We start from the raw sequence: 72089 nt of genomic DNA, 5'->3' as shown, positions 1-72089 counted from the left end.
GATTTTGTCTTCAAATAATTTCATACAGTACGTACGAAAAAACTATATTTTAGGAAATAAAATGAAATTAAACCTAGTACAAATACTAGAATGATCAGAAACACGTTTAATGTACTGCCACTGATATTTTATGCAGAAAAATATATTTGATATGTAATTACAGTCGTTAAAAAGTCTCTGTTAGTCGATAACATCTTAAAAATTGCAGCAAACTCAGGAATGTCCCTTTAAACTTTTAGAGTCAATTCTGAACAACAAAACTGCCATCCGTGATCAAGACCGTATCTCTACACAATACAGAACCGAATGGGCATTTAACACCATGTGAGGAATAATGGCGATTATTTGCTTTAACTTTGTGACGCAGTGTTTAGACCGTGCTAAAATTAGGGTCGTACCTGGCGTGGGTGTAAATCGATGTTCTCTAGTGGTGTCGTTAAACAAATGAAACTTTATTACCAACACAGGGCCCTACCTAGCCTAAACTACGTGGGGTAGAAGAATAAAAAGAATAGGGGACAGTAATAACTGGTTTTATCCATGTAGATAAAATATAAACAAGAAATCGCCATCAAGAACGAATCTCGAATGGCAAAATCGAGGATGATTCCATGAATCTCTATCTAGTGCCTCGTCTCTAGGGTGTATACTACCAAATCAAATCCCATAGACAACAATAGTAACGCATGTCACTAAAACACCTATCTGAAGCGTATCAATCGACATAAACGCCACGGATATAAAGACTACCACCTCTCACGCTAAAAGTGAATCAGAACAAATTGGGGATCAAGCTGATTGCTGAGATAATGGGTAGCGTCTATGACTACCCTAGTTCCGCACAAAATTCGAATACGTTTTTTTTACAGGTACCCCAAACATGTTTGAAGCACAAGGCTACTTGACACAATGGTACTAGATGAAATAAAATTGCTTACATGTTTTGCCCAGATGAAACATTTTTTTTTAACAACCAACACACTCACATTTATCACCAATCACAGGACTTGTGGTATTCACTTCTCTATCAAAAGTTCGCTGCACCTCGAACTTTGACCCAGCCGGAAGTTATTTGGTTTAGTACTACCTATAGGAGGACAGCCATTCATTTGGAGATCTTTTACTGGGCAATGCATCCTTTTTGACCGCCACAAAGTGTACTGGCTTAGAGAACACACTCTGAAGCATTGATTAGCTAGCATAATAAACAAGAAAACATGTCACAGTGAGCTCCGTGGTCTAGTTGATAAGCTACTGGACAATCAAGCTGACGACTGTTGTTCAAATCTCGTCAAAGCTGGCTCACACTTTCTTTCATGTTTCTCATCTATCAACTTCTGTCTATCATTCTCAGTATCTTAATATATGGCATAAAAAAACATCTTCAAATATAAGGCAAAGCAACGAGTACAAAAGTATCCCTTAGTTATGCAAATTTATTCGTGAATTGTTTTGAAAAAGGTACTAAACTTTGCCTTAGATGATATAGTTTTTATTGAAACCATCTAGAAGACGATCTGAATGAATTCATCTAGTCTTCGAAACAACAGCACCCGACCATTAAATTTACATATATATATATACTCTTCCAACAAAGTAGGGGATATAGAATTTACAATTGTCAAAATTGTAAGGTATATTAGCTGTGGGGAATGGTTATTGTCGTCCTGAAAACCCCCCACGTCGACCTACACGCCTAGCAAACGGGACGACAAAGGGTATCAGTATGTTGTCCCGGTAGTACTGCCCAGTGACCCTTCCTTGCACAATATGGAGAGGGGTTCTGTCAGTCATAGTGATACCACCCCACCCCACCCCATAACCGACCCACCGCCAAATCTGTTATGAAATCGCATTGTGACGTTGGCGTGCCGTTCATTTCTTCGTCGCCAGACCCGACCACTCCTGTCAAGGAAGTCCAAAGTGAATATGGTCTCATCTGAAAACATGACACGTGACCAGTGACGAATACCACAGTTCGGACGCTCCCTACACCATTCACGTCTGTGAGCAATGTGACGATTTGTCAATGTAGGCACAACCCAGGGTCGTCGAGCATGAAGATGGGCTGCATGAAGACGACTTCTAATCATCTGACCCCTAACTCGGACACCAGTAGCCTGATGAAGGTTTGCAACAATTTGATTTGCCGTATGAGCTCGATTTCTTGGAGCGTGGTTACGGATGAATCGATCCTGTACTCCTGTCGTTGCCCTGGGACGACCTGAATGGGGTCGATCGTCAACATTTTGGGTTTGTTGGTACCTGTACTGGATTTTACTTGGCCCCGAGCGTGTCCGGTTTAGGGGTTTTTGACAGTATATAGTCTGAAATACTCGAGTCGAGTCGGATTTATGTCACGTGACCTATATATTTTATCAGTGATGGAAAATATAGATATTTATTCAGTCATCATATCTCGCCAATGTATACAGTGATTGTAGGATAAATAAATAAATATCTATCTATCTATCTATCTATCTATCTATCTATCTATCTATCTATCTGTCTGTCTATCTATCTATCTATCTATCTATCTATACTATACTATATTTGATTACAGACATAAGTAAATCCACCTACCTGAGAGGTAGATCTGCAAAGGTTCAACAGGTGGTAGCATGTCTGTGGTGATGTCCCAGGCTCCAATGGGTTTGGTTTGATAAGGACATGGCGTGAAGTAGAGGTCATCATCTAAAACACGCATAATGAGTAGAGAGATCGTCATAAGAATCACACAAACTGTACATTGTCAGAACCAATACGAACCCAGTACCTACCAGTCGTTAATAAATATTGTCTGACACCGTAGTAGGTAATCAAGGCCGTATCTCTGCACAATGCAGAGTCGAATGAGCATTTGGCAAAATAGGGATTGATTCCATGCGTCTCTATCTAGTGCCTCGTCTATAGGAGGACAGCCACTCCCTAGGAGATCCTTTACTAAAGATTTCATCCCTCTTGCATCGCCACTTCCAGACTAGTTTTCTGAATCAAAACTATCACCGAACAGAGCTCATTTTGAAATAAGTACAATTGTGATGATATGCACTCATGAATAACTGTTATAACAGTGTTGATAGCAGGTGTTCGCAAAAGATGAGCATATCCTGCCCCACTGCTGGCACCCATCATGTGTACTGTCACCATGTGGTCAGCGTCAAGTCTGTCACTTCATGTAAAACAATGATAAAATAATAGATGTGCAAGAGTCTCCCCAAAGAGATGAAAAATCATGCACAAGTTCAAAATATGGAATAGCATCAGCCACCAATTCAATCAATAATATATCGTATTTACCATAAAACGCCGAGGTGTCCCTGGACATTATAACCCTAATGGAGCAACTTCTGTTGGAGAATAATTTGGCGTTGTTTGAAATCTGCATACAATTAGCACGCCCTGTGATGTCTTAGAAGCTGTGATATGTAGACACCAAAAGTTGGAGCAGAAGGTATATTGCTCAACATAAATTCGACAATTTACTATTGGAAAATTGAAGACAACTATTTTGTCACACAGCTTATTAGTCTGGAGACCTGCGTAGCTTTGAATATCTATGCATATATCGAGGTGTGAAACTGATTCAATACCTTCAGCTGTTTCTTTTTGTGTTTTGTTTAACTCTTGTTGGTAAATCATTGGAAGGTAATCTATCATCCTGCTATTATTAAATGATATATGGTTATCAATATAGCGGAAAGTAAGGTTAAAAGTTTTAGCCAGATTACTTTGTTTTGATTTAACCAAATTAGTCAGAAATTGTGATTCACATACACAGAGAAACAAATCGGGGAGTAGTGGAGCACAGTTGGTGCCCTTGAAGATTCCTATTTTCTGTCTATATGTCCTATCCCCAAATTATGTGTTATGATATGATATACAATTTGGTATGATGTGATGTATGATATGATATATATGATATGATATGTGATGTGGTATGATGTAATATATAAAGGATTCGTCACGATTTTTTTTTAATATGGAACATATCAACCGAGTCTATGTTAATCGGTATTTGTCGAGGCTCTTCCGAGACAAATACCAATTAACTAGACGAGTAGCGAATTCTATTTATCCTACAACACATCTAAAATAAAATTTTAAATCAATTTTAAATCAATAAACCACAGTATTAAAGTCGCCGCAATCGGTAATATGACGTCATCACGATTAGCACAACTTAGTTTGACGTCACGCATTTTAACAAAATCTTTCAAAACGTTAAGCTCAGGTACACAGGTCTTATTGGCTTGTAAGCAAATGACCCATCCACAGCAACACATTGCCTAGAGACCTTGCAAATTTGCATACCATTATTAATCGGGTTAATACACTAAAATTATCACATGGGTTTATGCCATGGATATCATGGGTAAGTTATAGGATAAATAAATAAACACACACATACACACACACACACACACGCACACACGCACGCACACACGCACACTGTTTTACAGTGGAACACATACCAAAACCTATTGAGATGTTTGCCCTTTTGTTTGTCCGAGTGCTTTAACAAACTAAATAATTATTAAAGACATTACTCACTGTCATCGTCCAGCCTTCCGTTTATCTGTCCCATGGTCTCAGTTATCCATTTAATACACAGTAATCCAGAAACAAGAAGGTTCATCCATTGTATGTGAGAATTCAACTAGCTAAAGAGTCAGATGCGAAGTCTGTAGAGAGATTGTGAAAGACCGTAACATCAGGTCTTTTGCGTTTGTTTAGAGGTTACCACGATGCAAGTTTTATTCGTGGCAGTCTAATGTTAGTGTATTTCGTGGTCTAGTTCAGTCAACGAATTTAGGAGCACAACGAATACATAATACACGTATACATATTATAAATATTTGTGCTGCTATCAACGAATTGTGCTTTTTAATTAATTTGTTTTTTGCAAAATCACGAGAAATGTAAGCCAACGAAAATAAAGGATATCACGATAGTTAAACATATGTCTATAACGACAAACTGGCTGTGAAATCAACCTAAACGTATATATTTCAGTATACAATGTTTTGGATTTAGAATATGAACTGCACACACGGTGTCTATAAGACATTGGATCATTGTGTTATACAATTGTCTTAAATCCTTTTTGCAGTTATTCTTGATTTATTCCCTGCTAACGTTTTTACAAAAAATGTAAATTATATTGCATCGTGGTAGTGTTTACAATAACACTGGTGTCATGCTCAAGGATATCACATGGATAAATTACCATAAAGATGACTTCACTTAGCTGACAACCAGCTTTCTGAAACTCAATATATGTATTCTTCATGTAAATAGAATCTCAAACACATGTCAGAACTATCAATAACTGAAATTCTCAAATTAATCCGCACAGTTCTTCCTGAATCACGAAAAACGTATCTGAACAGATATATTCACAGACGTATATAGCATAGACATGTTACCCACATTTCAAATAGTGCATTGAAATGTTATCCATATTTTAAAGAATTCAGTCATAATGTATAGAAATGTTATCCACATTTCAAACAGTCCAAACATATATAGTGCATTGAAATGTTATCCACATTTTAAAGACTTCAGTCATACTATATATAAATGTTATCCACATTTCAAACACTCTATTCATGTATGGTATATTAAAATGTTATCCACATTTTAAAGACTTCAGTCATACTATACAGAAATGTTATCCGTAGTTCAAGCACGTTAGTCATGTATGGTATATTGAAATATTGTCCACATGTTAAAGACTTTAGTCATTATATATAGAAATGTTATCCACATTATAAAATCGTATTTAAAAGTGTTATCCTAAGACATTTATATACTCAGATTTAGAGTCACCACGCTTTATAATAACAATAATACTCAGATTTAGAGTCACCACGCTTTATAATAACAATAATACTCAGATTTAGAGTCACCACGCTTTATAATAACAATAATACTCAGATTTAGAGTCACCACGCTTTATAATAACAATAATACTCAGATTTAGAGTCACCACGCTTTATAATAACAATAATACTCAGAATACATGATATAGCGAATACATTAAAGATTTCAATCGCATCATATAGCAATGCTATCCAAAAACGATTTAAATAATGCAGTTACAATTTATATCCACGGGAATTACAAAGACGCCATTCATGCCGGCGTCTTAACAAATGTTTTAAATAATACAGTCACTCTTTGTAACAACGTTATCCGCAGAAGCCGTAAATATTTCAATCACATTATATTATTATAACATCTAAAATCGCAATGACTCAAATTTAAAGACCCCGACACTATATAAAAATAGTTTTCAGTAGGGTGCGAAAACATCCAGTCACATTATAAAGAATTGTATGATGGTATTCAGCAGTTTAAAGAATCCATTAACCTGATGTAGATACCACACTATATCTGTATAAGGTCAAAACGACTTTGGTCACATTCAATTTTACAGGATTCAATGACTTGATGTATCAGTTTTATTTAAATTTAGAGCCACCACGTGATATAATAATAGCATCCAATAGAGTTCTAAAGAATCCAGTCACATTATAAACATTAGTATGATGGTATCCAAAGTCTAAAGAATCCATTTATATGATGCATGAGTGTTCGTTTCTGTTTTCACATAATATAAGTGTAAACACCACACTATATAGTTAGAGTATCAGTAGAAGATTTAACGACTCCGGTCAAATTAAATTGTGATGATATCCCAATTGATATATTCTCCAATAACTTTATATGACAGTTTTATTTAAATTTGAATGAATGAATGAATGTTTAACGACACCCCAGTACGAAAAATACATCGGCTATTGGGTGTCAAACTATGGTAAAGGGAAAACTATTATTTAAATTTAGTCACCACGCTATGTAATAATAATACCCACAGTCATTTTAGCGTCTTATGTCAAATCTTGTTATAATGGTATCTATAATTTTACAGATGCACTGTATCAGGTTTAATCACAAACTATTTAAATACAATATAGTAATAGTATCCACAATGGTTTTGAAGGACTCTAATCACATTATATTATTATATGTATCGGAAAATGTAAATAACCCAATGACATATTAACAAAATATGTTAAAAGTTAAAGTTTGTTTTGCTTAACCACGGGAGCACATTGATTAATTAATCATCAACAAAATATGTAGACACCACAGAATACGCAGACATCACAAACTATGTAGACGCCACAAACTATGTAGACGCCACAAACTATGAAGACGCCGCAAGCTATGTAGACACCACACTATATAGTAAGAGTATTCACAAAGGATTGATCGACTTGAGTCATGTTATACTATGATGGTATCCAGAATTTTCACTATATAGTACTGTCATCTAAAACTGGTTTAAAGATCCCCAGTAAAAGAAACAAACACACGCACACAAACAAACAAACAGCCAGGAGATACAGTAGAGCTATCCACAGCTGTATTGGTTAAGAGTTGCACTTCACTGCAAGCGTTGAGACCCGACCACACGAAGTCAACACCGTTTGACCCCTAACTGTCATTAACAGAACACTGCGACTTTTGTCGAGAAAAGAGGAATATCGTTTAGGCTCTACTAAAATACTCTGTAAATGTTTCTCCAATCGACCCGCGCCTCACAGCAGCATCGACCGGCGTGGCGTCGTGCTGGTGTCGATGACGTAGTGCAGCGGTGATGTGATCGCACTCTAAAGTCAACGCGTCTACGCTCGCTTGCAAATCTTTGTGGTATTTAACTTGTCTGAGTTGCGCGATGGGATGGAGTGTGGGTGTACTATAGATGACAGACGTAAATGTTGTGGGAGTGGAGTGGAGTAGAGTGTACTATAGATGGAAGACGTCAATGTTGCTGGGGTGGGGTGGAGTGTACTATAGATGACAAACGTCAGTGTTGTTGGGGTGGGGTGGAGTGTACTATAGATGACAGACGTCAATGTTGTTGGGGTGGGGTGGAGTGTACTATAGATGACAAACGTCAATGTTGTGGGTGTTGGGTGGAGTGGAGTTGGGTGTGAGTGTACTATAGATGACAAACGTCAATGTTGTGGGAGTGGAGTGGAGTAGAGTGTACTATAGATGGAAGACGTCAATGTTGCTGGGGTGGGGTGGAGTGTACTATAGATGACAGACGTCAATGTTGTTGGGGTGGGGTGAAGTGTACTATAGATGACAAACGTCAATGTTGTGGGTGTTGGGTGGAGTGGAGTGGAGTTGGGTGTGAGTGTACTATAGATGACAAACGTCAATGTTGTGCGGGTTGGGTGGAGTGTACTATAGACGACAAACGTCAATGTTGTGGGTGTTGGGTGCAGTGGAGTTGGGTGTGAGTGTACTATAGGTGACAAACGTCAATGTTGTCATCGTGGGGTGGAGTGTACTATAGATGACAAACGTCAATGTTGTGGGTGTTGGATGGAGTGGAGTTGGGTGTGGGTGTACTATAGATGACAGACGTCAATGTTGTGGGAGTGGAGTGTACTATAGATGGAAGACGTCAATGTTGCTGGGGTGGGGTGGAGTGTACTATAGATGACAGACGTCAATGTTGTTGGGGTGGGGTGAAGTGTACTATAGATGACAAACGTCAATGTTGTGGGTGTTGGGTGGAGTGGAGTGGAGTTGGGTGTGAGTGTACTATAGATGACAAACGTCAATGTTGTGCGGGTTGGGTGGAGTGTACTATAGACGACAAACGTCAATGTTGTGGGTGTTGAGTGGAGTGGAGTTGGGTGTGAGTGTACTATAGATGACAAACGTCAATGTTGTCATCGTGGGGTGGAGTGTACTATAGATGACAAACGTCAATGTTGTGGGTGTTGAGTGGAGTGGAGTTGGGTGTGAGTGTACTATAGATGACAAACGTCAGTTGTGGGGGTGGAGTGGAGTGGAGTGGAGTGTGAGTGTACTATAGATGACAGACGTCAGTGTTGTGGGGGTGGAGTGGAGTGGAGTGTGGGTGTACTATAGATGACAGACGTCAATGTTGTGGGGTGGAGTGGAGTGGAGTGTGGGTGTACTTTAATAATTGACAGACGTCAATGTTGTGGGGCTGGGGTGGAGTGGAGTGGAGTCGAGTGGAGTGCGAGTCTACTATAGATGACAGACGTCAGTGTTGTGGGGGTGGAGTGGAGTGGAGTGTGGGTGTACTATAGATGACAGACGTCAATGTTGTGGGGTGGAGTGGAGTGGAGTGTGGGTGTACTTTAATAATTGACAGACGTCAATGTTGTGGGCTGGGGTGGAGTGGAGTGGAGTGGAGTGGAGTGCGAGTCTACTATAGATGACAGACGTCAGTGTTGTGGGGGTGGAGTGGAGTGGAGTATGAGAGTACTATAGATGACAGATGTCAGTGTTGTCGGGGTGGGGTGGAGTGGAGTGGAGTGTGGGTGTACTATAGATGACAGACGTCAATGCTGTGAGGGTGGGTTGGAGAAATTGGGAGGGTGGGGTATGTAACTTGTATGAGTTGCGGGGTGGGATGGAGTGTGAGTGTACTCTAGAACGCCAGATGTCAATGCTATTGGGGTGGGGGCCGGGGCCGGGGTGAGGGTGGGATAGAGTGTGAGTGTACTATATAGACTGCCCTATATAGACTCTCTCTCTCCCCCCTCTCTCCCCCCTCGCTCTCTCTCTCTCTCTCTCTCTCTCTCTCTCTCTCTCTCTCTCTCTCTCTCTCTCTCTCTCTCTCTCTCTCCCCTATTCAGAATATGTTCAATATAAAATTCCTCAACACATTTTGCCAGTTTTTCACCGAACGGCAAAGCTTCTGCTATTTGCAGCGTCGACAGCATGAAACTCTTTAGCCGGTGTTTATTTAACCAGGTTTTGTGAAAAAGCCGACTTCCACACTTGATGATATGCCCATCCAGAATACTTTACATGCCGCATCCCTAGATGTTTGACTCGACAGATCCACCGCCAACAAAATATAGCTGTGGGAAATACAACATTGGCCAACAAAATAGCCCAGAAAGTTTATGCTAGTCCAAACTAATTTGTTTAACGATATTCTAAAGTAAAATTAGCAGTGTCATACTTCACAGTTATGCATTTTAAATATTATCTTTGAAGTAAATTAAAAACATCGAGTTACGGATAACAATATTCGTTTTTGTCTAACACTGTAAATTATATTCACCTGAGATGAAGAAAAATCTTATAAAAAACATTCAATTGACAGGACTCGCATGACATTACCAAAAAGTGTGTTTTGTGTAACGACACCACTTGAGCACATTGATTAATTAATCATCGGCTGTTGGATGTCAAATACTCAGACGTCAGAGGACAGATTATTCTATTAGCAGCAAAGGATCTATATGCACAGGAACGCACATACCACGGTCTTACACAAGTTGTGGAGCACTGGTTGGAACGAAAAAAAACCTACCGGTTGAATGGATCCAACGCAGGGGTTTTAAGCATTTTAAATGTATCCAGTTACGTTATCGAACCAGAACGTTTCCCCAGACAGCTTCTTGTGAAACCCAACCCGATATCTAGAATATGACCACAAAAAAACAACAACAATTTCCCCAACATACTAGTTTATTAACCTTCATAATAACAGCAATCTAGACATCACAGCTAGCTTGATGCAACATATAAATAAACTATATTTTCGGAACAGTGAGCTATCTGTTTACATAGAGAATACGTAGTTAATGACGTAGGATATCGGCTTTATCCTAAAAAGGTAAGAATGGGAAATTTAGCGAGGCCTGAACATACAAATAAAAGTATATTTTCAGAACAGTGAACTATCTGTTTACATAGAGAATAAGTAGTTGATGACGTAGGATATCGGCTTTATCCTATGAAGGTAAGAATAGGAAATTTAGCGAGGCCTGAATATGATAAAGCCGATATCTTACGTCATTAACTTGTTATCATGTTACCACAGTCGGTCGTTCATAATGGGATACTTTAATACATATTTTCTCACTGAGAAGGTGGGTGGGTGAATGAACATAAATATTAGTATTATTACTACACCAGGTTGTTAACGTAAAAACTAAAAGTAAAATACTCATTGCATATCTCAAATAGGGAAATGATTTTAAAAAATAATAAAAGAAAATAAATAAATAATAATAAAAAAACACCCCAACAATACAACCCCCCCCCCCAACCAACCACCCAAAAAACCCAAACAAACCCCTCCCAAAAAACAACAACAACAACAACAACAAAACCCAAAAAACCCAAAGAACACAAAAAAAAAACCCAGAAACAAAAAAGAAACAAAGAAAGAAAGAAAACACAATGTCTGGACATTTCTCCTCGTTACAATTTATTTTGAATGTATCTACCTTCATGATGGGAACGCGATTGGTGTACATATGGTTAAGGATAATGTAAGAGAAAACTCACTGCCGCCACTCCGAAATCTAATATTTTCTATTAGCAGCCACATATCGTTTATATGCACCATCCGAATATCGTTGCACGACAACGGTTAGGTGACTGCTGTATGACGAACTGTCTCAATTATTGCTCTGAGCTGAGCTAATAACGAAACAATGATGATGGTGATAAACTGCTAATGATGTTGATGATTATTATTATAATCTTGATGATAATGGTAATAATAATAACAATAATAATCATAATAACAATAATAATAATAATAATAATAATAATAATAATAATAATAATGATAATACTACTAATAATAATTCATAATTATTAATACAATCAATCCCCCGAAGTATCCAACTACATACCAAATTTCAGCTAAATCGTACAGAACCGTTCTTACAAGAATAATTAAATTTCTGTTACATTCATTACAACGTAACGTCATCGGATTGGTCCAGACGTAGCAACGGGAGTTTGTTCATTTTTCGATGAACGTAAAAATTACGTCGTCAGGGAACGTCATATGTGATGACGTCATTTTATATGGGCAAGTTGTCTTAATGAGCGTTATTGTTTATGGATAAAAAATAATTCAAAATAAAGTATGACGTTTTAGTGTTATTATTAGCATGTATCATTCAAATTTAATTATAAGTATTGTCTGTTATTTCGTTTACGTTCATCTGAGTATGAACAAAAAAAATCATCCGCAAATTTATGTGAGAACGGCTTCGCCGATTCACACAGTTTGCGGATGATTTTTTTTGTTCATACCCCGATGAACATAAAAGAAACAACAGACAATCCTTAATTATACAACAGATGCGACAATAATAATAATAATAATATAATAATAATAATCATAGCAAAAGCAATATGTACACGTCAAAGGCTTGGGAACTAATAATAATAATAATTATAATGTTATGAATATGCGTAAAACATAGGTGTTAAAATAACAGATAATAACATCAACTTTTATTCAAACTACAAATACATAACGCTCGTGTACCCAGTTGACCTATTCTAAGGTATAGATTGTATTATTTAAACTGACACTTTTACTTATTAATAAACGTTGTGGACAACTGCTGTCACTTTTTTAATCCTAATGTCTGACGTCAAATAATATGCCGAATCAGCAGATTTCAGATTTGAATTTCCCGCCCAAGACACTCAATCTCGTCCAGCAAGAAGTCGAGATCTCGCGTGGTTAACGCGGGGTTTGATATGGCAACCCTGAAGAAGTTTGGCAGTTTGCCAAGAGGTTGGTACTGAACCATCATAGTGCCGGATTCCATCATCCGGGCTTTTATAGCTGGCGCAACCTGAAAATAAAAGCGCCATAATAAATAATAGAATTAGAACACTTTAAACACACTTCATTTAACTTTAATCAATCAATATGCAATTATGACCTCGTAAACTCTCTTTTACAGTGTTAATACTTTTGAATTTACTAAATTAATAATCAAAATGGTATTCCACCATGATTTTGCTTATTAAGCACAATTAATTAAATCCCATGAAATTTTATCCTACATACTTTCATTGTTCATATGAAATAAACAAAAACAAAGTGGGGTATACTTTTTGATTAGTGCTTTAGGACCTATAGGAGTATGGTCTGCCGCATTTGTATGCAACGTTTTAGCCCGTACTTCTTCATACCAGCATTGTAAAAGAAGATTTAGCCTATGCAATTTGATGACAATTTGTAGAGAAACGTTTTTTATTTTCACTAATATTTATTTCAAATATTTTTACGGATAAAAAAACCCCAAAAACAAATATATATATACATATATATATATATATATATATATATATATATATATATATATATATATATATATATATATATATATATATATATATATATATCGGTTTCCTTTGCACACAAATGGACTAAAGATATGCTATGTTTGACAGTGTAACACTTTCTGACAGTATAGGTGATCAAATATTCACAGCAGTACTTATTTCACTGAATTCTGTCCGGTGCTACGTTTGGTTTTACCTTATTTAGTTCCTCATCCGGGATATCCTCTCGACTCATCTGTCGCCATTTTGGAAGTATGTACCAGAGACAGACGTTAGGTCCCTCAATCTGCAAAACAAATCATTTAGCGTGTAAAAGCTAATAAGAAAACTTCCCAGAGAATCTGTAAATGTATATCAACGTTTATAAACAGTTTTTTGATCAACAGCATTAATACCAAAAATGGCTCCACCCCCCCCCCCCCCCCACACACACACAACATAGCTGTGACAGCAAACTTTTCTCACAACCCAATTACTTAACTTTGATTAAATTAAATATTTGTAGTTTAATATACGTCTTGTTACACATATACTTATGATTTAATTCACAGTTGATATATGTTAGAGTTTGTTCTATCAAGGGTATAGCTTTCTCTATACCATTAATAATATTACCGACGAAAATAATTAAATATTTGTAACATACTAAGGAATAGCTTATTTTGTAACATAGGTGCCCATCTTACCTGTGGCTAAGGTACATTCAGGTGTAAATGTTTAAAAAAAAAAAAAAAAAAAAAAAAAAAAACAACAAAAAAAACAAATATATATATATATATATATATATATGTATGTATATCAGGGCTCGACCTTAGCGGTAGCCCGTGGTGTTTTAGCTACCAAATGTTTGCTCGGGTTACCAGATGTCTAAAAATGGTAGTCCACCGAGCTATTATATATATTTGTTATACACGTCCAGTTACTCTGCAATCAACATGTACAAATGTATATTTGACAGTATATTTCTCATGATTTAAAAAAACCCCTAAAACATGTTTAAATAAAAAATAAATGATTTTAATATTTTCTCTCATTTTGTTAATGTATTAAAATTATAGGGCAACCCATTTGTTCTTGAATTTTTATACTGATGTTGATCATCACTTTATTTGTTTGCATTACCATAGTTTGACACCCAATAGCCGATGTATTTTTCGTGCTGGGATGTCGTTAAACATTCATTCATTCAGTCATTCAGTTATTCATTCAGTCATTCATTCAGTCATTCATTCATTATACTGGGGGCTACCAGAGTTTATAACCTGGTATCCCGGTTGGCTACCACAGAAATTATTTACTGTCAAGACAAAGTATATAATTAATTCTAAACCAGAACATAACAGTGGTATAAAACTACATTATCAACCTGCAGTAATACAAATATCAGGCAGCAACAATGATATAAAGCGAGTAACTACGACACAACCAGAGCATACCTCTTCCAGAACGAGATGGAAGGCCTCCCTCTCTTTCACTCTATCGCGGAGGTAGCTGAAACGATAATTGTTTTAATGTTACTCCCTGACATTGAATAAGTTACACCTCGGACAAGACATAATGCTTATTTCTCTACTAAAAGGGACATTCCCGAGTTTGCTACAATTTTAAAGATGTTATCGACTAACAGAGACTTTTTAACGATTATAATTACACATCAAATATATTTTTCTGCATAACATATTAGTGGCTGTATATTAAACGTGTTTCTGATCATTCTAATATCTGTACTAGGTTAAATTTAATTGTATTTCCTAATATATATTTGTTTCGTACGTAAGAAATTATTTGAAGACAAACTCTAGTTTGGGCTTCTTACAAATATTAAGACGACCAGAAACACATTGAATATGCAGACACTGATATTCTAAACAAGTTATATATTTAATATGTAAGTTTAATCATAGAAATATTTTATTATTCGGAAACATTTTACAATGCAGCAAACTCAGGAATGTCCCTTTAAGGCGTTAAGCATATATGTAAGAGCCAAGGTTTACATAACATACTAATTTAAAGGGACATACCCTAGTTTCTAAACACTAAGGTATATTTTTGACCATTATAGCCGTTTCTGATCACTGAAATCATACATTACTTAGATTTTATGGTTTAGATACATTCGAAGTGTTTTGGGTCATCCTGGTGCTTTTAATATCACAAAATGCATTTCTTATATTTTAAAAAACGCACGTGCGTCTGAGAAGAAACAGTTATGGAGTCGAGTTTTAGTCCGGTTTTAGAGGGTATTTCACCATTTCAAAGTCACAGACTAATGTTTCACTCAATTGTAACTTTATCCAAATGTGTTACAGGTTTGTAGATTAAAGTCGCATACCCTAGTTTCAACCTGTGAAAATGGACACTAAGTTTCGTTAAGTTACAAACTTGTAACACATTTGGATAACGTTACAAAAGAGTGAATCACGAGTCTGTGAAGTTGAAACGGTGAAATACTGTTAAAAATAGACTAAACCTCGACTCCATAAACTGTTACTTCTCAGACGCACGTGCGTTTTTAAAACTATTTTTAGAAAATGCATTTTGTGGTATGGGAAACATTAGGATTACAAGAAAAACTTCAGTTGTACGGCAATTGATAATCTAAACAATACAATATAAGTAAAGTTTGATTTCAGTGATCATAAACGGCTCTGATAGTGAAAAATATACATTAGTGTTTAAAAACAAGGGTCTGCCCCTTTAACTAAATGTAGTGTTAATGTTCATGTGTTGAAACTAGGGTATGTCCCTTTAACTGAGCCGCTAAGACAACAAAAAACAAAACAACAAGAACAATAGCAGAAGAAAACAACAACAACAAAAACAAAGGACCCATCCCAAGAGGACACATGGTATATGTAATGATTGACTGATGTATCACTTTAGGTCTGTTGCTTGGTGCTGGTTTTCATAATGTAAACATAACCAAATTGAGTTCTTATAAGAACTATAATTATTTGTTAAATTTTTTTCTGCAACATGAAGTTCTAAATCAAAATTTTGGAGCATAAAACTTATTTTGCTAACTAAAAATTTCTGGGTAGAATTCAAAATTTCTACAGTTTTCATAATGTAAACATAACCAAATTGAGTTCTTATAAGAACTACAGTTTTGTTTTGAACATGTTCTGCAACATGAAGTTCTAAATCAAACTTTCTCAGCATAATACTTATTTTGCTAACTAAACATTTAAGAGTGGGACGTAGCCCAGTGGTATAGCACTCACTTGATGCGCGGTCAGTCTGAGATCAATCCCTGTCAGTGGGCTCATTGGGGTATTTCTCGTCACAGCCAGTGCACCACGACTAGTATATCAAACGCCGTGGTATGTGTTATCCTGTCTGTGGGATGGTGCATATAAAAGATCCCTTGCTACTAATGGAAAAAGTAACGGGTTTCCTCTCTATGACTGTCAAAATGACCATATGTTTGACATACAATAGCCGATGATTAATAAATCAATGTGCTCTAGTGGTGTCGTTAACTAAAACAAACTCTTTTTTTTTTTTAAACTAAACATTTGTGGGTAGAACTCAAAATCGCTCAGAATTATACGTACTGTGCTAACTCAAAGTTGTGATTCACTTGAGCTTCAAATCCTTTGTCGCCCTGCAATGGAAACGTTTGATGATATACAATAACACACTCACAGTTTACACATTGTGCAATGTCAACGTTTGATGATACAGACTCACGTAATCAAAGTTTAAGAATTGTGCAACTAAATGTTTAAGAATTGTGCATTTCGACATATTTTCGTGCTTATATCCAATTAACGTTCAAGCACACTGTCCTGGACAAACACCTCAGCTATATGGGCTGTCGGTCCAGGACAGTAGGTTAGTTGTTAATTGTTAGTGGTTAGTGAGAGAGAAGAGGGTGTAGTGGCCTTACAACTACCCAGTGAGTCGTTAAAACTCGCTCTGGGTGGGAGCCGGTACCGAGCTGCGAACCCAGTACCTACCAGCCTTATGTCAGATGGCTTAACCACAACACCACCGAGGTCGGTGGGATTGTGCAATTCACCTGCTAAAAGTACCACAAAAATCGCAAGTCATTTTTCAACAGCCAAATAGATGTACATGTAGGTACGATCATGTCATCTATTTTGAGTGCTCCGCAAGGCTCAATGGGTAGGTGTAAACCACTTGCACCGACCAGTGATCCATAACTGGTTCAACAAAGGTCATGGTTTGTGCTATCCTGCCTGTGGGAAGCGCAAATAAAAGGTCCCTTGCTGCTAATCGGAATGAGTAGCCCATGTAGTGGCGACAGCGGGTTTTCTCTCAAAATCTGTATGGTCAGTAACCATATGTCTGACGCCATATAACCGTAAATAAAATGTGTTGAGTGCGTCGTTAAATAAAACATTTCTTTCTTTCTTTCTCATCTATTTAGCTGTGGCTAAGCTCGTGATTCACTTATTATTTAATTTGATAATGCTCTATAATACATCTCAGAGTTCTCAAACCACGTGCTGTCTTATTTTTAGCAGGCCATATTTTACTGCCTATTTCGAGCGCTGTATTATTACCATTATTAATTAATTAAATATTGTAATCGTTGTTGTTATTCGTCTTGTTGTTGTTGTTGTTATTGTTGCTGTTTAGTTTGTTTTATAAACATGTCACTTGTAGAAAATAGAGACATATCTTGATATAGGCTTTGGCTGTTGGTCTCGGTCTGGGATCAATCCCAGTAGTTGGGCCCATTGGGCTATTTCTCGTTCCAACCGGTGCATCACGACTGGTATATTAAAGGCTGTGATATGGTGATATGTGCTATCCTGTCTGTGGGATGGTGCATGTAAAATATACCTTGCTACTAATGGAAACAAAATGTAGCGGGTTTCCTCTCTAAAAATTACCAAATGTTTGACATCCAATAGCCGATGATTAATAAATCAATGTGTTCTAGTGGTGTCATTAAACAAAACAAACATTTTTCTTTTTTTCACTGTTGATCAATCGCTAACATGCAATGGAATGTTTTTATATTTATTTATTTTATATTTATTATTATTATATATTTTTAAATTATTATTATTATTATCACTATTATTATTATTATTATTATATATTAATATATATTAATTATTATTATTATATATATGTATATATATTAAAAACACAGTCCTGACCTTTGACCTCCACATGAGCCAGAGTTTGAAGATGTCGTTGTGACGTCCACACTGGATCGTCTTGTCGCCGGTGTCGTAGGAGATGTCGTAGTTCTTGTCTTGTTGGAACAGGTACTCGGCTTTCGACTGGTTAGCAGACAGCAGAAGACCCTTAATATAATAACGAGAATTAAAGCACTTCACCTTGATTATGTTTAGTGAGAAACGCGCAACACTGGAGACAAAGAAATTACTTTATGTTTAACTTAGAAAAGAAGTTGAATAGAGAGAAAGAAGGAATTTACTTTATGTTTAGAGAGAACATAAATTCACTGAAGAAAAGTTACGTATTGTGTAGTGAGAACAGCTCAACACTCGAGAGAAAGAAGGAAGTTACTTTATTTTTAGTGATAATAGCTCAACACTAGAGAGAAAGAAGGAAGTTACTTTGTGTTTAGTGATAACAGCTCAACACTAGAGAGAAAGAAAGACGATACTTTATGTTTAGTGAGGATAGCGGAGCATTGTAGAGGTACACCCATCATCTTGTGCGGGTTCCATGTAACCGAATCAGCTCTGAAATAAGTAAATGAGAGAAAGAAAGAAATAGAGAGAGAGAAAGACAAAGAGAGAAAGAGAGAGATAGGGGAGATATGGGGTTGAGGGACAAAGATAGAGAGAGAGAGAGAGAGAGAGAGAGAGAGAGAGAGAGAGAGAGAGAGAGAGAGACAGAGAGAGAGAGAGAGGGGGGGGGGTGGGGGTGAGGGGTGGGTGGGGGGGATGAGGGGTGAAGGGGAGATAGAGATCGAGAGAAATGAGGGACAGACAGACAGACAGAGAGAAATACATAGACAGACACATACAAACGACACATATGAGAGAGAGAGAGAGAGAGAGAGAGAGAGAGAGAGAGAGAGAGAGAGAGAGAGAGAGAGAGAGAGAGAGAGAGAGAGAGAGAGAGAGAACCTGATTCTAGAATACGGAAAGATTATTCTTTGTATAGGGAAAGAGAGAGAGAGAGAGAGAGAGAGAGAGAGAGAGAGAGAGAGAGAGAGAGAGAGCCAGATGGCGCTTACTTCTATTTTTTTAGGCGCCAAATAACAAAATTTGGAGCCATGTTTATATACCGATGTAATGTATGTATGTATGTATGCATGTAATGTATGTATGTAATGTATGTATGTATGTATGTTTGTATGTATGTATGCACCTATGCACGCACACACGCACGTACGTACGTATGTATGTATGTATGTATGTATGTATGTATGTATGTATGTATGTATGTATGTATGTGTATCCGTGTGTGTGCGTGTCTATGTGAGTATGTGTAAACCAAAGATGCAAATATTAAAGAACCTTGAAAAACATAAAGTGTATCAGAGAAACAATTGTACAGTTTATATATGTACTGGGTGACTTTAATATCTGTAACTGTCTGTTGAGTATTACATCAGGAAGTAAATACTAAGTCCCTACCATAATAGATTGTAATAAGCTAATTAATTTGTTTTACTGAAACTTCAGCGCTGGAGAGTGGCAGTCCTCTTATATGCGAAACAGTGTTTAAATTTATTGATATATTCTGTTATAAATGTGATAAGCAGAAGTACAATTTTGAAAATTATTTTCCTCTGATTTTTAATTGATGCATTAATAACACATTTTATTTGCAACAAATTAGATTTGAAAAAAAAAGCCCAAAACAAAACTTAGTATTTTCAAAGGAAAAGGGGGGAAAAGTGCCTTATAGTTCTAACATTACAAATAATATATTGGGAATATTTGGATGTATTCGGAATTCGCTGATAATAAACTGGTTTTCTACTTTATGTGTTTGCGTGCTGCATAAAAAAGGTTCACAGAGATTCCAGTCTATGTTAATCACGTGATCTATTTTAAATTTTTTGTTAGAAACCTTTATTTTCCATTTAAATAAAATGTTTTATAAGGGGTACCAAGACAAGTTTTATAACTATTTAGATATATTTTACTCTTATAATATATACTTTGGCGAAAACATGGCTGCGGTCTGTTTTCGTTGTGATCATAGTATCGAAGATGTAATCAATGTAATGATTTCTATCTTCGCGAAATCGAAGGTGAAGTGGATTTCACCTATACAATTAACAAGTCAAAGTTTAGTAGTATACAGCGACTACATCGCCAGAATTGTCTCCGAGCGTGACTATTGCTGATCTGTTTATTTTATATCAACCAAAACGAAAACAATGATCGCATATGCTACCAAATTGGTCGCAATGTATAGGTCAGCATATGGTGTTATGACGTTAGCAGTAGTTAGTATATACACTAGTACCTGTGGATACCTCGCAGTAGATGACGGTGTTCACGTGACAGAAGCACGGTCCCGCCCCATGCCGCCTGAAAGACAAATATACAATATTATACTATATAATTTCCCATAGTAGTATCTGACTTAACGCAATACAAATCATACTACCAGTCAAACTGTTCGCGAGCGCTCGATATCCGGAACATGTCTCTGTTTGAATTATTTCAAGTTAAATAACTTTTGCCAACACACACACACGCACGCACACACACACGCACGCACATATACGCACACTTGTACTTGCATGCGACTCACTCACATCGAGAGTTTTACTTGTATGTAACGCATTCACGTCAACAATTGTATTTTTATGTGACGTACTCACGTCGAGAGTTTTACTTGTATGTAACGCATTCACGCCAACAATTGTATTTTTATGTGACGTACTCACGTCGAGAGTTTTACTTGTAACGCATTCACGTCAACAATTGTATGTTTATGTGACGTACTCACGTCGAGAGTTTTACTTGTATGTAACGCATTCACGTCAACAATTGTATTTTTATGTGACTCACTCACGTCGAGAGTTTTACTTGTATGTAACGCATTCACGTCAACAATTGTATTTTTATGTGACATACTCACGTCGAGAGTTTGACTTTTATGTAACGCATTCACGTCAACAATTGTATTTTTATGTGACGTACTCACGTCGAGAGTTTTACTTGTAACGCATTCACGTCAACAATTGTATTTTTATGTGACGTACTCACGTCGAGAGTTTTACTTGTATGTAACGCATTCACGTCAACAATTGTATTTTTATGTGACGTACTCACGTCGAGAGTTTTACTTGTATGTAACGCATTCACGTCAACAATTGTATTTTTATGTGACATACTCACGTCGAGAGTTTTACTTGTAAGTAACGCATTCACGTCAACAATTGTATTTTTATGTGACATACTCACGTCGAGAGTTTTACAATTCACGTATTGTATTTTTATGTGACATACTCACGTCGAGAGTTTTACTTGTATGTAACGCATTCACGTCAACAATTGTATTTTTATGTGACATACTCACGTCGAGAGTTTTACTTGTATGTAACGCATTCACGTCAACAATTGTATTTTTATGTGACATACTCACGTCGATAGTGATACTTATATGCGACTCAGTCACGTCGACAGTTTTATTTGTAGGTGACACACGCACGCCGACATAATTGTCCTTGTTTGTGACGCACTTACGCCGACCAAGGTTTAACATGTATATGACGCATTCACGGCGATGAAATTTAGATGTTTGCGACGCACTTACGCCGACACAATTGTACTTTTATATGACGCACTCATGTCGACACAATGTTGATCTTTGTGACGCAATTACGCCAACAAATTTTAACACATATATGACGCCTTCATAGCGAATTTTTTTTTTTTTTTATGGGACACTTACGCTGATAAAGTTTTACTTGCATATGACGCAATTACGCCGACAACGTTTTAATTCTATATGACGCATTCACGGCGACAGAATTTAGATCTTTGTAACGCACTTAAGCTGACAAAGTTTAATTTGTATATGACGCACTCACGTCCACAAAATTTATATCTTCGTGATGCACTTACGCCGACAAAGTTTTACCTGTATATGACGCACTCACGTCCACAAAATGTATATCTTTGTGACGCACTTACACCGACAAAGTTTTACTTGTATATGACGCACTCACGTCGACATGAAGCCAAATTCCATGTTCGTCACATATATCAGCCACAGCTTCTACTGGGTCATATGCCGCCAAAATCGTCGTGCCGCACGTGATGCTCACGAGCATTGGTATCTTCCCATGGTCCTTTGCGTTTTGGATCTTATGCTTCAAATCATCTAAAGACATTTTGCCTCTGTAATGTAGAAGGAAGAAAGGAAGGAAATATTTTATTTTATGACACACTCAACTCATTTTATTTACGGTTACATATAGTTTAAAAACCACACATATATTGAGAGAGGAAACCCGCTGTCGACACTTCATAGGCTAGTCGTTTTCAATTAGTAGCAAGGGATCTTTTATAGGCATCATCCCACAGACAGGATAGTACACACCACAGCCTTTGTAACATCAATGGTAGAGAACTGGCTGGAACGAGAAATAGCCCAAATGGGCCCACCGAGAGGGATCAATCCTAGACCGATTGCGCATCAGGCGAGCGCTGTACCACTGAGCTACATCCCGCCATGTAATACAGAGGGAGGGAGAGAGAGAGAGAGAGAGAGAGAGAGAGAGAGAGAGAGAGAGAGAGAGAGAGAGAGAGAGAGAGAGAGAGAGAGAGAGAGAGAGAGAGAGAGAGAGAGAGAGAGAGAGAGGGGGGGGGGAGACAGAGAGAGAGATCTGTGAAGGTTTGTAACATTTAAGACTGGTTCTTGCGCTTAACGCTAAATGAATGTGATATGATAGAAAAGGATGGTATCAGTCACACTGTTCGCGAGCACTCGCCATCCTTAACATGGCTGTATTGAATGATCAGTATTTAAAATTAAAATAATGTTAAGGTAGATAACTCTCCTGAATTATTGTCATTATATTTTCTGAATTATTTCCCTTGCTGTAAAGAAATTTAAGTTTGCCATGGATTGTCAAGTTCTGATCGGCTTCGGTGGTGTCGTTGTTAATCCATCGGGCATAAGGCTGGTAGGTACAGGGTTCCCAGCCTGGTACCAGCTCCCACACAGAGCGAGTTTTTACGACTCAATCGGTAGATGTAAGACCACTACAATCTCTTCTCTCTCACTAACAATTAATAACTAACACACTGTCCTGGACGCATAGCCCAGATAGCTGAGGTGTGGACCCAGGACAGTGTGCTTGAACCTTAATTGGCATGGCGTGTCAAGTTCTAGTAAAGTACGTGCTAACCTTTTATCACACTTGACGTACAGAACGTTGTCAGAACCTATGCCTAGAAGACAGGCAGCGCGTCGAATAGAGTAATGTCCCTGTAATAATGAAAAATGGATTTTCACAGTACGAATTATGAATATTGTACGTGAAAACAAACGAAAACAGCAAGTTCAACAATATGGTGGAATGTGATGATGTAATAATAAAACATATCTACATGCAGAATGGTGTAATACTAAAACATGCAGAATGAATGGTGTAATAGAAAGAAAGAAAGAAATGTTTTATTTAACGACGCACTCAACACAATTTATTTACGGTTATATGGCGTCAGATATATGGTTAAGGACCACACAGATTTTGAGAGAAAACCCGCTGTCGCCACTTCATGGGCTACTCTTTCCGATTAGCAGCAAGACATCTTTTATTTGCGCTTCCCACAGGCAGGATAGCACAAACTATGGCCTTTGTTAGAACCAGTTATAGATCACTGGTCGGTGCAAGTGGTTTACACCTACCCATTGAGTCTAGCGGAGCACTCACTCAGGGTTTGGAGTCAGTATCTGGATTAAAAATCCCATGCCTCGACTGGGATCCGAACCCAGTACCTAGCAGCCTGTTGACCGATGGCCTAACCACGACGCCACCGAGGCCGGTAAATGGTGTAATGTAATAAGATTTATTACACACATATACCTATTCTATCTTACTATAGTGATACAGACATTTACAAACCGTGTAATAAATGTATCTTGTATCACACATATGCGCGATTAGGACCGGAATTTATAAATGGTGAATTCCCTTTTTATTTGTACTGGAGTTAGCGCCTATTGTATTACTGACGTCATGTCTGATTTACAAATGACGTCACATCGTATTTGAAACATTACACAAGACTGCACATCTATCTACATGATGGTGTCACAATAAGACATATGTAAGCGCAGAATGGATGGCGTAATAATACTATATCTACCCGCAAGATGTATAATAGCAAGATATATCTACCTGCAAGATGTATAATAACAGATATATATACCTGCAAAATGTATAATAACAAGCTATATCTACCTGCACGATGTATAATAACAAGATATATCTACCTGCAAGATGTATAATAACAAGATATATCTACCTGCAAGATGTATAATAACAAACTATATCTACCTGCAAAATGTATAATAACAAGATATATCTACCTGCAAGATGTATAATAACAAAATATATCTACCTGCAAGATGTATAATAACAAGATATATCTACCTGCAAGATGTATAATAACAAGATATATTTACCTGCTCAGAAACGAACATGACACTTTGGGGCATTCCCGTCATCCCTTCCGTCTTAGCTTTTGGAAAGAGTCTGTGTCTAGCGAGTAACACGCCGTACAAGTTCGATATAGCGCCGCCTGCAACAAAAACACACAATCAGTCTGTGTCTAGCGAGTAACACGCCGTACATGTTCGATATAGCGCCGCCTGCAACAAACACACACAGTCAGTCTGTGTCTAGCGAGTAACACGCCGTACAAGTTCGATATAGCGCCGCCTGCAACAAACACACACAGTCAGTCTGTGTCTAGCGAGTAACACGCCGTACAAGTTCGATATAGCGCCGCCTGCAACAAACACACACAATCAGTCTGTGTCTGGCGAGTAACACGCCGTACAAGTTCGATATAGCGCCGCCTGCAACAAAAACACACAATCAGTCTGTGTCTAGCGAGTAACACGCCGTACAAGTTCGATATAGCGCCGCCTGCAACAAAAACACACAGTCAGTCTGTGTCTAGCGAGTAACACTCCGTACAAGTTCGATACAGCGCCGCCTGCAACAAAAACACACAGTCAGTCTGTGTCTAGCGAGTAACACTCCGTACAAGTTAGATACAGCGCCGCCTGCAACAAAAACACACAGTCAGTCTGTGTCTAGCGAGTAACACTCCGTACAAGTTCGATACAGCGCCACCTGCAACAAAAACACACAGTCAGTCTGTGTCTAGCTAGTAACACTCCGTACAAGTTCGATACAGCGCCGCCTGCAACAAACACACACAGTCAGTCTGTGTCTAGCGAGTAACACGCCGTACAAGTTCGATACAGCGCCACCTGCAACAAACACACACAGTCAGTCTGTGTCTAGCGAGTAACACGCCGTACAAGTTCGATACAGCGCCGCCTGCAACAAACACACACAGTCAGTCTGTGTCTAGCGAGTAACACGCCGTACAAGTTCGATACAGCGCCGCCTGCAACAAACACACACAGTCAGTCTGTGTGTAGCGAGTAACACGCCGCCTGCAACAAACACACACAATCAGTCTGTGTCTAGCGAGTAACACGCCGTACAAGTTCGATATAGCGCCGCCTGCAACAAACACACACAATCAGTCTGTGTCTAGCGAGTAACACGCCGTACAAGTTCGATATAGCGCCGCCTGCAACAAAAACACACAGTCAGTCTGTGTCTAGCGAGTAACACGCCGTACAAGTTCAATATAGCGCCGCCTGCAACAAACACACACAGTCAGTCTGTGTCAGGCGAGTAACACGCCGTACATGTTCGATATAGCGCCGCCTGCAACAAAAACACACAGTCAGTCTGTGTCTAGCGAGTAACACGCCTTACAAGTTCGATATAGCGCCGCCTGCAACAAACACACACAATCAGTCTGTGTCTAGCGAGTAACACGCCGTACAAGTTCGATATAGCGCCGCCTGCAACAAAAACACACAATCAGTCTGTGTCTAGCGAGTAACACGCCGTACAAGTTCGATATAGCGCCGCCTGCAACAAAAACACACAGTCAGTCTGTGTCTAGCGAGTAACACGCCGTACAAGTTCGATATAGCGCCGCCTGCAACAAAAACGCACAATCAGTCTGTGTCTAGCGAGTAACACGCCGTACAAGTTCGATATAGCGCCGCCTGCAACAAAAACGCACAATCAGTCTGTGTCTAGCGAGTAACACGCCGTACATGTTCGATATAGCGCCGCCTGCAACAAACACGCACAATCAGTCTGTGTCTAGCGAGTAACACGCCGTACAAGTTCGATATAGCGCCGCCTGCAACAAACACGCACAATCAGTCTGTGTCTAGCGAGTAACACGCCGTACAAGTTCGATATAGCGCCGCCTGCAACAAAAACGCACAATCAGTCTGTGTCTAGCGAGTAACACGCCGTACAAGTTCGATATAGCGCCGCCTGCAACAAAAACGCACAATCAGTCTGTGTCTAGCGAGTAACACGCCGTACAAGTTCGATATAGCGCCGCCTGCAAGAAAAACGCACAATGAGTCTGTGTCTAGGAAGTAACACGCCGTACAAGTTCGATATAGCGCCGCCTGCAAGAAAAACGCACAATGAGTCTGTGTCTAGCGAGTAACACGCCGTACAAGTTCGATATAGCGCCGCCTGCAAGAAGAAGACACAATGAGTCTGTGTCTAGCGAGTAACACGCCGTACAAGTTCGATATAGCGCCGCCTGCAAGAAAAAGACACAATCAGTCTGTGTCTAGCGAGTAACACGCCGTACAAGTTCGATATAGCGCCGCCTGCAAGAAAAAGACACAATCAGTCTGTGTCTAGCGAGTAACACGCCGTACAAGTTCGATATAGCGCCGCCTGCAAGAAAAAGACACAATCAGTCTGTGTCTAGCGAGTAACACGCCGTACAAGTTCGATATAGCGCCGCCTGCAAGAAAAAGACACAATCAGTCTGTGTCTAGCGAGTAACACGCCGTACAAGTTCGATATAGCGCCGCCTGCAAGAAAAACGCACAATGAGTCTGTGTCTAGGAAGTAACACGCCGTACAAGTTCGATATAGCGCCGCCTGCAAGAAAAACGCACAATGAGTCTGTGTCTAGGAAGTAACACGCCGTACAAGTTCGATATAGCGCCGCCTGCAAGAAAAACGCACAATGAGTCTGTGTCTAGCGAGTAACACGCCGTACAAGTTCGATATAGCGCCGCCTGCAAGAAAAACGCACAATGAGTCTGTGTCTAGGAAGTAACACGCCGTACAAGTTCGATATAGCGCCGCCTGCAAGAAAAACGCACAATGAGTCTGTGTCTAGCGAGTAACACGCCGTACAAGTTCGATATAGCGCCGCCTGCAAGAAAAAGACACAATGAGTCTGTGTCTAGCGAGTAACACGCCGTACAAGTTCGATATAGCGCCGCCTGCAAGAAAAAGACACAATCAGTCTGTGTCTAGCGAGTAACACGCCGTACAAGTTCGATATAGCGCCGCCTGCAAGAAAAACGCACAATGAGTCTGTGTCTAGGAAGTAACACGCCGTACAAGTTCGATATAGCGCCGCCTGCAAGAAAAACGCACAATGAGTCTGTGTCTAGGAAGTAACACGCCGTACAAGTTCGATATAGCGCCGCCTGCAAGAAAAACGCACAATGAGTCTGTGTCTAGCGAGTAACACGCCGTACAAGTTCGATATAGCGCCGCCTGCAAGAAAAACGCACAATCAGTCTGTGTCTAGGAAGTAACACGCCGTACAAGTTCGATATAGCGCCGCCTGCAAGAAAAACGCACAATGAGTCTGTGTCTAGCGAGTAACACGCCGTACAAGTTCGATATAGCGCCGCCTGCAAGAAAAAGACACAATCAGTCTGTGTCTAGCGAGTAACACGCCGTACAAGTTCGATATAGCGCCGCCTGCAAGAAAAAGACACAATCAGTCTGTGTCTAGCGAGTAACACGCCGTACAAGTTCGATATAGCGCCGCCTGCAAGAAAAAGACACAATCAGTCTGTGTCTAGCGAGTAACACGCCGTACAAGTTCGATATAGCGCCGCCTGCAAGAAAAAGACACAATCAGTCTGTGTCTAGCGAGTAACACGCCGTACAAGTTCGATATAGCGCCGCCTGCAAGAAAAAGACACAATCAGTCTGTGTCTAGCGAGTAACACGCCGTACAAGTTCGATATAGCGCCGCCTGCAAGAAAAAGACACAATCAGTCTGTGTCTAGCGAGTAACACGCCGTACAAGTTCGATATAGCGCCGCCTGCAAGAAAAAGACACAATCAGTCTGTGTCTAGCGAGTAACACGCCGTACAAGTTCGATATAGCGCCGCCTGCAAGAAAAACGCACAGTGAGTCTGTGTCTAGGAAGTAACACGCCGTACAAGTTCGATATAGCGCCGCCTGCAAGAAAAACGCACAATGAGTCTGTGTCTAGCGAGTAACACGCCGTACAAGTTCGATATAGCGCCGCCTGCAAGAAAAACGCACAATGAGTCTGTGTCTAGGAAGTAACACGCCGTACAAGTTCGATATAGCGCCGCCTGCAAGAAAAACGCACAATGAGTCTGTGTCTAGCGAGTAACACGCCGTACAAGTTCGATATAGCGCCGCCTGCAAGAAAAAGACACAATGAGTCTGTGTCTAGCGAGTAACACGCCGTACAAGTTCGATATAGCGCCGCCTGCAAGAAAAAGACACAATGAGTCTGTGTCTAGCGAGTAACACGCCGTACAAGTTCGATATAGCGCCGCCTGCAAGAAAAAGACACAATCAGTCTGTGTCTAGCGAGTAACACGCCGTACAAGTTCGATATAGCGCCGCCTGCAAGAAAAAGACACAATCAGTCTGTGTCTAGCGAGTAACACGCCGTACAAGTTCGATATAGCGCCGCCTGCAAGAAAAAGACACAATCAGTCTGTGTCTAGCGAGTAACACGCCGTACAAGTTCGATATAGCGCCGCCTGCAAGAAAAAGACACAATCAGTCTGTGTCTAGCGAGTAACAAGCCGTACAAGTTCGATATAGCGTCGCCTGCAACAAACACACACAATCAGTCTGTGTCTAGCGAGTAACAAACCGTACAAGTTCGATATAGCGTCGCCTGCAACAAACACACACAATCAGTCTGTGTCTAGCGAGTAACACGCCGTACAAGTTCGATATAGCGCCGCCTACAACAAAAGACACAATCAGTTTTGACGACACATCTTCACCTTTTTAGAAATTTCTGTCCATGCCAACATATATATATATATATATAATATAATATATATATAAAATTAAATTTTCTTTGCGTCTACACACTTTACGGCAATCTGTTTGGTCCAGAGGTTCATATCTCGATGAACCCCCCAAAAAGTAAGCCACGCCTACTACTCCCCCCCCCCCCTCCCACGACTCGCACAACTTTAGTGCAACAAGCCGGATTATTCTGGCAATCATATTTAGATATTTTGAAGAAAACACACGTGAAAGCTACAAAAATTGTATACGATAAATTAATGGAAAATGCTATAGCAGAGAAGACATATGGATCTATACGCATTGATTAAAAAAAACCCCACAACAAAGAAAAAACCTCTTCGCTAATCATGACATGAGACTGTCGTTGGCCAAAGAAATCATGTAGGAAACTTCATGCCTGTAACTTACTTGTAAGCGATGTTCAACAGCTGTTGGCGAAAATTAAACGGTTCCACCGACAGCATAAATGTGAGACACGTTCCCTTCATTCACTTTCATAAAATATAAACTAAACACGAATAGGACAATTCCTTCCAATATAGGCCTAACTAATTGATCTGTAAAAATGCACAGCAGCTAGAGGAAATGACGTAATTTACAAAAAATCACCTGATTCAAATAATAGTGAATAAACGTTCGCATTCTTACGCGACATAAGTATCAATGATGTTTACACAAACAATACTACAGGCATATTTAAAGCTAAACAAACTAAATTCAGTTATGTATTGTTAAAGTATGCATATAAATTTAATTATAAGATTTGACCGCAATTATTTTTTGGTTCATGCAAGTATGAACCGAAAAAACGATGTGCACACTTTTGTATGACCCTCTACCCGGGATCATACAGTGTGCAAATCGTTTACTTGTATGAACCAAAAAATAATTGCAGTCAATTCTTATATATATATATATATATATATATATATATATATATATATATATATATACATATATACATTTGGTAATTTTGACATATAGTCTTTGTGAGGAAACCCGCAACATTTTTCCAATAGCAGCAAGGAATCTTCTATATGTACCATCCCACAGACAGGATAACTCGTACAACTGCCTATGATGTACAAGTCGTGGTGCACTTCCTGAAGCGAGAAATAACCCAATAAGCCCAACAACGGGGATCGATCCCAAAACCGACCGCGCATCAAGCCATCGCTTTGCCACTGGGCTACATCACGCTTCACAAACTTGTACGCTGTATGAAGTCCTCTGACAATACCCGTTGTAATCGTGTTTACCTGGAGCAAATATTCCATCACCATCGTCCCACCCAACGAACTGACGCATGCGCTGTAAAATGACATCTTCCATCAAAGTGAATACTGGAGCAACTTCGTACGTGAACCTGGAGTCAAAAAAAGAAGCTTGTTTTGTTTAACTACATCACTAGAGCACATTGATTTATTAATCCTCGGCTATTGGATGTCAAACGTATGATAATTTTGTCATATAGTCTAAGAGAGGAAATCCGCTAAAAATTTTCATTGGTAGAAAGGGTTGTTTTATATGCACCATCCCACAGACATGATAGCATATACCACGGCCTTTCTGAAGTCATAACGACAATGATAATAAAATGATTTGATGATTCCGATGATATGAGGATAAATGATCATTAGGTGTAAACAAACTGTCACTGTCATAACTATTAAATATCCTCATGATGATGACGACGACGATGATGATGATGATTATTATTATTACGGTGATGATGATAATGTTGATGATGATGATGACTATGATGATGACGACGACGGTTTTGATGGTGATGATGATTATTATTAAGACTATGATGATAATGACGATGATGATGATGATGATGACTATGATGATGATGACTATGATGATGATGATGATAATGATGACTATGATGATGATGACTATGATGATGATGACTATGATGATAATGATGATGATGACTATGATAATGATGACTATGATGATGATGACTATGATGATGATGACTATGATGATGATGATAATGACGATGATGATGACTATGATGATGATGATAATGACGATGATGATGATGATGACGACTATGATGATGATGACGACGACTATGATGATGATGATGACGACGATGAGGACGATAATAATTATTATGATGATGATGATGATGATGATGGTGACGACGATGATAGTGACTGCTTGTTATGAGGATGTCCTACTTTCAACATGTAAATAAGTTACATTTATGATTTATCTCATATATTTTATTACATATATGATACTAAGATGCACATGTACAGTATCGTTTATTAAATGTTACAGATATGTTTACGTACTGTATATTTTATGATACTAAGATGCATATGTATCGTTTATTAAATGTTACAGATTTATTTACGTACTGTATATTTTATGATACTAAGATGCATATGTATCGTTTATTAAATGTTACAGATGTATATACGTACTGTTTATATTATTACGTACGCTATTGATGTGTGTATTTACTATTAATTTTATTACGTATGATTCGTAGGATATATATAAACGGTATATTTCGTTTCAACTTATTGTCGTGCTTATATCCAATTAAGGTTCAATCACGCTGTCCTGGACACACCTCAGCTATCTGGATGTCTGTCCAGGACAGTGGGTTAGTTATTAATTGGTTAGCGGTAAGCGAGAGAGAAAAGGGTGTAGTGGTCTTACACCTACCCATTGAGTCGTAAAAACACGCTCTGGGTGGGGGCCGATACCGGGCTGCGAACCCTGGACGTACCAGTCTTATGTCTGAAGGCTTAACCACGACACCACCTAGGCCGGTAACGGTATATTGTAGTTCGTGTATTACTGAGCTGTTATTGTACTATATTACTGTGCGACCTTGTAAATACATTACTATTTTTATTTCTACTGGTAATTTTTTTTAACTATTCGCTATGTGATGATTTCTAGTGTAAATTGTATTAAGTATGTTACTGGGATGTATAAGCTACGCCTTTGATGTACCAAATGTAGAGCATTGATTAAGACGAAAGAAGAAGAAGATCCGTCATAGTGTTTAAAACTAGGGTCTGTCACTTTAATTGTGAAAAATACGTCGTAGTGTTTAAAAACTAGCGTCTGTCACTTTAATTGTGAAAAATACGTCATTGTGTTTAAAACTAGGGTCTGTCACTTTAATAGTGAAAAATACGTCATAGTGTTTAAAAACTAGGGTCTGTCACTTTAATAGTGAAAAATACGTCATAGTGTTTAAAAACTAGGGTCTGTCACTTTAATAGTGAAAAATACATCAGTGTTTAAAAACTAGGGTCTGTCACTTTAATAGTGAAAAATACGTCAGTGTTTAAAAAACTAGGGTCTGTCACTTTAATAGTAAAAAACATACGTCATAGTGCTTAAAAAGTAGTCTGTCTCTTTAATAGTGAAACATACGTCATAGTGTTTAAAAGTAGGGTCTGTCACTTTAATAGTGAAAAATACGTCATAGTGTTTAAAAAGTAGTGTCTGCCACTTTAATAGTGAACAATACGCCGTAGTGTTTAAAAACTAGGGTCTGTCACTTTAATAGTGAAAAATACGTCATAGTGTTTAAAAACTAGGGACTGTCACTTTAATAGTGAAAAATACATCAGTGTTTAAAAACTAGGGTCTGTCACTTTAATAGTGAAAAATACGTCAGTGTTTAAAAAACTAGGGTCTGTCACTTTAATAGTAAAAAACATACGTCATAGTGTTTAAAAAGTAGTCTGTCTCTTTAATAGTGAAACATACGTCATAGTGTTTAAAAGTAGGGTCTGTCACTTTAATAGTGAAAAATACGTCATAGTGTTTAAAAAGTAGTGTCTGTCACTTTAATAGTGAAAAATACGCCGTAGTGTTTAAAAACTAGGGTCTGTCACTTTAATAGTGAAAAATACGTCATAGTTTTTGAAAAGTAGAATCTGTCACTTTAATAGTGAAAAATACGTCATAGTGTTTAAAAACTAGGGTCTGTCACTTTAATAGTGAAAAATACGCCGCAGTGTTTAAAAACTAGAGTCCGTCACTTTAAGATAAATGCAATGCTTAAATATTCGACTTACATGTTTGTGTTAGATGCCGCTGATAACCACTCGCCCGCCATGCCTATGATGTCAATCCCTGTAGAAAGCTGATTTAGGAATCTTGGATGGCCTTAATAAAACACACACACAAAACAAAAAGGTTTTATTAGGTATTGAGTAAAATGTCTTCTTTAAAAGTCGACCGGCCTCGGTGGCGTCGTGGTTAGGCCATCGGTCTACAGGCTGGTAGGTACTGGGTTCGGATCCCAGTCGAGGCATGGGATTTTTAATCCAGATACCGACTCCAAACCCTGAGTGAGTGCTCCGCAAGGCTCAATGGGTATATGTAAACCACTTGCACCGACCAGTGATCCATAACTGGTTCAACAAAGGCCATGGTTTGTGCTATCCTGCCTGTGGGAAGCGCAAATAAAAGATCCCTTGCTGCCTGTCGTAAAAGAAAAGCCTATGTGGCGACAGCGGGTTTTCTCTAAACAACAGTGTCAGAATGACCATATGTTTGACGTCCAATAGCCAATGATAAGATAAAAAAATCAATGTGCTCTAGTGGCGTCGTTAAATAAAAACAAACTTTCTTTAAAAGTCAAAATTTCCGTCATTTCAGGGTCGATCAAGAAATTTATAACAAAATAAATAATACGTCATATATAAATCTACCTTACCAGACCTTAACAAAAACATTTTATTAGGAAAAGTGAAAAAGCCTTCTTTAAAAGTCAAAATTAATTTTTAAAGAAAAATAAAAAATAAAATATTTTTCATTTCGAAGTTGATCAAGACATTTGTGACAAATAAAATAACACATACATAAATATACTAACCATAATATAAGTGAAACAAAAACTAAAATAATCTTAATACGTAGTAATAGGAATTCATAACAAGATAAACGTCCTTTAATAATATATGCAAAGAAAGATAATTATAATAAAACTACTACTAAGACCAAAATAAAGCGAACGTAAATTAACAAATTAGTAGGGGAAAAGTACTAATATTAACTCATAAAATAAAATATAAACCGATAAGGATAAATTTAATGTTAAATCAGTAAATACCAAGTTTTGTTAAAGCCACTAAAATAGCAACCCATACTATGTAAAATATTGAAACAAATAACATAAACAGCAGCAACAACTACAACAACAATAATATAAAATGATACATATTGTTTTGTGACCAATTATGATCTTCATCCATTTAAAGGAACATACCCTAATTTTTAAACAATAAATCATATTTGTTCACTATTAGAGCCGTTTACTATCACTGAAATCAAACTTTACTTATACTTTATTGTTTAGATTATCCATTTCCGTACAACCGAAGTGTTTCTGGTCATCCTGGTGTTTCTAATACCACAAAATGCATTTTTGTGTGCATATTTTTAAAAACGCACGTGCGTCTGAGAAATAACGATATGGAGTCGCGTTTTTGTCTATTTTTAAGAGTATTTCTATGTCACAGACTCTTGTTTCACTCTGTTATATCCAAATGTGTTGCAGGTTTGTAAATTAAACAAACTTAGTGTCCATGTTTACGGGTTGAAACTAGGCTCTAGGTGAAAAATATGCCTTTGTGTTTAAAAACTTGGGTCTGTCCCTTTAATAATTAATTAGTGGAAAAACGTGAATTCGAAATAGATAGAATGACCAAGCACAGTATGTTACAGACCTTATTCCCAGTTTGACAAATTTGTTTTACACGTAAAGTACCAGGTTTAACGCCACTACCGTTTATACGTGCTACCTGACTGTTCCCAGTGAACAGTATTTATAAACGAAGATTACACAAAGCTCATTATAAACTACACGGCTCAAGTATCCTTGAAAAGAAGGAAATACATATACAGAGTTCATCTAGCTAGACACGTCAGTAACAAAACAATTATGGTACGATAGAGCATGTAGACTGATTAAAAATATCCTGCTTTATTGAAAATAAAACTCTACAAAAACACAAGACACAATAAATAAATAAAATAATAATAAAAAATAAACAACAACAACAAAATAAAATAGTAAACAAACAAAATACATGAGTCACAAAAACAAACAAACAACACAAATGAAAACAGATCAACAAACAAACAATAAACAACAAAAAACAAAACATCATGCAACGAACTCTCATACCAAAAGAAGAAGATCCCCCCTCCCCGGGGGTGTGTGCACGGGGGCCATGGTCCCCCCAATGAAACCTTTTTTTTAAAACTATTAAATTTTATAAAATCATACATACATACATACATACATAAATACATACATACAAAGTATGGGTTGCCCCCGCCCCCACCCCACCTGTATGGGTTGCCACCCAAAATAAAATCCTGGTATAGCGAGGTGCAATTTTGTTTTTATAACTGTAGTTGTGTTTATACTTTGCATTAAAGGGACATTCCTGAGTTTGCTGCATTGTAACATGTTTGCGAATAATAAAATATTTCTACGATTAAACTTACATATTAAATATATTTTCTTGTTTAGAATATCAGTGTCTGTATATTTAATATTTTTCTTGTCGTCTTAATATTTGTAAAAAGGCCAAAATGGATTTTGTCTTCAAATAATTTCGTACGTACGAAAACAAATATTTTAGGAAATAAAATGAAATTTAACCTAGTACAAATATTAGAACGATCAGAAACACGTATAATATACAGCCACTAATATTTTATGCATAAAAATATATTTGATATGTAATTACAATCATTAAAAAGTATCTGTTGGTGGATAACATCTTAAAAATTGCAGCAAACTCAGGAATGTCCCTTTAATTAGTAAACTTTATTCTAAGACAACAAAGCAAGATTTCAGCTTTAATGTACTACCATTCGTTACCTGTCTTAACACAGTACTTGAGAGTTTCTTTACAGTCGCTCAGTATCTGTTCCAAGTCTCGTGGATTCTCGTGGATGACGAGACAGTGGTCCATGATCTCGCGCAGCTGGTGCGGGTGATGGAAGTCGAGTATCTTGGCGCCCCGGTCTCTCTCCGTGGAGACGTAGCTAATCAGAATATTAACAACCTCAGTCAAGAAGCGGGCTGACTTCGAGGAATCTTTCAGAAATTCTGAAAAAAAGAGAAGAAAAGATGATTAATCATTATAAAGTTAAAGTCTGCAGTGACAAATCTAAGGGGGACCCAGGTGCCCGTCCCCTAAATTTTGCGAGAGTTATATTTTAATTTTATTTTAATTGATTTTACGTTCGAGAATCCGAGGAATTCCTTCGGCCACGTCGTTGGGGCCCCATTGGGCTATTTCTCGTTCCAGCCAGTGCTCCACAACTGGTGTAACAAAGGCTGTGGTATGTACTATCCTGCCTGTGAGACGGTGCATATAAAAGATCCCTTGCTACTAATCGAAAAGTGTAGCCCATGAAGTGGCGACAGCAGGTTTTCCTCTTTCAATATATGTGTGGTCCTTAACCATATGTCTGACGCCGTATAACCGTAAATAAAAATGTGATGAGTGCGTCATTAAATAAAACATTTCCTTCCTAAATGGATTTTCTGGATTCAACACTGATTTGTTTTGTTTAACGACACCACTAGAATACATTGATTTATTAATCATCGGCTATTGGATACAGTTTGTTTTGTTTTGTTTTATGTCACCACTAGAGCACATTGATATATTAACCATCGGCTATTGGTTAAAGGTTTTTAAACCCTCTACATTTTGTTTTTCATTAGTAGCAAGGGATCTTTTATCTCACAGAGAGGATAGCACATACCACGGCCTTTGATATACCAGTCGTGGTACACTGGATGAGGTGCAATGGGTCGCAGGATCGATCGCCCTATTTTTTTTTTTCAGGCCCGAAGGAACCAAGGGAACCAGCTAGAGGGGCCCACTTGAAGAGTAAAATGTCCAACTCTATATAAATAAAGATGAAAATCTGGCTTGACCCACTTTCTTTTTGGCCGACCGTTCAAAACTGCGCCCAATTTCCTCAACCCAAATTGCGCACCTTTTCTCTTTGGCATAATACTTTGCTCCATTCCAAATTCAATAGCACCATCACCCCCCGCCTCCGCCACGGTCGGGCTGCTGGTGCTCCCTTGCACCTGCCAGAGCAGGCGGTCCCTCCTCCCCCCCTCCCCCACCTTTCCTGTCCTAGACAGAGGAGCCGGCCGAGGCCGGCTCTTGTGCCCAGGACAGGCGTGCGCTACCACAGCTTGCTCTGAATGTGCGACTAATCCCCCCAGTAGGGGTTGTGTCCCCATTCCTCGTACTAGGCGACATTTAACTCAGTCGGTTTTGTGGGCTGGCTTGAAGTGCTTGTGTCACAGGATCGAACCATTCCGATGGATCCATTGAACTGATTGAGGGTTTCTCTCGTTCCCTGGTCAAATGCCGTGGTTTGTGCTTTCCTGTCTGTTGGAAAGTCAATATAAAAGATCCCTTGGTACATTAGGAAGAATGCAGCGGGTTTCCTCTGATGACTACGTTTCAGAATTACCACATGTTTGCCATCCAATAACCGATGATTAATTAATCAAAGTGCTCTAGTGGTGTCATTAAACAAAAACAAACTAAACTCCTCGTACTAACCAGTGCCTTACGACTGATACTATCCTGTATATATATATATATATATCTATATCTATAAAAGCATTAAAAAAATCCCTTGTTATATTGGTAGAATTAGCCTATGTTGGTCACCTGATAGCCGTAATTGTTTTCTTTTCTTTCCGAAGAGAGAGAGAGAGAGAGAGAGAGAGAGAGAGAGAGAGAGAGAGAGAGAGAGAGAGAGAGAGAGAGAGAGAGAGAGAGAGAGAGAGAGAGAGAGAGAGAGAGAGAGAGAGAGAGAGAGAGAGAGAGGAGAGAGGAGAGAGATAGAGAGAACGAGAGAGAGAGACACCCGAGACACACACAGACACAGAGACAGACACACACACCCGCACACACACACACACACACACACACACACACACACACATGCTACTCATTCCACGGCCTTGTCGTACAGTCGTGTAGCACTGATTTGAACAGGAGAGAAAAAAACCCCAACCCATTGAGATCGTTCGAACCATACCACAGAACTACGGCCTGCCCCTGTTCCACAGTTTGCGTAATGTAGGTTTGATCGGGCGCATATGCATATTGTCTGGACGAGTTGATGGATTTATTATTTTAAGGTGCGCCAACACCTCAGGTCTCATGAATATCACAACTTGGAAGAGAAAGACAGAGAGCTAAGGAAGGAAATGTTTTTATTTAACGACGCACTCAACACATTTTAATTACGGTTTTATGGCGTCGGACATATGGTTAGGAACCAAACAGATATTGAGGGAGGAAACCCGCTGTCGCCACTTCATGGGCTACTCTTTTCGATTAGCAGCAAGGGATCTTTTATATGCACCATCCCATAGACAGGATAGCACATACCACGGCCTTTGATATGCCATCGTGGTACATTGGCTGGAGCGAGCAATAGCCGCATGGGCCCACTGACAAGGATCGATCCCAAACCGACCGCGCATCAAGCGAGCGCTGACAGAGAGCTAAAGAGAGGAAGGAAATGTTTTATTTAACGACGCACTCAACACATTTCATTTACGGTTATATGGCGTCGGACATATGGTTAAGGTCTCACTACACAGATCACTTCCGGGTGAGAGTTCATTCATCACGGTCCACTATAGTTCCCAATTGTGACACATGTTCACTTCTAGGAAATGGTGAAGAATTAAAACAATATGTATGTTTAATGGTTAAGCCTTCTGGCTGTATTTTACCCATGTTATTTTGTAATATTGTGCATCGACCTTTTGGGACATGGGTGTACAGCGCAAGAGACAGCCGGAGTGAATCGGTTAATGAACCACCTGTTCGGACCGGTACTACAGCCAGATGCGGTCATATAGCAAACAACTGAGACGGAAATGTTCTCAATTTTGGAGTGAAAATAAATGCTTATATAATATATGTTCGCAATGGTGTATGTTGTTAGTGCCAACAAGAACCCGTTCTCTTGGCAATCTTCGTTTGAAGTTGGGTTAATTTAACATGGGTTTTAATGGCAGATAGCATCTGTGTAGTGAGATCTAAGGACCACTGTGACGGAACATGCTCTTAATTTTGTTTTCGCCTGTGGCGATATTAATTGTGTTAGAAGGCCGTGTGCAGTTCATTGCACTTAGCCAGGTGGGCAACTTGTTACGTAATACTTCTGCGCGATGGTCGTCTAATACACACCCAGAGCAGGTGTGGAGGCCATGTGGCCAGTAGTTACGTAATACCTCCGCGCGACCGTGGAATCTCTAGCGAACTGGCGACATTAAGTCTGACGATCTGAGAAAAAAAATACCGCTTGGTCGCGGTGGAAATATCAGATGATAAGATTCGGTGCCGCGATGTACCCCTAGGCGATATTTCGATTTATAATAAATAGCTAGTGTTTTAGAGTTATGAGAGGAACCAAAAAGGAAGGCCTCCCGGGAACGTTGTCCGTTTGGACTTTGGTAAATATTTTATTTCTGCTCTGTTGTATAACCTTGATGTGATTGATGTGACTTTAAATATTTTAATACTGTATTATACCAATATTATTTAGACAGTGTCTTCGGTCATCTGACGAAGTAAATCGTAGTCTTACTGGTCTATATTTATACGACTATTTGGTAATATAAAGCTTAGCCAGTCATCCTAGAAGACCTAGGTAAACTGTAGGTTATTGTCTTTATTGTGATAGGTACCAGTATTAATTCTGTGTTACAAGGTTACTGAACGAGTAGTAAGGGTTAATTAAAAATTAACCAGTTAGGAATAGGGCTGTAATTCCTTTATTAATTAAGTTCTCCTAGAAGCGTTTCTCAATTATCACACGTGTGGGTGTTGTGTCACGGTCAAAAGATTAGCATATTGTGTAAACTAGACACCTAGAGATTAACTAATTAAGTGATCAAGTCTGGGTTGTTATTATTGTTGTTATTAATTAACTACTGCGGCTGTACATTTGTCAGCGTAGGTTAATACAGATTCCAAAGTGTATTGTGTTTTTGTTGTGTTTTCTAGTGAACTAAACGTGCTATATTATATATACTTTATATAAGATCGTATCTCTGATCATACCTAGAGACGAGCCATACTCGGGTAAATACCGCCTGTTACAGAGAGATCTAATAGATATACAGTTAGGAGAGATATTTGGACAATCGTGTATTATTCAGTTACGGGTATTATAGAATCCCCGTGACAGGAGTAGAAAATTGGGGCGCTCGTCCCGGATCTGAAACGGGACATGCATAGTTAAAAAAGTACTGTTTGTAAATGGGGGCTTTATAAATTATTTTTACAAATAACTAGAAGTAGCAACGTTGTTCACTAGAAAATTAATTAATAATAAGTGCGTCATATCTAAACATGGATAAGAATTTGCTGGATAGGCCTACGCTCAGTGTAGTGGAGATTAAGCGAGCACGTAAGGCCGAGTTAGTTGAAATCGCGGGTGAGCGAGTAATTGATTTAACATCAGCTAAAACCTTAGGAGATATAAGGACAATTATTATCCAGGAAGTTTTTGGTGATAGTCCTGTTATGGAAGACAGTGAGATTGTTCCAGAGATAGAGATAAATGAGTTAAGTGTGGAACAACAATTAGCTTTTAAAAGACTTGAGTACGAAAGAGAAGAACGTGCATTAGAGAGAGAGAGAGAGAGAGAGAGAGAGAGAGAGAGAGAGAGAGAGAGAGAGAGAGAGAGAGAGAGGGATAGAGAAAGGGAGAGAGAGAGGAGAGGGAGGGATAGAGAGAGAGAGAGAGAGAGAGAGAGAGAGAGAGAGAGAGAGAGAGAGAAAGAGAAGATAGGGATAGAGAGAAAGAAGAAAGGAATAGAGAATTCCAGTTAGCAAAATTAAAAGTGGAACATGAATTAAAGTTGAATACTGAAGAAGTTAGACGTGAGGCAGGAAATGGTTTTAACATGTCGGAGGCTTATAGATCAGTGCCTGTATTTGATGACCAGGAGGTAGTTATGTTCTTCCAACTTTTTGAACGGGCCGCAAAGCAGCTAAATTGGCCGCAGTCTAAGTGGGCATTGTTAGCCGTGTCTAAGTTTAAGGGGAAGGCTAGTGTAGCTTATAATTCAATGAGTGATGAGCGAGCAAGTCAGTACGACCTAGTTAAGGCTGCGGTGTTGAGGGCGTATGAATTACGACCTGAGGATTATCGTTTACGGTATAGCGAGTTGAGAAAAACGCAGGGTCAGTCTTATAGTGAGTTTGTGGCTAAGAAGGCAGGGATGTTTGATAAATGGGTGGTGTCTCATCAGGTAGAGTCATATACCGAGTTACGGGAGTTGTTGATCTTACAGGACATTAAAAATGGATTACCAGTTAGCTTACGTATTCATTTAGAGGATCGTGATGTCAAAAAGATAGAGGAGGCAGGCATAGTGGCAGATGATTACGTGTTAATACACAAAGCTCAGGCAGTACAGGGTAGCTCTTTACAACAGGGTGATAAGAAGAAATTTCAGCCAGGTTTTTCCCGGGAAAGTAACTATCGGGGAGAGTCTTCTAGTTGGTCAGCTAGTCAGGCAAGGAATGCACCTGGTGGGCAAAGTTAGGATAGACCTGCATTATCAGCCAATGCACGAACTTTTCGTCCACATTGCAGTTACTGTAAAAAGGATAACCATCTTATCGGGGACTGTTTTAAAAGGAAACGCGATAATGCGCAAGTGGTCGGTTTAGTGAGGTCAGCTCCGTTAGCGAAAAAGTTAATGGTTAGTCCCATGGCAGAGAAAGTAAACCCGTATGTGTCCACTGGTATGGTTTGTGATGTGAAACAAGAGTTGTGTCCTAAGGCAATATCAATCTATCGAGATACAGGTTGTAGTCAGTCGCTGATCACGTCGGAGTGTTTAGCTGGTATTAAGAATTCAGATATAGGACGTAGTTTGGCTTTAACCTCGGTTACTGGAGAAAATATGGTTGTCAGGTTACATAAGGTTTTCTTGTGTTCGAAGTTTGTGACGGGACCAGTCATTATGGGTGTTGTGAAGGACTTGCCTGTTGAAAACATAGGAGTTTTGTTGGGTAATGATTTGACTAGTCAGTGTTGTCAGCCGAAATGTGACCAATTGTTAATTAAAGACAGCACTTTACCAATAGAAGAGAGTGAGGTTGATGAGATCAGATATCCTGCGTGTGTAAAGACTAGGGCTATGGCCAGTAGGTTAGCACGGGACCTAGAGGATATTTGTGATTTGTCTGATACGTGTGTGTGCCATGAAATTGGAGTGGATGAGGTTATCAGTAAATTGGTAGATAAGCCAACTGACAAATTAAATGTGGTGGAACCTGTTGATCTCCCGCAGAGGGGAATTGAACCAGTTGTGTTTGATAGAGGGGATTCACCTTGTAATAGACAAGAGTTAATTCTAGAGCAGGGGGCTGATCCAAAATTGTTGGCAGTTCGCACTACATTGTTAACTGAGAGAGTATTGATGAATAAAAGAGTTAGGGATAGGAGGTTGCCGGCGACCGAACTAGCTAGGAAGCAACTGAGCCATGCTCAGAGCAAAATAAAATCAGTGTTTGATAGGAAGACTAGGAGTCGGGAATTTAAACCAGGGGATAAGGTGCTGCTGTACCTTCCCATTAAACGGGGTTCATTACAGAACAGGTATTTCGGTCCCTATGTTGTGCACAAACGGGTTAATGAGAAAGGGCATGTGATAAACACTCCTGATAGGGTTAGGAAAAGTAGGTATTGTCACATCAATTTGCTAAAAGGTTATTTTGACAGACTGCCGATAGTTCCAGAGAGACCGGTCCAAATTGAGAGACACTCAATTTCCTGTGATGACGTCAAGACTGCAGAGGTCAAGTTGGCCAACGGCCAGATTCTAGCAGACTTGAGCCCCCATGCGAGCAAAGTTGACTACGTTGAAACAAGACAATGTTTCCATTTGTCAGAACCTTCCAACGGTTACCAATACCTTAAGCCAAGATGTGCGCTTGGAACCCAACGCTACACCGATTCGACAGCATGCCTATCGGAGAAAACCTGGAAAACGTGCGACGCTGAAAAAGAAGGAAACGAAGTTCCATTGGTCAGTTGAATGCGAGAAGTCATTCAACCGTCTCAAGCAGAGGCGCTACTCGTCTCCCGTGATGGCAGCACCAGACTACCGAATGCCGTTCAAGCTAGCTGTGGGTGCCAGTGACGTGGGTGCTGGAGCTGTGCTGTTCCAAGAAGACGAAGACGGACTGGACCATCCTAATGAAAGCCTCCAAACAGAGAGTTTTGAGATGGAGTCTTCTTCTGCAAGAATACCCAATTACCATTGGACATATCAAGGGCACATCCAGTGTAATCGCTGATGCCCTGTCCCGAAGTTGAACGTTATGATAATGTGTTGACACTCTTGATTTCTGTTTTGTTTTGATATATTTTATTTGTATACCAGGGACTCAGAGACTCAGTGTGATTACTGGTAGTGACCTTATTATTACTTGTGTTATAAATGCCCGGATGCGTCGGTTAACGCCCGTTTTATTTTAATGTAGTATATTTCCCTATTCCTAGAGTAGAGGAAATATCCTTTTTGAGGTGGGGGTGTGTGACGGGACATGCTCTTAATTTTGTTTTCGCCTGTGGCGATATTAATTGTGTTAGAAGGCCGTGTGCAGTTCATTGCACTTAACCAGGTGGGCAACTTGTTACGTAATACTTCTGCGCGATGGTCGTCTAATACACACCCAGAGCAGGTGTGGAGGCCATGTGGCCAGTAGTTACGTAATACCTCCGCGCGACCGTGGAATCTCTAGCGAACTGGCGACATTAAGTCTGACGATCTGAGAAAAAAAATACCGCTTGGTCGCGGTGGAAATATCAGATGATAAGATTCGGTGCCGCGATGTACCCCTAGGCGATATTTCGATTTATAATAAATAGCTAGTGTTTTAGAGTTATGAGAGGAACCAAAAAGGAAGGCCTCCCGGGAACGTTGTCCGTTTGGACTTTGGTAAATATTTTATTTCTGCTCTGTTGTATAACCTTGATGTGATTGATGTGACTTTAAATATTTTAATACTGTATTATACCAATATTATTTAGACAGTGTCGTCGGTCATCTGACGAAGTAAATCGTAGTAGTCTTACTGGTCTATATTTATACGACTATTTGGTAATATAAAGCTTAGCCAGTCATCCTAGAAGACCTAGGTAAACTGTAGGTTATTGTCTTTATTGTGATAGGTACCAGTATTAATTCTGTGTTACAAGGTTACTGAACGAGTAGTAAGGGTTAATTAAAAATTAACCAGTTAGGAATAGGGCTGTAATTCCTTTATTAATTAAGTTCTCCTAGAAGCGTTTCTCAATTATCACACGTGTGAGTGTTGTGTCACGGTCAAAAGATTAGCATATTGTGTAAACTAGACACCTAGAGATTAACTAATTAAGTGATCAAGTCTGGGTTGTTATTATTGTTGTTATTAATTAACTACTGCGGCTGTACATTTGTCAGCGTAGGTTAATACAGATTCCAAAGTGTATTGTGTTTTTGTTGTGTTTTCTAGTGAACTAAACGTGCTATATTATATATACTTTATATAAGATCGTATCTCTGATCATACCTAGAGACGAGCCATACTCGGGTAAATACCGCCTGTTACAGAGAGATCTAATAGATATACAATTAGGAGAGATATTTGGACAATCGTGTTTTATTCAGTTACGGGTATTATAGAATCCCCGTGACAACCACACAGATATTGAGGGAGAAAACCCACTGTCGCCACTTCATGGGCTATTCTTTTCGATTATCATCAAGGGATCTTTTATATGCACCATCCCACAGACAAGATAGTACATACACTGCCTTTGTTATACCAATTGTGGAGCTCTGGCTGGAACGGCTAAAGAAAGAGGATTGCCTATAGAATGTCTTGTTTTACAGATGTAGGCAGACACTATGTGATATCGTGGATTTCAGCGTTGACGAGGGGAAAAATGACAGCAGAGAGAACAAAAATTTCATTAGATTGTATCATCATTTATTTTCGTGTTTATATCCAATTAAGGTTCAAGCACTCTGTCATAGACACACACCTCAACTGTCTTCGCTGTCTATCTAGGAAGTGGTTTAGTTGTTAGTTGTAAGGGAGTTAGTTACGTTCTTGTTGTAGCGTTACACCTTTTCCGTCTGTCACGGGCGGGATTTAGCTCAGTCGGTTGAGTGCTTGCCTGAGGTGCTTGCGTCGCAAGATCGACCCACCTCGATGGATCCATTCAAATTATTGTTGTTTTTTATCGTTCCAACCAGTGCACCACAACTGAACAAAGACCGTGGTATGTACTTTCCTGTCTGTGGGAAAGTGCATATAAAAGATCCCTTGCTGCATTAGGAAAAATGTAGAGGGTTTCCTCTGATGACTACGATTCAGAATTACCAATGTTTAATATCCTATAGCCGATGATTAATTAATAAATGTGCTCTAGTGGTGTTGTTAAACAACACACATTTTTCTGTATGTCTGTCCTGTCGACCTGCAGCAAGGGTTTCTTGATATGTAATGTTCCAGAGATGGGACAGCACATACCACCACTGTAGACTAGGAAGAATATTGCTCGACATAGCATAAAGTGTCTACAAACTGCATGAGATCGATTGTTGCAGACTGCAAATATACATGCCTGTAGTGCGTAACATGGAAGGACGATATTTTAATGTCAATCTTTGATGTGAATTTTGTTTATTAATGTTAGTTAATTCTTCAGTGATGTGTATCAATATAATCTGTTTAAAACCAAACAGCCTTTTTTTTCAATTCATAAGAACATAACATTAATGAAAATGAACTTCACAACGTAAAAATATAAGTGGCGATATTTTAATGTCGATCTTTGATGTGAATTTTGTTTATTAATGTTAGTTAATTCTTCAGTGATGTGTATCAATAAAATCTGTTTAAAACCAAACAGCCTTTTGTTTCAATTCATAAGAACATAACATTAATGGAAATGAACTTCACAACGAAAACAAAGGTAAGTGGCGATATTTTAATGCCAATCTTTGATGGGAAGTTTGTTTATTTAGTTAATTCTTCAATGATGGGTATCAGCACAATCTGTTTAAAACCAAACAGCCTGTTTTCAATTCATAAGAACATAACACGTAATGAAACTGAACTTCCCAGCGAAAAAACAGATAAGTGGCGATATTTTAATGCCAATCTTTGATTAATTCTTCAATGATGAGTATCAACATATCGTGTTTAAAACAAATCTAAAATTTTCAGTTCATTACGTGTTACGTTTAGAGCATATTGGATTGAACTTCCCAACGAAAACCCCCCCCCCCCCCCCCCCCCCAATCCAATTTGTTTGAGTAACAGTTGTTCTGCTACAAAATAAAATTGTCTATTAAAAAGCGTTCGATAGTTTGTATAGATGTTTGATCTGTAACACCGGATTAATCTAACACTATTTGACTCTCAAAACCGCGAAAATTGCTAAAGAGAAACAATTCTATAATGTATGTGTTCAGCGCGTGCACTCATTTACCGTTATTACTCATCCAAACGCCGATGATTGTCTTTCGTGTTGGTATCTCGTTAAACATTCATTCGTTCATTTCAATTACGCGGCGTGTTGTTATCAGCTCGGGATGCATTCTAATGCATATTTTAGTAGTCTTAACAACAATGAAAAGGACTGTCACGTACTGCTGAACTACCCATTATATGCTGGAGAAACCAAACATCAAATACCGGCAAAAACGATACAGATATTCGAGCAAATTATGCTAACATGAGGCCTTCTTTTACCACGTAGTTCCGTCATTCTAACCTCAAATTTTTTTGTAATCCATTTAAAAATGCGTAGTAATTCGAATAAATGTTGTTATGCAGATTCGGGCTGCCTGCCCCCCTCCTCGCTACAAAAATAGGAGCCAATCAGCGTTTACGTAAGGTAAGATAATAAAAAATTAATATAAATTGTGGGAAGTGCATACAAAAATATCCCTTGGTGCTGACGTACAAATACAGCGAGTTTCCTCCACAGCACAAGTGTCAACGTTATTAAGTAGTGCAGGGAACACACAAAGTCAATACTTTTATTACATACCTATTAAATTTTACTATAGTGATAAATACATTTTGAAACCGTGTGATAAATGTATCTTTCATCACACATATGTGCACTCTGGACCGGAACTTGTAAATGGGGAATTCCCTTTTTATTTTTACTGAAGTTAGCGCCTTTTTGTTACTAAAGTCATGCATGATTTACAAATTACGTCACATCGTATTTGAAACATTACACATGGCTGCCGCAGATTATGATTCTTAACGTTAAGCAAATCCATGAAAAGAGTTTTGATCATAGATTGAACAACGTGTTGTTATGTCGTTAAATTAAAAACTGTTTTTGTAAAACGCAAAAGACGACGCACTCAACAAATTTTATTTAGAAATATGGTTAAGGACCACACAGATTTTGAGAGGAAACCCGCTGTCGCCACTACATGGACTACTCTTTCCGATTAGCAGCAAGGGATCTTTTATTTGCGCTTCTCACAGGCAGGATAGCACAAACCATGGCCTTTGTTGAACCAGTTATGGATCACTGGTCGGTGCAAGTGGTTTATACCTACCCATTGAGCCTTGCAGAGCACTCACTCAGGGTTTGGAGTCTGTATATTTCTTAATGTGGAGGGTAAGTTGCTTCCCTTTATATTACAGCAAATTTAAAATGGCGGGCAAATGTTTTATGTTGTCGTTGGAAGATTTATTTAGTTAATAATGATGCAAATACTTTAATCGGGATTTTGTGAGTACGGTAGGTTATACATTTTTGGTTTGTGTGTTCATATGTTGCACTATTTCGGTTGAGAAACGGTTGAAACATGGCGCCACAAGTTTTGAATACCAGCTATATCTATATAGGGTATGTAAGAATATTCGGACGTAGAAAGAACCACACGTTCTACGTCCCTTCGGACTAGATAATCAAGTAACTGATGATTAATTAACAAATATCCTTTGGTCGTATCGTTAAACAAAACAAACTTTAACTTAACTACTAGAGTAAACGCTTCCCCTCAACATGGAATAACGCGGACATTACCCAATCACTTGGTATGGATTCTTTGGTTTCAGTCGATCGTAGATCGATTATGATGGGTAAATATTGACATGGCCTAGTTCTACCGGACTTCCTCTTCACACAGCGACACGCCAAAAGTATTCACGAAATTTCCTTGATGCTTTATCTTATTTTTAATCAAAGAGAGAGAAAGAAAAGAAACCTGATTCTAGAATACGGAAAGATTATTCTTTGTATAATAGCAGGGCTATATGGAACCGGAATGGAGGCTAAACATTCAATAAAGATCGACAAACATTCAAAGGTACTCGCTCCTACACATCTCTAAAGGGTGGGACTTAGCCAAGTGGTAACGTGCTAGCTTTATGCGCGGTCATTCTAGGATCGACCTCCGCCGGTCGGATAGACGTGTTTGGAAATTTAGCATAGAATTATCCTATAAATATCATAGTACTTTTTCATCATCTGTAATTCAAATTGATGTCTTCTGATTTTTAAGACTTTTTATTTGTTTTAATCAAATGCAAAACTGTTTATAAACTATATTTCTAGGACTATTTGTATTATTTCTTTACTGAGTGACAGACATGCCTCGAGGAAAAAACCCACAATCGGCCATGTCCGAGCGGTCACAGGTGTCATTAAAACGAGGGACGCCAGCTAGAGCACAAGGTGTTCGCCAGAAGAGAAGGAAAGCAACTTCTAATCAAGTTGAAGAACCGACTCCTACCAGGAAGGGACCAAGCGCAGTTCCTGTCGCGGAGAATGTGATCGGTGAGTGTGTACACGGTAGTAGTGGCAATGGGATGCAGGTACCGACAATAAATTTTGATAGAATTTTACAGCACACCCATTCTGTTTAAGAATCCTCACCCCCGTCCTCCCTTCCTCCACTCTCGGCGCCTCCTCGGGATGTAAATAATGATACCATTCACGTACTAGAGGAGAGTAGTTTTGATAGTGTAGCAGACGACATTCCGCTAAAGTTAAAGGAGAAAATTTGGAGAGGAGAGTATATCGAAATGGCCTTGCTTCTCAAGTCTGCAACGGAGTTTGATAGCACAACATCAAAGGGCGAAATAGTGTTTAGTGAAGGCCATCTCGCAATTATCAACTCTCCCAACTAACCCATTCAAAACATCCACACTTGGACAACGGCTTTTCTTGTATACATAAGCATAATGCTTGAACAAGTTCCAAATAAGGCACAAGAACTTTTGAAACATAGCAAATATGTCCGTTTTGCAGCTATAAGTCAACTGGTTGGTTAATTATGATGTACAGTTTCATATTAAAAAACATGTTATACAAATTCGTCATGGGGGTGGGGAGAGTTAATTGAAAGCGAAAAGTGGGCAATGTACATACTAACGGGAAGAAAACACGAGACAAGCGCTTTTACCGCTAACACTGGTATCAGCCAGATGACCTCATATCGGAGTCGTGCTACGGCTATTAATCAAACTGGAAGGTCGACGCCCATCCCAGTTTTCAATATTTTCGTCAATTCGGAGCCAACAGTCGCCGCTAATGCAAAAGCGAACCAAAGAAAGAAATGTTTTATTTAACGACGCACTCAACACATTTTATTTACGGTTATATGGCGTCAGACATATGGTTCAGGACCACACAGATTTTGAGAGGAAACCCACTGTCGCCATTACATGGGCTACTCTTTCGATTAGCAGCAAGGGATCTTTTATTTGCGCTTCCCACAGGCAGGATAGCACAAGCCATGGCCTTTGTTGAACCAGTTATGGATCACTGGTCGGTGTAAGTGGTTTACAGCTACCCACTGAGCCTTGCGGAGCGCTCACTCAGGGTTAAAAATTCCATGCCTCGACTGGGATCCGAACCCAGTACCTACCAGCCTGTTTGCTGCGGCCGAACTGATTCAAATTTTAAAAACTTGTTTTTGTGTTGTGTTTTAAAGATGCTGAAGTCTATATAAAAATCTGACCGGCCTCGGTGGCGTAGTGGTTAGGCCATCGGTCTACAGGCTGGTAGGTACTGGGTTCGGATCCCAGTCGAGGCATGGCATTTTTAATCCAGATACCGACTCCAAATCCTGAGTGAGTGCTCCGCAAGGCTGAATGGATAGGTGTAAACCATTTGCACCGACCAGTGATCCATAACTGGTTCAACAAAGGCCATGGTTTGTGCTATTCTGCCTGTGGGAAGCGCAAATAAAAGATCCCTTGCTGCTAATCGGAAAGAGTAGCCCATGTAGTGGCGACAGCGGGTTTCCTCTTAAAATCTGTGTGGTCCTTAACCATTATGTCTGACGCCATATAACCGTAAATAAAATGTGTTGAGTGCGTCGTTAAATAAAACATTTCTTTCTTTCTTTTATATCAAAATCTATGCATTAATTAAATGTAGTGTCCATTTTCACGGGCTGAAACTAGAGTCTGCGCCTTTAACGTACATCTTGCGAATTGACTCATTTTCGCGAAAAGGTAATCCTGCGAAAATAAACTATTTTACAGATTATATTATAGAAACCAACCGCCAACCCCACAACAATTACATGTATTAACTTTCTGGGCCCATATTTTCGAAGCTATCTTAGCCTACGAAATCGTAAAATCATCGTAAGCTATGACGTCACTATGGCGTGTGCTGCAGTGACGTCACAACCTACGACGGTTTTACGATTTCGTAGCGCTTCAAAATGGGCCCTGCTTTGGAAGAAGAGAATATTCTTTGTGAGTCATTGCACAAAATTAAATAAATCAGTAAATAAATAAATAAATATGACAAACAAGAAACAACAACCACTCTTTACTTCAAGCGGCCAAAAAGAGAAGCACCTGTCAGTAAACAGCAGCATAAAAATTAAAGTTAAAGTTGGTTTTGTTTAACGTCACCACTAGAACACATAGATTTATTTATCATCGGCTATTGGATGTCAAACACTTAGTAATTTTGACATATATACTACTCAAAAGAATTTAAGGGTCAAAAATTTATAACCAAATAAGTTTCAGAGTGTATTAGATTGATGATGTAAACTACACCAAATTTTTTTTTTATTGTTCCATATTTACAAAAACCCACAAATAAACGTCACTGTATACAAGAAAGTCACATGACATGCTGTCAAAGTTGAAGGTTGTCAAACATGGATTTTACACATTAGAACATTCGTTTAATAGTGTGTGAATCCACCCCTGGCGCGAATACACTCGACACATCGTTGCCTCATGCTGTTGATCAGACGTCTGAAGAACTCTTGGGGAATGGCCTGCCATTCTGCCATAAGAAGTTGACCCAGATCATGAAGGTTGGCCGGAAGGGCATGGTTATCCCGAACTCTCCTGCCTAATTCGTCCCAGGCGTTCTCTATTGGGGCCAAGTCAGGCGAATATGCTGGCCAATCCATCCTGGCGATACCTTGTTGTCTGAGAAAGTCCGTTACCACCCTGGCGCGGTGGGGTCTGGCATTGTCATCCTGCAGAACTGCCCCGCCGCCAATCTGCTGAAGGCCCGGGAGAACCAACGGCCGGATAATCTCATTCAGATAGCGGATTCCATTCAGATTGCCATCCACCACATAGAGGGGGGTCCTGTGGTGGATAGAGATGCCGCCCCACACCATGACGCTGCCACCACCGAACCGGTGACGTTGTCTAACGTTAACGTCAGCGAAGCGCTCCCCAGGACATCTGTAGACACGAACCCGACCGTCGTTGAACTGGAGACTAAACCTGGACTCATCAGTGAACATCACTCGACCCCACTGAACACGTTGCCACCGCAGATGAAGCGTGCACCAGTGACGTCTGGCCGTTCTGTGACGTGGTAGGAGTGGTGGTCGAACAGCCTGGCAACGGCAGCGTAGATTATTGGCTCTCAGACGATTGCGTATGGTTTGATCAGACACTCGAGTTCCAGTCGCAGTCCGCAGATTGTCACGTAATCGGCGTGCAGTGGTTGTGCGTTGACGTAGAGCCATATTGGTGATGTAGCGGTCCTCTCTATTTGTAGTGCTTCGGGGTCTTCCCGAACGTGGACGATTTCGAACAGAATTCGTTACTTGGTACCGTTGCCACAGTCGGCCAACGACACTCTGACTGACACCAAGTCTCAGAGCAACATTTCTTTGCGTATTGCCATCCTGAAGCCAAGCAATAACCCTTCCTCGATCTTCGATAGTCAGTTGAAGTCATACCATTGTCGAATTTGGAGTGTGCACCGTACACGAACGCAAGCTCCAATTATACAGAAATTCAGCATTGGGAACATGGAATACACATGCAAAGCGTGCAAATGAAGCGCTTTGTGAAAAAGCAAGTTATGGGCACTTAGCAGACCTTTCACTTTCGCCCTAATTTACGTGCAAATGTAAGCATGTTTTTGCCATTAGAACTAGTCGACAGTGTCAATGACAGTGGATTTTAATTCATTTATGTGTTGCTTAGACCCACTTTCGTCAAAATGGAACAATACCATGCGTGACATTATGGTTAGCTAATATAATTGACATTCAGAAAATAATGTCGAAAATATCGTCTGACCCTATATAATCTTAGAGAGGAACCGCTCTACATTTTCCCCATTAGTGAAAAAGGATCTTTTATATGCACCATCCCACAGACAGGATAGCACATACCACGGTCTTTGATATACAAGTCGTGGTACACTGGCTGGAAAGGGAAATAGCTCAATGGGCCCACCGACGGGGATCAATCCTAGACCGACCGCGGATCAGGCGAGCACTTTACCACTGGGCTACGTCCCGCTCCTACATCAGTATACAGGTAGTACACTACTTAAAGTGGTATTCCGTTCTACATCAGTATACAGGTAGTACACTACTTAATGTGGTATTCCGTCCTACATCAGTATACAGGTAGTACATTACTTAATGTGGTATTCCGTCCTACATCAGTATACAGGTAGTACACTACTTAATGTGGTATTCCGTTCTACATCAGTATACAGGTAGTACACTAGAAACAAAAATCCATACGATAACACACACACACGTTCAAAATGCCATACGATAACACACACATCAATTGTGTCAAATTTAAATGTTTGTTTTGTTAAAGACAATATTGGTAACGGGATTAGCGACCGAAAGAGTCCTATAATATGATTAGCGCCTTCCCCTTTCAATCATAATACACGGTTTTAGAGAAAAATAGGGTAACTAATAAAGAACAATATTTCTCTGTACGTCAATCTAAAATGAAAGTGAAGAAGCAAAAGGAGAAAGACAAAATAAAAAACGTACAAAAGAGAGAGTTGGAAAAAAAAAGAAAAAAAAAAAAAAGTTTTATTTAACGACGCACTCAACACATTTTATTTACGGTTATATGGCGTCAGACATATGGTTAAGGACCACACAGATTGTAAGAGGAAACCCGCTGTCGCCACTACATGGGCTACTCTTTCCGATTAGCAGCAAGAGATCTTTTATTTGCGCACCCCATAGGCAGGATAGCACAAACCATGGCCTTTGTTGAACCAGGTTATGGATCACTGATCGGTGCAAGTGGTTTACACCTACCCATTGAGCCTTGCGGAGCACTCACTCAGGGTTTGGAGTCGGTATCTGGATTAAAAATCCCATGCCTCGACTGGGATCCGAACCCAGTACCTACCAGCCTGTAGACCGATGGCCTAACCACGCCGCCACCGAGGCCGGTAAAAGAGAAAGTTGGAGCACTAAATGTATCACTATATAGGTCTACAGGTAGGAGACTACCGTTATTTGTGAATCTTCAGCTGAGATTTATACATGCCAGACCCTGGGATCCTAAATGCCCAATTACGGCTTAAAAATAAAGAAAGGTAAGGTATTTTTAGTCTCAACGAAAGTGCAAATAGGCTCATAATTATAAAAAGGACTCATTTTAAATATTGTTATTTAAATGTGTGTGTTACTTTTCCATCATAATATGTCCAAAAGTCCAAAATGATTCCGATTTATGACAGTGTTAACGCTCATACAAACCACACCCAAGCGGGAGTTGGCGGATATATATCCCATATATTTATGGAAACTTTGCTCATCAAACCTTACACAAAATCTCATTTGAATCAAGGTTTAGCTATTAAATTTTTCACAAAATCAGCTTGTTTGGAAATTATTCAAAATGATCGCGCCCCACTTTTATCACAGGGAAAATAAAACCTTGTGCATGAATAAAAAAACCCCTCATTACAGCTAAACCATTTGCACACGTGGCGAAAAACCAACTGTATTTTGTTTTTAAAATAACTCCTTTGCTATCAATAAGCTTAAGAATTTACTTCATATTACAAATAATTATCCTTCAAACATGGATCTATGGAAAAACAACAAGTGAATTATTTTCCAGACATGGTACACAATGAATCTAGCTAAATGTATACGGCTACGTACAAGCAGAACAAGTTTAGGAAATATGACGATTGTAAAGTAACCCCTACCTGAAGCGAATGCCCCTTCAAACTCCTTCCAGTCAGGACTTCGACAGAAATTGGCCACCCTGTTTTCCTTGTTGGTCGGCTCTATGACGTCTTCGGGGAGTTTAGTGGGTTCCTGTACCTGGCGAGTCTTCTTCAACTTTTGAAAAACGCCACAGTCAAACGCCATTTTGAGATATTCTGGGGGGAAAAGGAAATAACAAACGATGACAAGAGATTCAGTCGTTTATTTGGAGCTATCGCTCAGGATCCACATCATTTCTCTGAATCTAGTTCAAGGAGAGTGATGTTCAGCTCGCCGTAGCATGTAAATTTTGAAAGACAGTACCACAAAATGATTAATTATTACTCATATAGTTAAAAATATCTTAGTACATATCAAAGTAATACGTCCTACTAGAACGCCAAGTGGGACGTAACACCTCGGCGTCACTTAGTCATCTCCGCGTCACTTGTCTCATGTTATGACCATGTTATTTCATTTATCAACTGTTTTCATTGACAGTTTTATACAACTATGTCATAATACATTATGCACAAAATGACATCGCGTTTATTCGAGAGCACAGTACCAGATCTGTTTATAAAAAAAATTTGTTTAATAATAAACATGTAACATATATCATGCAACCATCTTTCATTTTTGATCTCAGGCTAACGCCTTCTGTCAAAAATGACATTTGCGGGATCAAATAGACAACGACACCCGCAAATCTAAAAACCCCATATGATTATCTCCTAATTGTTCTAGAGATATTAGCTTATAATATATACAAATCAAATTAAATACAAGACTATCGTCTGCTAGATTTCGTTTGACAGATAAACCGAAACAATGACCGCTTCCGTACTACAAACTCCGGTAAAAATAAATGATTTGATGAAGATTGATGGAGATCTTACTGGACGTGTCATCAACAAAATCAGACCGCTAAATACGTACCACATATATGTGGTTAACACAAAAATTGGTAAATTACAAGTACCGAGGTTTAAGCTCAGAGTAATACCAGAAACTGTGACAAGTGTTCCGACCCCGCATACACATTCAGCTATCGACTTGCCAGACGAGGTTATTGATGATTTACTTGCAGATGACTTGTTACTTGATAACATTCCGGAAACGAGAATGACAATGCAAGTGAAAATTTGATTGACGATATTGAACAGTTTATTTCCGTTAATGAAAACAAAAACATATCCCTAAAAACAAAATATGACATAAAAATTCTTAACAATTATTTCACAAAATCACTACAAGAAACCCGAAAAGTAGAAACAATCCCACAAGAAGAACTAGACTTGATTTTATGCAATTATTTTTATGAAGGTCCGAAAACCCATTGGTAATGAATATGAGCCAAGCAGTTTACGGTGTATTCGGTCCAGCATTGATAGACATTTAAAACGTTGCAACTACACCCCATCCATAATGGTTGATACCTGTTTCTCGAAATCACGCGAAGTACTCACATGTAAACAAAAATATCTGAAACGTGAAGGCAAAGCCAACAAACCGTGTGAGGCTGAATCAGTATCTCCAAGCGAAGTTGACAAACTGTGGGAATCTGGTCAACTTGGTGTGAATACCCCAAATACAATACTTCAAACACTATGGTGGAACAATACACTGCATTTCGGATTACGATCAGTACTCCCGCACATACAGATGACATGGGTGACGTGTCTCTAAACACTGATACTGATAATAATGAATTTTTGGAGTACAACGAACGTCAGAACAAAACACGTACAGGCGCGAATCCCAGAGATGTCAGAAAAATACCCACTCGTCTTTTGGCGAATCCATCTGAGCCAGACCGCTGTCCGATAGCACTGTACAAAAAATATCAGTGTTTAAGACCATCCAATTTCTCAGGTCCACAACACCCCTTTTATTTAGCCAGCAACACCAGATCTTTTCCAAAAGAGGATGCATTATGGTTCAAACGTCAGCCGGTGGGCAGAAACAAACTGAGTAATTTTATGAAAACCATGGTTCACAAGCTGCGAATTTAACTGGGCACAAATGATTCACAAACCACATCACATGGAAATGAATACTGCAGACTTTGAACGATAATAATTGTGCTCCCAGACATATCATACAGTTGTCAGAGCACAAAAATGTTGCATCGGTCAACGCATATGCCAGAATATCAGATGAACAACACAAGGAAATGAGCAAAATGCTTGTTCGCGCACAATTCCAAACACAAAATCAAATGTTTGGTTCCACTACATCATCGAACTGTGATATATTGGGTACGTTATTTTGAGGACCAATATATGGTGGCATTTTTAACATCAGTGTCAACACCGGACGTCAATTGATGAGCCCCTCCATTCACCATGATCAAAGCATCGTCGCATCATAATATCAAGTAAATCAGAAACTTCTGATGAAAATTAACTTCATTCTGTATTTTAAATCCATGTTCAGAGTTCTGGTTTAATTTTTTTACACAACTTTTCAAATGTTCGCGTAATTTCTCTTACAAAAAAGTTCAAATTCCAAGGACGCACAAACTAGGCTTCGTTGAAATTTGTGAAAGACTGTCATTTGTTTACAAAGTTCTATAATTTTTTAATTTGTTAAAATGCATATGTACCATGTTTATTGACAACCCCCACCCCCCAAAAAAAAAAAAAAAAAAAACAAAAAACAAAAACAAAAAAAAAAACAACAACCCCAAAACAAACAACAACAACAAAACAAACAACAACCCCCAAAAAAAACCCATGCAAAGTGGTCATACTGTGTTTCGAAAATAATGTTTCTCCATAATGTTTGTTTTCATTCAAAATGCACGAAAATTAAAAATTTTAATTTGGGACTACATTTTGTAGTGAAAGAATCGGACGTCATACGGCTAAGCACTGATTATCAGTATTTTTTGCATAGTCTGTTTCCTTAAAAGGTAAACGTTTATTTGTTTTGGTTCTTTCACATTAAATCGATAATGGGTAATAAATAAGATATTAAACGAGCTTCCATTTCCTATCATGTTTATGTCCTGAGTGAAATAATTTTCGTTGTCTCTCGCTAAAGCTCGTGACAATTGAAACTTATTTCACTCGGGACATAAACATGATACGAAATAGAAGCTCGTTTAATATCCTATAAATATTAACAATCAATATAGTAATATGTTCAGGGACAGTACGTTTTAGCTCCCCTTAGCATGAGCATTTTAAACGACAGTACCACAAAATGATTAAATATCAATGCTCAGTATAATAATATGTTAAAAGGCTGCCCACAATCGAATTTAATGACATTAAGCATTACCCTCGACGTTTTTTTAAGTCAAGGTTTGTGACAACCACGCCATTTGATTCGACCAATCAAAACAATGTTTGCTTCACCAAGAAAGGTCTACCGGACATGACGTGTCTCAAGTCAGACCTTCAAACGAAGATCTTAAAAGCAGATTGAACATTGAGATTTCTAGAGCTGCCGATCAGGCCTGGCGTTTATAAGACGTTTAGAGTCTGAATTCAAGACTTTAATAGAGTCTGACACTTTATCGTCTTGGTAAAGACATACACGTTGCATGCGAGTTACGTCATTTGAGACTGAGTCTAGACTCGAAACGTTTTATAGAGCTAGTCGTATCTACTCTTTCACAAACCGTCCACAAATAGTCCACTATTTCGCCTTTTTTCTTTTATTCGGATAATCACGACTTTGAAATATTGCACATATCAGCTTCAAAAATCTTCTGAAAATCTTGTATCTCAGCTTGTAACATCTGAAAATCTTGTATCTCAGCTTTTAAAATCTTCTGAAAATCTTGTATCTCGGCATTTTGATGAAAATAAGGGAAGTTGAGGACAGCAGGCTGTATTCAGGACACGTGCTCATGGCGGACGCGGGATATTCTCAGTTTTATGCAAACACCTGATATCATCACAGTTTTGACAGTGATTGCTGAGTGCATCACTCTAAAAATTTTTTTACAATACATTGAGCACTGTTCTGTGCATGATTTAAAAAAATTACATTAGTCTAGGGTATGGCAGTCCTCTTACGTGGGAATAAAGAAAGATGTAGCATTCTGTAAACGAATTGCTGCGGAGTAACATTTCTCCTATAGACGAGGCACCGGATAGATTCATAGAAGCCATCGTGATTTTGCCAAAATGCCCTTTCGATTCTGCCTTGTACAGATATGCTGTTTTGATTATGAGAAACAGATTTGTCGTTCAGATTTGGTAACTAGCATTTGATGTCCATTTTGTGCTTTGACGATAACTAATGCTGTAAAGTTGTCATTCTTTTCAAACAGTATTTTAAAGGGACTATCCGGAGTTTTCAACTATTGTCAAGATAATATCGACCAAAAGAGAGTTTCTAACAACAGTAAGGAGTAAACCCAAAGTATCTGTCTCATCCACTGAATTGTCTGAACGTTTCGTTAATATACTATTAACATCATTAAAAGCAGACTGTAATTGCATATTAGATCGACAGTAATTAGCAGACGACCAATTTATGGGGACATAGGTTTGAAGGTGTTTTTCATATCTTCAAAGTCTTCTGAATAAAATTAGCGGGGGTAATTCTCTCAAAGGTGTGGACTAACTCCACCAGGTGGCGAAATCCAAGATGGCCACCAAAATTATCAAAACACGTTTTTGTAGCTTCTGCTTGTCGTATGAAGATGCTTTCGATGTCTAAATATATGTTTTGGAGTCACAGAATTCAATTGTACACACTAGAACAGTGCTAGATAACATTTGAAATTATTTCAGACGATAAAAGAAATTGGTTGTCAAAATTCATAACTTGCTTTCATTTTCACAGAACTCATCTATGAAAGTGACACAGAAAGTTGCTGTGCTATTCTTATTTGTTTTCAAACTGATTTGAATAGAAAGAAAACAAAGTTTTTTAATGATAATTTATGTCCATTATGTTATGTCCTCCTCAGGCTCCGAATCACTTGTTATGTCGAATACCAAGTTGTATGTTCTACATCTTCTACCGTGGTACCGGCCTCGTTGGCGCAGTGGTTAAGCCATCGGACTACAGGCTGGTAGGTACAGGGTTCGCAGCCCGGTACCGGCTCCCACCCAGAGCGAGTTCTTAAGGGTTCAATGGGTAGGTGTAAGGCCACTACACCCTCTTCTCTGTCACTAACAACTAACCAACTAACAACTAACCCACTGTCCTGGACATACAGCCCAGATAGCTGAGATGTGTGCCCAGGACAGCGTGCTTGAACCTTAATTGGATATAAGCACGAAAATAAGTTGAAATAAATCAATCTACCGTGGTTGCCATTGATAACCGTGGCTTGATATGAAACTACCTAATATCTTGGAAAACATAGGTTTTGTGTCCTTGCACTTTCAGGCAGATTCTGCTGCCAAGTCTGCTTTGGATTTACCTCATGCCAGGGTTGGTGTATTGTATACTGATTTTAAACATGATATCAGCCAATTTATCTTTTCAACTTGGCAACATGAATGAAACGGTGCGATTGCCAACAATCTTCATGCTATCAAGCCAGTCTTGGGAGAGTGGCAGTCCTGCTATAGACAGTGCAGGAAGGATGAAATATTTTTGTGTCGAGCTCGCATCGGTCATACATACTTGAGCCATTCATTTATCTTGAAGAAAGATCCTCCACCTCAGTGTGTGCATTGTCAGTGTACTCTGACGGTGCGACACATTTTGGTGGAGTGTAGGCATTCCATCCAGAATTTGTTTTACAATTTCTACGTGATACTGACTTTTGTTCTACCTTTTAATTATATATATATATATCTGTCATATTTGTATTTTTGCACAGTTCTTTACACTGTTTTAATTTAACTGTTGAATTTTTATATTGATGTTGATCATCACTTTATTTGTTTGCATTACCATAGTTTGACACCTAATAGCCGATGTAGTTTTCATGCTGGGGTGTCGTTAAACATTCATTCATTCATTCATTCATTCATTGCACTTTCATCAGGTCCCATCCATGATCAAGTGAAAAAGGTGGCCATGGGACACATGGTTTATAATAATTAAGCAGCAGGTTCACTTGGTGTAGTAGCCAATCAAGTGACACGATGGAGGACACGAACATTTCCAGGGCAAGAAGTTGCAGGTAAATCACCTAATAACAAGTTGAACTAATGAGCTTAAATCGAAAATAAGCTGCACATACGAACTATGTTGATATCACTAAATCACTAGTTTGGAAACCCCAATATTCACCTGCTAGGCCCCACAAATGGAATGGTTCAGTCGCAATATCATCCAGGTCCGCCATTGTCTTGTTCGCCGTTACCACCTGAACAACAATAACAACAACAACAACAAATGCAGTGTTCAAAATAAGCACTTATCCGTTTGTCCTAACAAGTGATAATCTGCTGGGACAAGCAGACTGAACCTTAGTGGTTGTCCAGTGGACAAGTAAAATGTATAAAGCTGTTTCATTTTGAGTAATCAAAAACATTGTCCTTGCTATTGAATAAAACTAACAACTTGTCTGGACAAGTAGAAATATCGATGGACAAGTAGATTTGTAGATGTACTAGTCCGGTGGACTAGTGAAACATAATGCTTATTTCTATCACTGAAATGTATACAACGCTTTCGCAAAAAAGTGTAGACATGCAGTCAAGTGGTTCCGTCAGTCCACTCTTGTGGACTCAGACTTTATGCGACCAGATTTCACGGCTAAACCTGACTGTCAGTGATATTCACAAACGAACTGAAAGATTAGAAAGCATCGACATCAAAGTGTGCACTACTAGTGTCAAAACGGCTCATGAGCGAATATCTAAAGTAGAAGACAGCTGCCAATTTATAAGTAACACCTACGATAACATGAACTCTGAAATTAACCAACTCAAGAAAACAATAGATGATCTTTAAAAAAAAAATGAGCACTGCACATGAAGACACACATTATCTCTCCAAGAGTTTGAGTGAAAACAAATGGAATATGACAAGGCACACAATGAGATACTTTACCTGCAGCACAGGACCATGATGTCCAACCTCTTGTTCTATGGGGTGCCAGACGGTGGGCAAAATGAGGACACTGAAGCAGCATTGGGAACATTTCTAGAGAAAGAGATAGACATAACTGATGCCCTGTAAAAGTAACTCACAGGCTAGGTCCTTTCCGTGATGCACAGAATATACAAAGGACAATAGTGGCCCAATTTGTCAGACTCAGAGACAAAGACATAATCTTAAAGGATGCTAAAAAAACTAGCAGGAAAATCATTTGGCATAAGCGAACAGTACCCACAGGAAATCTCAGAACGAAACAAACAGTTGTATACTACCGGGTATTTATAAACAAGCCAGGAGAAACAACAGGAGAGCATTTTTAAAAGTCGATCATCTCTTCTTCGATGGTGAGGAGATATTCCCAGATAAAGTTTATTCTAGACCACTATCCAGATACATACCCACTTCAACTGTTGAAAGGAATACACTACCACCACGGAAACGAAACCGTCAAGACTCCCCCACCCAAAACAACACTGTACCCACTAGCAACAGATTCAGTGGAATGCCAGTAGATACAGGAGCTAATACCTAAGACAGGCCAGAAGGGATAGATAGACATGTTCCCAAGTACAAACCTGATGTTCACTCCACTTGTGTTGTTCCTAATGCAGTATAAAAGCCTTGTTGTTATGCTGACACAGAGCTGCCTGTTCAGAGTAACACTCAGTGTATCAATTATAAAGCGTTTTAAACACATAACAGTGTGCATACCGATACTTAATGAAACAACGTCCATGCTGATACAGCAGTATCTATACACAGTACTAGTCAATACACTGATTATTGTGTGAATAAACCACAAAGCATTGTAGGTACCTGTTAAGAGACCAGTGCAAGTTGTGATGGTTATAATAAAGAACTGATATTACCTGTAAGCATCCACGATATTAATTACAACTGTGGTAAACCCCCAGAATAATGTACTTGTACAGGCATGGACCATACAGAAACAGAAAAAGAAACACATGGAACTAACCAGTATACTAATTACAAAGTGCTTAATTCTAAAAACAGTAGTCATACAAGTGTTGATACAGGTACCTACCTAATTGGTGATTTTGGTCATGAAGTGAATGAGGAAGTACCTAATAAGCTGGTTACAAACTTTCCTCCTAGCACTATACTCAGTCATAACCCTATATCTACTGATACTTAACTGAGTGACATTGCCTATCAGTATCATGGGAAAGACATGTCGATATCTAGTAGTAGTGAGTTGATAGCTAATTATAATTCCAAAAACATACCTGTGAATACCTGTAACCCAAGAAACACTTTATCTGCTGATACTTACCTTAGCTGTCCATATCATAAGGATATTTCAGTACATGCACTTAGTGAGATGATTGATAATAGCAATTCCAGTGATATAGATGTGGATACCTGTCAATCAGGAAACCCATTTTCTGTAGATACTTACCATATTCTCCCTAGTGAGACAAACATGCCAGTTCCTAGAGAAGTAACATTTAAAGACAATTACAGTGACATACTTATGAATTCTTGTAATTCTAAAAAAACAAACATCTGCTGATACTTACCCCACTTATCCTAGCTGTGAAAAACAGAGACAGAAATGTATGTACCTAGTAAGTTGGTAACTAATAATACATTCAGTAACATACCTATGGATACCTGTAAAACAAGAAACTCTTTATCTTCTGCTGGCTATCCCACTTACTCTAGCTGTCAATATGATGAGACAGAATAAAACACTAGCATGTCAGTACCTAGTATTACCATGGGTAGGTCATCGCACGTTGTATATAATGACCTGACATATTATGATGTCCATCCCTGTTACCCTAGGTATAATCATAGTGATCCAGACATGATCGTGCATAATAATTAATAACATGTTTAATTCCACACCTGTGACAAGTTCACAAACTGTTGATACAAATATGAGTGTTTGCAATGAGCCAGTGGTTAATAAAACTTTTAATACCTTGCCTGTGACAAGTTCACAAATCTTTGTACATACAGATATGAATGTATATAGTGAGCCAATAGTTAATAATACTTTTAATGCCTTGCCTGTGACAAGTTCACAAACATTGTACATGTTGTTGCATACCATAGTTTCCATCATGTTGCACAAACTATGACCCCTCATCAACCCCAGATGACCACAGTGAATAATACAGTAATCAACAACATCAACAACCATAACAAACACACATTTGAAAACAAGTTAACCAAACAGTTCCCTGCTAACCTGAACATTATTTTATTTCACCATATTTCACCAAACAGGCATCACGACAACACAAACATATCTTTACCTAACCAGCCTTATGTTAACAATCAAAGCAATATGACAGAAGTTAATACTTCAGTTAATAATGAAATAACATACACTGATATATACAATGACTATACAAAGTTGCGAATACTTAGTTTGAATGTCTGTGGTTTAAAAAGTAATTATACCTGATTTCTCATTATTAATATCACAATATGACACACTGTTTTCAAGAAAGCAAAACCAATAAAACAAACTGTAAGCCAGATCTTATCCCAGGATACACAACTTATTTCAACAACAGAAAAGGTATCAGACCCTCCGGCGGCATTGTCGTTAGTGTTAAACATGAATTAGCTGATATTGTTAAAGTCGGTGAAAAAACCCAGTCCCAATATATCTCCTGGCTTAGTATCACAGACACTCAAACTAAGAATGAAGATAATCGTTTAATGGTCGGTGTTGTATATATTCCACCTACTGGCTCACCATATTATAAAGATGACACTATATTATAGAAAATGAAATATTTCAAAATGTAGAATCGGGAAAACCACTTCTCCTGCTAAGCGACTTTAATGCCAGAACCAGATTTCTCCAGATTACACTACACTTGATGATGTTTACACTCATGATGTTGATGTGAATAATTTTATGAATGATATAACAAATATTGACAAACTCAGTATTCCCAGAGATAGGGCAAGTCAGGACATAGGAAGGGTTAACCAGCATGGGGTCAAACTTTTAGATCTGTTCAAGTTACATAATATATATATATACTCAATATATATATATATCTATATATATATATATATATATATATATATATATATATATATATATATATATATATATATTCGTAACAATACCTTCTGTGCGCATACCACACATCACCTATAGACCTGCATAGTGACGTAACCTCGACGTCACAGAGTCCATTACGTCATCAGCTTTCCGTTGACGGTGTAATTAAATCTACATCTGATGAGTGAGAGCAATTCAACTCTCTCACGAAACAAGCCTGTCATGTAGAAACAAATATACACTTTTAACATATTTTCAGTGCAATCAAAGTATGTGATATTTTTCAGATGACATACTTTAAGAATTTGATAACTTTGCAAATTAGATGTAAATTAGTCGAGGTCTCGGCACTAGGTTTATTGACATTTAAGCAAACGTACTTGGGTGACACTCCATGATTGACGTATGCATTCATAGTCATCAAATAAAAACATTTCAATGGCAATTCGACACTGAAAGTTGTCCAGCGTTCAGAAAACAAAAAACGTTAGGCATAACTTTATTTTGATGTAAGGACATCCAAAATGACGTCATTCGAATTTGACGTCATTTCCATTCAAAAATACACCGCACCACATATGCATACGTCATTTGAATATCTAGTAACGGCGGACTGGAATTAAAGTTGCGTGTACAGTTTACAAAAACACTTTGTATTAAGCTTCAGCTTATATGATAAAGAGATTATTACCCTCGTGTATTTCGGTATCGTCAATATCATATATTAGGAATAAAAATAATGTATTATGCTCGCCAGAGACTCGCATAATACAATTTTTATTCCTAATATATGATACTGACGATACCGAAAAACACTCTGGTAATAACCTATATATATCTTCTCAATGATAGAACTGGGACTGATAAATAGATTGATAAAATCACAAGTAAAGACTGCAGCCTGATTGATTATGCTATAGGTACTCACCATGTTTTTAAAAATGTAACTGATTTTTAAATTTTGACCCACTTCTTTCTGATATCCATTGTGCTCTAATACTTACATTATCGTGTAAATGTAATACTGACCCAAACAATCCTGTAGATCATAGTAATGGTGTAAGAAGGGAAACAGCGCGCAAATGAGTTACTAGTAAATATCATGAATTTATAAATAATACTGACGACAAGATAATCGAAAACATTTCTCTAAAGATCTATCTTAACCGGCCGCGAGCGACGCAAGCGATGCTTCGCTCGTGTCGTTCGCGGCCGGTTAGGATAGAGCTTAATTCATGACGACGAGTCTACTAATACAAAAACACGTGTTAAAAATGCAAACGATATGATAAAATATCTATTTTTAGACACGGCAGGTTCGACATTCGGTCACGTGCGTGTATACAGTGACAGCCGTAACAAAAGGTCAGCGCACAACAAGCGACCCTGGGCCCCTATTTTCGAAGCTATCTTAGCCCTACAAAACCATTGTAGGCTATGACGTCACTATGGTTTGCGCTGTAGTGACGTCACAGACTACGATGGTTTTACGATTTGGAAGCGCTAAGATAGCTTCGAAAATATGGACTCTGGTTCGGGATAAAGCTGCATACTAACCGGACGCGTGCGACGCGAGCGATTTTTTTTTTTAGAAATCATTGATTTCAATTGCTGCATCCTAACCGCACGCGTACGGCGCGACAGATTCAAGTAGTCGAGCACGCGACAAAATACCGATAGGAATTGATTTTTTTGTTTTTTTCGCGCGACACGAGCGACAAACATATATTAACTAATCTAACAACGTTTTTACTTGGCAGTTTCAACTGTTGATAACAATTTTATGGTAGTTATGGTCGCGTCTGGTTAGGATAGAAATATTGTCGCATCGCTCGCGTCGCACACTCCCAGTTAGGATACAGCTTAAGACACAAACATTTACGTACGAAGTATCTCGCGGCCAAAACAATATATGCTAGAAATAAAACTACAGATAATACAATGAGATTAATTAACGCCAGTAAGTCTTATAAAAAGAGTATATTTAAAGCTTTTTCACAACATAAATTTAAATCGGAAATTAAAATGAGACGGTTACGGTCAAATGATCCTAAAGCCTTTTATAAAAATACTTAACAAGAAACAAGATAACTTAGATAACAACGTTAACGATCCTTCTTTAGATGCATTTTCCAACTATTTCAGCGACTTAAATAAGGGCGAAACCAATAATTTGACATTAAAGGGACATTCCTGAGTTTGCTGCATTGTAAGATGTTTCCTACTAATAAAATATTTCTACGATTAAACTTACATATTAAAACTATTTTCTCGTTAAGAATATCAGTATCTGTATATTCATTGTGTTTCTGGTCGTCGTAATATTTGTAAGAAGGACAAACTGGATTTTGTCTCTAAATAATTTCATACGTATGAAAAATTAATATTTTAGAAAATAAAATGAAATTTAACCTAGTACAAATATTAGAACGATCAGAAACATTCAAAATACAGTCACTAATATTTTATGCAGAAAAATATATTTGATATGTAATTACAATCGTTGAAAAGTCTCTGTTAGTCGATAACATCTTAAAAATTGCAGCAAACACAGGAATGTCCCTTTAACATGGATGAAGTACTATATGAAGTTAACAATGACAGTACTATTTTCAGTGCAGATGAAATAATGAAAACTATAAAACAACTAAAATAGCATAATGCAGCAGGTGTTGACAGAGTAGTTAACGAATATATTAAGTCAACCGCTACGTTGCTCATGTCACTTTTTGTTAAACGTTTTAATACTATTTTTGATAATGGAGTCTTACCAAATAAATGGCATACCGGTATTATTATACCAATTTTTTAAAACAAAGGAAATCAGCTACATCCCGAAAATTACCGACCAATCACATTACTTTGCTGCTGCTCTAAACTGTTCGCACCTTTAATTGATAACCGTTTAAGTTTATTCATGGAGGAAAATAATACCATTAGTGAGGCCCAAACCGCGTTCCGTAAACACTATTCAACTACAGATCATATTTTTACATTACATCACTTAATAGATATCTTGAAAAAAAGGAAAAAAGAAATTATGTTGCGCTTTTGTAGATTTTGAGAAAGCATTCGATACGGTACCTAGAATACAGCTTTGGCATAAACTACTGCAGCATAACACAACCTGTAAATGTTTTAGAATTATCCATCAAATGTATCAAGGTCTTACATCAATGACTGTCGTAAATAACCAGCAGTCCACTTTATTCCCATGTAACAACGGTATCCTTCAAGGTGAAAATTTATCCCCTATTCTATTTTCCCTGTATTTGAATGATTTAGAAGATTATTTATCTAGCCATGGATGTGAAGGGGTTTCCCCTAAAAAAAGACAACCAAGATCACCCAATAGATATTGCTTTACACATGCTTTGCTTGTTATATGCAGAAGATACTGCCCTATTATCAACCACTGCAGCAGACCTACAACTCACCTTAAATATGTTTTATCAATATTGCAATAAATGGAAACTTAAAATAAACGGTAACAAAACGAAAATATTGATTTTTAACGGTAACACTAGATATTATAAACATAATTTTAAGATTGGAAATAATACATTAGAAAATGTGAAAGAATACAAATACTTAGGAATTACTTTTACAAAATTAAACAACTTTCGAATTACTAAGAATAGACTTAAACAACAGGCTACCAGGGCCATGTACTTTGTACTATCCAAATCAAAGGACAACTATCTATCAACCGAATGTAAATGTTCGACTCAATGGTTCTGCCAGTTTTATTATATGGATGCGAAATATGGGGATATGACAAAAGTTGATATATTTAATTCTGTACAAATAAACTTTCCAACACACATCACACCTGTTAAGAACGCAACACCAATATTTATGCTTTATGGAGAGTTAGGGAGAATACCAATCGAGTTAACTATATAAAGAAGAATGGTATGCTACTGAGCGGGATTGATATCAGGAAAACAATCACAATTGTCTACTCTTTTATACAAAATTGTGTTAAATGACCACCTTACTAACGGAACGAACTATAACTGGATTAATTTGGTTAAAAACACACTGAATACCTTGGGAATGGGTGATATCTGGATAAGACAATCTTTTATATCAGTAGATTGTCTCTCACAACAAATTAAACAAAGGCAATGCGATCAGTATTTACAAACATGGACAAATAACATATCACAGTCATTGAGAGGCAACACCTACCGATTATACAAAGAACAACTATTTTTCGAAGGCTATATTAATAAATTACCAGAAAAACTATGGACAACACTCTTAAAATTTAGAACGTCTAACCATTACCTACCTGTTGGAATTGGACGTTGGAATAACATACTCATAGAAGATAGAATTTGTACATTATGTAATGTAATGGACATTGGCGACGATTTCCATTATCTTTTCATTTGCCTTTTTTCATAATTCAAAAGTGCAGTTGCTACACCCATATTTTTATACGCGACCAAGTACTTATAAATTTAGAGAACTAATGGAGAATAAACGAAATAGTACCCTAAAGAAATTAGCATGTTTCATAAATATAATAATTAATGAATTCAAACGCCTTTGAATACAAACACCATCAAAACCAAACATATTTGATAAAATATTACCATTACCCACTGCACCATATACAAGTTTAACAATCTATTCGTTTATAAGTACTTGGATACCCGAATATCGGTATTAAATATCTGTATTATTACATAATATACTGATATATGTTTATATGTGTTTGTGCATGTATTATAATTAATGTATTTACTGTCAACCATCATGTCACGTGTATATACAAAATATGTATGTACATATTCCTCTTATGCCGCTGTGTAACGGCCCGAGTGTAAATAAAGTCTTGTCTTGTCAAGTCTTGATCTGGTGTTGACGCCCTCTCCATTTATCTCCACTGAAAACCTTGCCTTCAACTATGTTTTAACTAGACAGGTAAATTAAAACAAGATAAGACACCACGGCACTTCCTGAGAGAGAGAGAGAGAGAGAGAGAGAGAGAGGGGGGGGGGGGGGGGCAACAAATCTGGCCTGTGAGTACTACGATGGATGCTAAGCTGTGGAGCTCTGCAAAAGATTTACGCCTGACAGAACATTTTGCGACTCTCACGGGACAAAGAATATAATACAACCAATCGAACGCTGAAAAAGAACATATTAACTACTGGGATGCATACTACTATAGTGCATGTTCAATATATATGCCGATTTCAAATGATGCTATCTCATTCTGGCATAGATGCTTCATGGGAATTAAAACCTTCAAGGGCCCCTGAATTTGTCTTCAGGTGCTATTTCTCTATATAATACGTTACTGATTGATTGAAACATGTTTTATTGCATATACGGTACAAATGGATTGGGCACAAGTTATCCAACTGACAAGGCCCTCTCCTAATAACATACAATAATGACAATATGACAATAACGGCGACTACAACTATTACAAGAATATACAAACAATTAAATATTCAAAGAGAAGTATATACATGAGAGAAAAACAAAACACAGAAAAACAAAACAAAATAATAAATAAATAAATAGAAAATGAATGAAAAAACGAAGGTGATTCATTTTCCAATCAGATTGTAATGATATCTGATGTTATGGTCTAGTTTGAACTTTTACATAATGGTTAATATAGTCTGCATATCGTTTTCATCACTGAATTTTCCGAAAAATCCGGAATTTTTAAGCCATATCCGGAATTCCGGAATTAATGCCAAATATCCGGAATTTTTTCCAAATTCGCTATCATTTTTTTTTTTGGAAGCAACCATTTCTGAATATATTTTAAATTTTCTATATTTTTAAATTGCGAGTTTATTAAACAGAGTTTATCATTCTGCATTCTCCATTACAACCTGAACTTGGTATTATCGACTCTTTCGTGCTAACCGGCCTCGGTGGCGTCGTGGCAGGCCATCGGTCTACAGGCTGGTAGGTACTGGGTTCTGATCCCAGTCGAGGCATGGGATTTTTAATCCAGATACCGACTCCAAACCCTGAGTGAGTGCTACGCAAGGCTCAGTGGGTAGGTGTAAACCACTTGCACCGACCAGTGATCCATAACTGGTTCAACAAAGGCCATGGTTTGTGCTATCCTGCCTGTGGGAAGTGCAAATAAAAGATCCCTTGCTGCTAATCGGAAGAGTAGCCCATGTAGTGGCGACAGCGGGTTTCCTCTCCAAATCTGTGTGGTCCTTAACCATATGTCTGACGCCATATAACCGTAAATAAAATGTGTTGAGTGCGTCGTTAAATAAAACATTTCTTTCTTTCTTTCGTGCTATTACTAAGACGTTTGTCTATTGACTGTATTTGTCAACAGCCGACCAATGAAAATGTTTTTGACAATCGAGTAAACTGAAGCCATGTATGAAATTTGTCTTACTTGTTATGTAATTTATGTATTCATTTTAAAGATATTTCAAATATCATAGTAATTACGGGACAGACATCGGTTCTATGGCGATGCGTGCAATTTCGCCACGGTGCGTAAAAACCTGAACATAGAACACTTGCGGTCGTACGAAAACAAAAGAAACGGATCCACAATTCTCTTCTTAAGTTCTTTTCGTATGCTTTCACGTGCAACATTTCACTAAATACTATTTGGCTACCAGTAATCTGTGACACATTCATGACATTAATATTAATTAATTAATATACCTACTGATCTTGTTTTATTCAAGTAAGTTACACTATAAAAAATGTAAATTTTTACAAACCATTGTTAGATTTTGCCGCGAACTCTAATAGTAATGTAAGCGTAATGCAGAACGATAGCCAGTCTTAATGTGGGTACCAGACGTTTCGTCCCCGATTCAGTTAACTACAAATTAGTTCGACCCCACTGATGAAATAGTGCAAATGTGGCAATGTACCTACATAAAAATAACAATGGTCCCAAGTTTGTCACTTTATTACCAATCTGTAGGTGGGAATGAAACTG

At 38.4% G+C, this 72089-nt stretch overlaps 1 protein-coding gene across 1 annotated transcript; it reads right to left on the bottom strand.

The window, feature by feature from the left end:
- Positions 1 to 12127: 12127 nt before the first annotated feature.
- LOC121385367 (glutamate decarboxylase 1-like) lies at positions 12128 to 55492 on the bottom strand. The gene is made up of 14 exons (XM_041516025.1): positions 55056 to 55492; positions 36403 to 36633; positions 33581 to 33671; positions 30779 to 30885; positions 24802 to 24917; positions 23519 to 23598; positions 22334 to 22505; positions 20620 to 20684; positions 18797 to 18875; positions 18321 to 18470; positions 16740 to 16789; positions 14616 to 14670; positions 13376 to 13465; positions 12128 to 12683 (listed from the first exon to the last, which is right to left on the bottom strand). The coding sequence occupies exons 1-14, from the start codon at positions 55219 to 55221 to the stop codon at positions 12504 to 12506; spliced, it is 1632 nt and encodes a 543-aa protein (XP_041371959.1). The 5' UTR covers positions 55222 to 55492; the 3' UTR covers positions 12128 to 12503.
- Between the last annotated feature and the right edge of the window lie 16597 nt (positions 55493 to 72089).

This window comes from Gigantopelta aegis, chromosome 11, assembly GCF_016097555.1.
Source record: "Gigantopelta aegis isolate Gae_Host chromosome 11, Gae_host_genome, whole genome shotgun sequence".
NCBI classification, from domain to species: Eukaryota; Metazoa; Mollusca; class Gastropoda; order Neomphalida; family Peltospiridae; genus Gigantopelta; species Gigantopelta aegis.
The sequence above is the reverse complement of the archived record's forward strand: the minus strand, read 5'-3'. Positions and strand labels throughout refer to the sequence as shown.

Coding starts and splice junctions, on each gene's coding strand:
- LOC121385367 (XM_041516025.1), bottom strand. CDS start 55,221: ATGGCGTTTGACTGTGGCGTTTTTCAAAAGTTGAAGAAGACTCGCCAG. Junction 30,886..33,580: donor GCGGCATCTAACACAAACAT/GTAAGTCGAATA, acceptor TTTTGACTCCAG/GTTCACGTACGAAGTTGCTC. Junction 18,876..20,619: donor CTACTGCGAGGTATCCACAG/GTACTAGTGTAT, acceptor TACTTATTTCAG/AGCTGATTCGGTTACATGGA.